The sequence below is a fragment of the Prionailurus bengalensis genome, chromosome C2 (genome assembly GCF_016509475.1).
Source record: "Prionailurus bengalensis isolate Pbe53 chromosome C2, Fcat_Pben_1.1_paternal_pri, whole genome shotgun sequence".
Classification (NCBI taxonomy): domain Eukaryota; kingdom Metazoa; phylum Chordata; class Mammalia; order Carnivora; family Felidae; genus Prionailurus; species Prionailurus bengalensis.
The window spans coordinates 125685604-125748118 of NC_057350.1; the positions used below are offsets into that span (position 1 = coordinate 125685604).

A 62515-nucleotide genomic window follows, 5' to 3' on the forward strand; every position below is an offset into this window, starting at 1 on the left:
GGAATTGTTAAAATTAAAAATAGTATTGACAGTAAATGATGTAGGAGGTGGGGAGAGGCCATTTCACTGTGGACTGGCATAACAGAGGAGGTAGGTTCTGAGACAGGCTTTTAAGAAAATAGGATTTGAGTAGGCAGGATAGGATATGTAGACTATTCTGGAAAAGATCATATGCATATGAATAGAGAGTAGCAAAAGACTGGGGACCAGATTGTTAGGTCTAAAGGGCAAATTAAGCAGTGGGTTTTACTCTTGTAGAAAACAGGAAATCATAGATAATTTATAAGACAGTAACATGACAAAAACTTTAGGATGTTACCATTCTTCAGAAAAAGCGTAGTGCAGGCAGTGGGGGAGGGAGACCAGGAAACTGATGTCAGGGGTGTTACCTGAGTAAGAGAAAAGAGAATGTGGGCTCCCCAGGAACTCGAGGATAACATCAGAGAGGACAAGAATATTTGGTTTTATTAAGTTTGAAATGCAAAAGGGGCACTTGTTTAAATGTTGAGTTTACATACTTTTTGCTTCTAAAGTTATTTAAGTGAACCAGCCATGTCTTAGAAAGGTGGAACAGAATTGCCAAACCATGGGAAAGAGATACAGAGGCTCCTTTTCCCCTCTGGCACCAACACAGCAGTCTCTAGTGCTCTGCCCTCGGAGAGCAGATGTAGAGGCAAGTTTGGGATTTGGTTTGCTTTTTCCTATGGAAATGATGCCTCCTGCTGGAGTTTGGTCCTGGGCCATCCCACGCTGGAGTATTGAACTGAGGGTATTTAGGTATACCACTATAACATTGTGGTCATCGGAAAAGTACATTTCAGTTCTAAAGTAGATACAGGGACAAATTTCCAGGCAGCACAGTACCAGAGGTGGCAGTCAGAAGGGCACAGGTAGTGTTGGCTTTTGGCACTTTTGGTGTGGGTCCCTTTTTATTCCTATGAAAGAAGCCTCTTCAGTCAGTCGCTTCCCAGGAATATTGGTAGCTGCTCCAGGAACAGACCTCCTTTTCCCCCTATGCCTGAGACAGGACCCTTTTGACAAGTCCCAAGTTGTATGTAATTACCCACACACAAAAAAAATCACCACTGAGATTCCTAATAATTTATTAGGCACGAATACCTCATTTCTTTTTGGATTTGAACAATTAAATCCAACTGAGAGAGTAGTTCTTGCTTTTGCATATGTTGACCTCTTCCTAGTATTATCCAGTCATGCACTTAAATTTCACACGAAAATGTATGTATATATTTTCACAAGGCTGTTCGGATTTAAATTACAAAATATACATATGTACACATTTTAATATAAAGCTGGTAAGGGTGCTCATCAACTTCGGGGCTGTCCATCTGGAGTCAGCTCATACCTGTAAGACAGTCAGGTTGGACTTGCATTAGTATGAGAGCGTGCTGTGGTGGGCAGTGGCAGAAAGGCAGCCTTGTCTAGCCTGCCTGGGCCCCTGTGGGACAGCAGAACCCGTCTCTCTGTAAGGAGACCAGGCAGGGTTAAGGCGAGAACTTAAAGAGGTCTGTTGGGCAAGTGAGATCTGCAAGCGGGGAAAGCCTGAAGTACAAGTCTAATCTGTCTCCTTGATAAGCAAAGAAGCTGACATGTCCTGAAAAGGGAAGAACTTTGGAGAGAATATGCACAAGTGTCTGAGACGGTGTCTTGAGTACCAGATTAATGTGATAAAATGAAAGGGCTCACTTACCAATGTGAGAAGCCCATAATCAGATCCTCTTTTGATAAGTCGATCAGTACCTAAACAAACACAAGTAATCAGTTTCCTTCCAAAAATTGCATCGAGTGGAAACCTATTGGCACAAACGGAATTGATCATAAAAAGGGCTTCCTTGGGCTTCAGTTTTGAGCAGGGGCTCTTTTTCCTTTGGCTGTCAACATTGTACTGTCCTTCTGGAGAGGTTCTGACAATGACCTCAGTGTCCTGAGAAGAGGTCAACTGCTCTTTGGAGTTAAACCTCAGAATTTACATGGGGCACCTGGGTGGCTCAGTCAGTTAAGCATCCAACTCTAGATTTGGGGTCAGGTCATGATCTTGCAGTTTGTGAGTTCAGGCCCTGCATTGGGCTCCATGCTGGCAGTGTGGAGCCTACCTGGGATTCTCTCGCTCTTAAATAAATAAAACTTTGAAAAAAGAATTTATCAATGTTACTGAATGGGAGAACAACTTGCCTTTACTCATGAACTGATCATAATTTTAAGCAAGACACCATAGTTGCCTCAACTGTAAAAGTGAGGATATTACCTCCATCATAGAAGTGGGCTTTTCAAAACATGATTATAAGAAGATGTTTATTGAAATACAACTGCAAAGTATTAACAAACATCCTTCTTTTTTGTGTCTCCTTGGCATCTTCCTGAAGATTATATTTACTGTACTTCTACTTTAAGTAAAATCTCATCTCCGCAAAAATCTTGACGTAATGAGACCCAAGCCTTCACAGGATGCTGTATTTATCAAAACAATACATGTTCAGATACTTGTGCAATGATGAATTTAGATAGATTCTCCAGCTTGTTAAAAGCGTTGATCATATTTACACATCTAATACTTTCAGAAACATTACACACACATACATAAACACACACAAAATAAAAATAACCTTCTAATGAGGCTCTCCCCTCCTTGAACCCAGGTCTAATAACCAGATGATCCAATCAGAATTTCTGCAAGGGTGTTCCACCAATGAATAGTTAGAGTGCCATGGCGGGGGGGGGGGGGGGGGGGCGCTGTGGGGAACAGAGTATCAGGAGTCCCTCTTGTACTTACTTTTCCTAGTTCCTTCCTTCTGTGTGAGCCAAGTGGCCTACTGTTTTTCACTGCGACATCTAGTGACCTCTTCTTTACTTCTTCCATGGGAACAAAAAATTCAAATCTTAAAGAAGCAAAAAGTCAAAGTGAGATTTACATATTTTAATCATTTTTGCTTGATCTATTTTCCTACTTTTGAAACCGAAGACTATTCAGGGGAGCATCCAGAACAGTGTTGGTTCATAACAGATATTCAGTGCATCATTATGACAGATAATCACTGTCGTGTGCTAATCAAAAGCCCTGGAAGCATCAAGAGGCTGTTTGCCTCTCTGGGAAGTGCCTCGGACTACTGTGCTTTTGCTTTGGACTTTCTCTGAGCTTGCCCTGTCTCTCTTTACCTGCCCCTTCTCTCTCAGCAGTGCCTGTTCATAGGCCCACCTCAACCCTGTTTTTTCTGACCAGCTAAGGACTAGCTAGGATGCTAAATACTTAGGTCTCTTGGAGTTTCATGAAAAATAGTGGCCTGCCTTTCTTCTGTCTGTGGAGCAAGGCAGAGGAATCTTTTTGTATAAGCTTTGTCATGTACTCACAGAAGGTTACTGGCCTCCTTACTTGTAGATATTTATTTTTTGAGGTAAAGTAACATTAGTTTCACGTGTATAACATGATTTTATATGTGTATATATTGCAAATTGATCACAAGTCAACATCCATCACTACACAGTTAATAATCTGTTTTCTCATGGTGAGAACTTTAAAGATCCATTCTCCTAGCTACTTTCTAAAATGTAATATAGCATTATTAAATATGGTCACCATGCTGTACATAATATCCCCATGACTTCATTTTATAAGTGGAAATTTGTTCCTTTTGACCCCCTTCACCCATCTCCACCCTACCACCCCCCTGCCACCTACCACCAATCTCTGTATCAACGAGCTTGGCAGTTTTTGGGTTTTTGTTATCTTTTATGGATGTTTTTTTGTTTTGTTTTAGATTCCACATGTAAGTGAGATCATTCAATAAGAATCTTTGTCTGACTTATTTCAGTTAGCATAACACCCTCAGGGTCCATCCATGTTTTCACAAATGGCAAGATTTCATTTTTTTTTTACGGCAGAATATTTCATTGTGTGTATGTGTATGTACACACACACATACACATCTTTATCCATTCATCCACCATTGGACACTTAGGTTGCTTCCATGTCGTGGCTATTGTAAACAGTGTTGTAGTGAACATGAGGGTACATACATGTTTTTGAATTAGTATTTTCATTTTCTTTGGCTAAAGACCTAGAAGTAGAATTGCTGGGTTGTAGGGTAGTTCTATTTTCAATTTTTTGAGGAACCTCCATATTGTTTTCCACAGTGGCTGCACCAGTTTGCATTCCCACCAACAGTGCACAAGGGTTCCTCTTTCTTCACATCTTTGCCAACTCTTGGTAATAGTCATTCTAACAGGTATAAGGTGATATCTCATTGTTTTGATTCGCATTTCTCTGAGGATTAATGATATGGAGCACCTTTTTATGTATCTTTTGGTCATCTGTGTATCTTCTTTGGAAAAATGTTGAGGTTCTCTGCCTATTTTTAAATCAGACTTTTTGGGTTTTTTGCTATTGTAGGAGTTCTTTGTATATTTTGAATATTAACACCTCATCAGATAAATGGTTTGTAAATATTTTCTCCCATTCAGTAGGTTGTCTCTTCGTTTTGTTGACCATTTCCTTTGCTGTGCAAAAACTTTTCAGTTTGATGTAGTTGCACTTAATTTTGTTTTTGTTGCCTTTGCTTTTGGTGTCAAATGCAAAAAATGATAACCAAGACCAGTGTCAGGGAGTTTATTGCCTATATTTTCTTCTAGGAGTTTCATGGTTTCAGGTCCTACATTACATTAAGTCTTTAACCCATATTAAGTTTACTTTTGTGTATGATGTGAGATTGTGGCCCAGTTTCATTCATTTACATGTGGCTGTCCAGTTTTCCCAACACCGTTTACTGAAGAAACAGTCCTTTCCTCATTGTGTAAGTTGTATTAATTGACATTGTCATAAGTTAGTCAACTATCTAGATGTGGATTTTGAGCTGTTTTGTTCCATTAATCTTTGTGTCTGTTTTTTACGCCAATACCATACTGTTTGATTACCATAGTGTTGTAATAGAGTTTGAAATCAAAGTAGTATAATGCCTCCAGCTTTGTTCTTTCTTAAGATTGCTTTGGTTTCTCGTGGCTCCATACCAATTTTAGGATTATCTGTTTTATTTCTGTGAAAAAAAGGCATTGGAATTTTGAAAGGATTGCATTAAATCTATAGATTGCTTTGGGTGGTATGGACATTTTAACATTAATTGTTCCATTCCTTGAGCAGGAACTATCTTTGTGTTGTGTTCAGTGTTTTTCATTAATGTCTTAGATTTTTCAATGCACTCATCTTTTACCTCTTTGGTTACATTTATTCCTAGGTGTTTTATTCTTTTTGATCCAGCTGTAAATGGGACTGTTAATTTCTCTGATAATTCATTATTAGTGTACAGAAAATGTACTGAATTTGTTGAATAGTTCTAATGGTTTTTTAGTGGAGTCTTTAGGGTTTTCTATAATGTTACATCATCTGTAAATAGTGACACTTTTACTTCTTCCTTTTCCATTTGGATACCTTTTGTTTTTCTTGCCTAATTGCTCTGACTAGGACTTCCAATACTAAAAAAGTGGCAAGAGTGGCCATCCTTGTCTTGTTCCTGACCTTAGAGAAAAAGCTTTCAGCTTCTCACTGCTGAGTATGATGTTAGTTGTGCGTTTGTCATCTATGGCCTTTATTATGTTGAGCTACATTGCCTCTATACCCACTCCGTTGACAGTTTTTATTTTTAGTGGATGTTGAGTTTTTTCACTTTTTTTTCCTTAATGTTTTTTTATTTTGAGAGCGAGCGAGGGAGGGAGGGGCAGAGAGAATCCCAAGCAGGCTACATGCTGTCAGCGCAGAGCCCAATCTCACAAACCATGAGATCAAGACCCAAGCTGAAATCAAGAGTTAAACACTTACTTAACCAACTAAGCAACCAAGGCACCCTGAATTTTGTCACATTTATCTGCATCTGTTGAGATGAACGTATGATTTTTGTTAATGTGATGATTCACATTGATTGATTTGCAGATGGATGTTGAATCATCCTTGAATTCTGGGATTCCCACTTGATCATGGTGTGCCATCTTTTTAATATATTGTTGAATTCAGCGTTGTTTTTTAAGAGAGAATGTTATCTTTTTTATTAAACATTTAAGAGAATGTTACCTTTTTTATTAAAAAAATGTTTTTAATGTTAGAGAGAGAGAGGGGGGCATTCAGAGTTGTTTTTTTATGTTTGTTTTTGAGACAGAGAGAGAAAGAGAGAGAGTGAGTGTGTGAGTGGAAGAGAGGGAGAGACAGTATCCAAGGCAGGGTCCAGGCTCTGAGCTGTCAGCACAGAGCCCAACATGGGGCTCAAACTCATGAACCATGAGATCATGACCTGAGCCTGAGGGTCAGACACTCAACCGACTGAGCCACCCAGGCTCCCTGAATTCAGCTTTCTAATATTTTGTTAAAGATTTTTGCATCAGTGTTCATCAGGGATATTGGTCTATAATTTTTTCTTATGATGTCCTTGTTCAGCTTTGGTGTCAGGGTAAATACTGGCCTTATAATATGAGTTTGGAAGAGTTACCTCCTCTTCTATTTTTTTTGGAAGACTTTGAGAAGGATTTGTATTCTTGAGTGTTTGGTAGAATTCACTAGTGAATCCATCTGGTCTTGGGAGGTTTTTTGTTTCTAATTCAGTCTCTGTATTAATAATCAGTCTGTTCAGATTTTCCATTCATTATTCAGTCTAGGTTGTATGTTTCTAGGAATTTACCCCTTTCTTCTAGGTTGTCAAATTTGTTAGCATATAATTTTAGTCTCATCCATTGTACTTCTGTGGTATCAGCTATAATGTCTTATCTTTAATTTCTGATTTTGTGTTTCCTTTTTTTGATGAATCTAGCCAACGGTTTGTCAAATTATCTTTTCAAAGAACCAGCTCTTGGTTTCAATGATCTTTTCTATTGTCTTAGTCTCTATTTCTATCATTTCACTTATTTCTGCTCTGATCTTTCCTTTCTTCTGCTAACTTTGGGCTTTCTTCATTCTTTTCACAGTTCCTTGAGGTGTAAACTTAGGTTGTTTTTTTGAGATGATTATTATTTACTGATATAGGCATTTATCACTGTGAACTTTCCTCTTAGAATTGCTTTTGTTGCATTCCACAAATTTGGTAAGTTGTATTTTCATTTGTCTGAAGATATTTTTGATTTCTCTTTTGATTTCTTCTTTGACCTACTGATTGATCAGTAGCATGGTATTTAATCTTTACATACTTGTGAATTTTCCAGTTTACTTCTTGTACTTGATTTCTTGTACTACTGTGGTCAAAGAAGATGTTTGATATAATTTCAGTTTTCTAAAATTTATTAAGACTTACTTTGTGACCTATATATTATCTATTTTGGAGACAGTCCCATGGGCACTTGAAAAGAAAGTATATTCTGCTTTTGGATGAAATATTCTGTATATGTCTGTTAAATCCATGTGGTCTAACATGTCATTTAAGGCTGATAATTCCTTATTGATTTTCTGTCTGGATGATCTACCATTGAGGTAAGTGGGGTATTAAAGTACCCTACTATTACCATATTGCTGTTTCTTCCTTTAGGTCTGTTAATATTTGCTCTATATATTTTGTTACTCCTAGGTTAGGTACATAAGTATTTACACATTTTAGATCCTTTTGTTGAAGTGACCTCTTTATCATTATGTAATGCCCACTTTTGTCTCTTATTACAGTCTTTATTTTCAAGTCCATTTTGTCTGATAGAAGTATAGCTACCCCAGTTTTCTTTTGGTTTCCATTTGCTTAGAATATCTTTTTCCATCCCTTCACTATCAGTTTGTGTGTGAAGGGAGTCTTACACTTAGCCTGCATCTGAAGTGAGTCTCTTATAGGCAGCATATAGGTGGGTCTTGTTTTTTATCCTTTCAGCCACTCTGTCTTTTGATTGGAGAGATTAGTCAACTCATAAAGTAACCATTGGTAGTTTGTATTAATAGTACTTAATGTCATTTTGTTAATTCTTTTCTGGCTGTTCTATGACTTTCTTTAGTGGTATACTTAGGTTATTTTTATGTTGTGTATATGTACTATAGATTATTGCTTTGTGGTTACCCTGAGGCTTACATATAACAGTCTACTTTAAGTTGATAATATCTTAAGTTTGAAAGCACTCTAAAGCTCTACATTTTGACCACTCCTCCCACTCCACATTTTACATCTTTTTATATCTCTTGTTTTTCGTACTTTTAACCTTCATACTAGCTTTATAAGTGATTAATCCACTACCTTTACTATATATTTACCTTTACCAGTGAGATTTGTACTGTTCTATGTGTCCTTGTTACTAATTAGCGCCGTTTCTTTTCAGTTTACAGGGTCCCTTTAACATTTCTTTTAAGGCCAGTTCAGTGGTAATAACTTCTATCTTTCCAATTATTTCTTTGTTTATTTACTCTTGTGAGATAGAGAAACACACAGAATCTGAAGCAGGCTTCAGGTGCAGAGCCTGACTTGGGGCTCCAACTTAAGAACCATGAGCTTATGACCTGAGCTGAAGTCAGACACTTGACCAGTTGAGCCACCCAGGCGCCCCCATCTCTCCAATTCTTAATGACAACTTTGCCAGGTAGAGTATTCTTGGTTAGTTTTTCTTTCAGCACTTTGTATCGTGTTAGTCCCTTCTGGCCTGCAGAGTTGCTGCTGAAAAATCCCCTGTCTAAAGGTGGTTCCCTTATATATAACAAGTTACTTTCGTCTTGCTGCTTTCAAGATTCTCCCCTTAACTTTTGACATTTTAATTATAACGTGTCCTAGTATAGGTCATGTACTCACAAGAGGCCTCTGGGCTCCTTACTTCTAGGTGTATTGTTAGGGTGGAGGCTGCTAAGTCTGCCCTCCAGATAATCCAGCCATATCTTGCTGGATCATATTTTCAGAGAGAATTACTAACAGATCAGGTTTGTCACAAAAGTCAGATGTCAAAACTCTCCCTCCTCTGTTCCTACATGGCAATTTTGAAATCCTTTTATAATTGTGTCAGAGCTGTCTTTGAGTATAAAGTCTCTGACTTGTGTGGCTCTAGAATATAGATGGTGCCTGGCATAACGTGTTCAATAAATAATGACTAGATTCTCTCTCCCCCACATCCTTTCTTGGTACCACTGAACTCCCAAGTGAAGTTCTTAAAGGAACATACTAGTTCTTAGACAGGGCCCAAAGAGCACTCAGTTCAACTCTTTTAAAATGAGTAATTATTAACCAAAATGAGAGGAAATCAGAATTATCAGGTATATTACCTTCCTAGGCTGGTTAGAAATGTCTTTTGTTAGGATCCTGATGCAGAAGGAAGCAATGAGGAGATTTTGACTTGTGTACCTTGAGATCAACTTGAAGTCAAGAATATTTCACATAAGACTTGCCACACCAGGACCATCAAAAGCAAGAAATGTGATGAGAATCTGTCTACCAGTCTTGTATCCAAGGACATGGGTGGACAAGTCAGGGTAACATATCTATTTCACTTGACAGCTATGCTTTGTTGCAGAAGGGAAGACAGGCCAAAGAGCTTGGAGCTTTGGAGGATTTTTTAGGTCCTTAGGTTCAAGGTATGTTTATTTTTAACTGCTACTTTAAGAAAGATTCCAAGAAATCCTCTTTGACCATATTTATATCCTTGTACTTCATTTAAAGAAAAAAAAATATGGCACAGTTCATAATCAGGAACACTTTAGCCCCTATGGGCAAGAACAGATGATAGCTGTTTTGCTTCAGTGCCCTGGCAGTCCTCTTCTCCCAGTCATGTCTAGAAAGTTCGTGAAGGCACACATGTGGCTGGCTTGCCAGGCCCACCACAGGCCCTCAACAAATACTTGAAGACATAAGACAACACTCTAGGCAGGGCAGCTTGGTCCACTTACGTCTCATCGAACAGAGGTTCCAGGGTCTTCCTTTTCACTGAGGTTTTCTTACGACTTGCCCACCTCCTTTCTGGTAGCAAGTACACACGGACATAGGGATCAGCTCCACTGCTGGTGCAGGGTGTCAGGTTTCTGATTTGGTTTCAAAGACATTAAAGAAAGTTTTAAAATACTGCAAAGACTCATTTGGAGAAAGCTATACTAGCCATGGAGCTCTAGATGGCTTTGAGGACAAAAATGCCCCGTCGTCTAGATGACCAAACAGCAACAGGCTGCAGATTTGAAGGACAAAACATCAGACGCACGATTTCAAAAGCATGTGTGTGTGTGTGTGTGTTTGTTTTTTTAAAGTAGGAAGGAGAGCAAGTATGTTGCATCTAAAGGAAGTAGGAGATTCCTACTTGAGAGAAGGTACTGGCTCCAAGTCACCCCAGACAGTTTTGCAGTGGTTATGTCTGAACAAAGCCCTTGGCTCTGGAGCCCATCAGCATCATTGAGGACTTGTCATTCACAGCCTTCAGCCCTCCCACCTTCCCGGTGTATTACTTGTCTACCTCAGCCATGCCACCGCCCCACCCCTGCCATTGCTCCAGGTGCCTTCACTCTTTTGTTCACCTGATGCTCCCAGAGGCCTCTTCCTGGCCCCAGCATCTCGTTACCTGCAGCCGCTGATGAGCACACTGAGGCAGCGCCGCAGACACACATAGCGCACCGTGAGCCGAATCTCACCCAGCCTCCGCTGCCGGAGATCCCCGCCTCTGTAAAAAAAGGGCTTGTCACGTCCCTTGCCATTACGGGTGTTGGCCTCTCCCCCAACCCCAACGACAGAAGCATGTCCTGCTTTAGGAACATAGAGCCCTGTGGGTTAATAAAATAGCTCTCAGGTTCTTTTTGGTCTGAAGTCTGTTCCATCCATTCACATTAATTATCCTACTTTACAGTAGGAAGGATATGAACCTTGGAGTGGGATCTGTTTCTATACTATGATTTCCTGTGAAACCTTGGGTAAGTTATTCGACTTTTATGATAGTAAATTGTATCTCGTAGGCTAATCGTGAAGATGGAATTAAATAACATGCTAAGCCCATGGTAAACACTTTATATAAATCCCACATTCTAAGCTCTCCATATCATCCTCGTACACTTGAGAATTCAGGATATATTTCTGCGGTAAGGAACCTTCACTAGAGCCCAGCACCTGTTTTACAGTTGGTATGCATTTGCTCTCTCTCTTCCCCCTTTCCCCTGTGTTTCTAGCATACCATGCTGCCTCTCACGAAGCCACTCTGAAAGACCAGAACTTTTGCAGCAAAGTAAGTTTGTGTCTACTATTCTATCCAGGGATGGATTTTTCATGCATGTCATTTTAGAATAGATTAAGCAGAGAGGTGCATACTCAGTGTTGAGGCTGATATCTGTCAGGTCAAAGCAGGAGGAGGCCAGGGAGTTCAGCGAGGACATGCTGGGAGCCAGCCTCTTGGGCGGCCACGCAAATGGGGAGACAGGGCATTTCATGGGTCTGGGCGACTTGATGGGCCCTGGAGAGTGTGGGCCTGGGACAGTCAGGAAGATGGTGGCCGCACTCTTCTTCTTCCCCGTGGGCTCACAGAACCCTTTGGCACTGTCCTTGCCTTTGGGCTCTGGGCCTGTCTCTTGGGGTGTGGGCTCGGTGGCAACAGTAGTGGCACTGGTGGTTGTCATGGTGCTCTTGGAGGCTTCCTTGGTATCAGAAACAGGGTCTGGGGGGCATGGCAAATTTTCAGGGCCCCCTCCCTGGGATGGGGCTTTGGGGTCCTGGTTGGTGTCCACCTTCTTAACGAACAAAGGACCTTTCTTTAGGGCTTCAGGTCCTGTGTATGGGCTCCCCATCTCTCGTTCTTCCACACGCAGGAACTGCAAGCAGATGACAGGATTATGGGCTGGGCCCCCCTATCCACCTTCTCCTCCTCTGCTCTCATCTTCACCTCTGGGAAATGGTTCCTTCCTGACTGCCCAATCCTCTGGATTCTACCTCCCACCCCCACAACCCCACACCATATCTTCCTTAATCTCTCTTTGCCCCTGGGCTCCTGTAACCACATATTCTCTTTCTCCCTTATTCCTGCCTCAGTCATGAGTCTTCATGAAGACTCAGTCCTGCCCCCACTCAAACTGGCTGGTGGAGACCTAGCTCACTCTTACAACATGCACTGTTCCTCTACGCAGAGGACTCCCAGATCTACACCTCCAGTCCTCTACTGCCTTCTGGATGGGGTCCTTTCCAGCTGTCACCCTATTCACCACTGCTTTCCCTAGAACAGTTCCTGTCCACATATACCCCTGTGCTCCTACCACCAAAATTTCAAACCTCAGCCACTATGTTTCTTCCCTGTTAGTCATCAAGACTGTTCCTAGGGACTTCCATTTCTAGCACTGTGGCGGTCAAAATATTCTGAAAAACCTCATTAGGAATGTCTAATAAAATGAAACAAACATCCTTTTAAATGCATTGCCAAATTCACAAGAAAGGAGGGAAAGCCCCTGGGGTTACTGAAAAACGAAGGCTAAGCTTTCCTAGGGTGATTTATCAACCTTGAAAATTCAAGGGGTAAGGAGAAGAGGCCTCGGATCAATGTGAGGCTGGGAGTTGAAGTGGGAACCATGAAGGTGCGATCTCTAGGGGAAAAAAGTAGTCTAGGATAAACATTCCACCCCCCAGGAAAGACTGATAAGAAATATGTCTGTCTCAGCCTGTACTCTGGTGGGGGGAACTGAAGACTTTCCTGAGAATATGGCACCTTACAGGACTGTCTTATATGAATTTTGGTTCTTATTTTTACCTGTGGGATCTTGAAACCTAAAATTTAAAAAATAACCTAAGAATGGACCCTAAGTTTGTAATGCTCCCGAGGTGCTTGGTTATAGTAAAACGGAACCTCGCTGGAAGCAAGCAGCTTCAGTCCAGGTCCCAGAACACTGAACATATGTTTGCAACCCAAGTTACCAAGCATAGAAAACAGATATACAACAACCATCAAAATCTAACTCAAGATCTTAAGATATAATGTGTACCTGTGAATTCTAACGTAAGTATTTTCAAATGACTGAAGATGGAATAGAAACATCATAATAAAATATTATGAAAAAAGATAAAATCAGAAATACAAAACAGCCAATTAGTGGTCTAAGATGACAGAGATCTGAGGAAATTTAGAATGTAGCACCAGGAGATAAAAGAAACAGAAAATATGACAGTGAGGTCAGGTCGGGACATGGAGGAGGTGGTGGTCCAGTGTAGGAAATTGTAGAAGGAAGGATTAAAAGAATGGGAGAGGCAATATCTGAAGGGATAATGGCTGACCATATTCCAAAGTTGACGAAAAACAGCAATCTATCTCCTAGCTTCTTCTCGGCACAGAGCAGGTACTTAGTGCTGGGATAGCCCACCTTGTTCCACGGCCAGAGCTCCACCCCTCACCTACCCTGGGGCACAAGAAGGGATGTTTACCCGAAGCACTAGCCTCATGGAGATGAGGCTGTCCAGGCCTGAGTGGTCCAGCTGAAAGCGCTGCTCCAGGGTGAGGTCTGTATAGGGTAGAATCTGGCACAGGGGGAACTCCAGCACTCCCAGAGCGCACTCCTGGTCATCATCAAGCACCTGGGCAGTGGGCCAGTCACAAAACAGGCTAACCCAGCCTCAGACCCACCACCGCCTTTCCCAAGTCTCAGTTCGCCTAAGTAAGCACTGTGCTTCTATTGGCCCCTGGCCCTGTTCTGAAAACCTGGGACTGGGACCAGGCCTGGTCCCTGTTTGCAGTCAGGGTAGAGGCAGTTATGATCTGTATGAGGCAGGGGCCAAATGCCCATGGCCACAGGGGCTTTAAGGGCTGAAGAGCTGAGCTGCTCCATGATGAGACATCTGGACAAGGCTGAGGGCCCCCAAAATTTGTTGGGTCATGAAATCTTGGACGAGTCATTGTTTGAGTCTCTATTTGCTCACGTGTAAAATAAAGAAGGTATCTCTTTTCCACAGATTGTTTGGAAGATTAAGTTATTTTTTTAAAGAAGTACATCATCATTGACATCCAGGGAGGATTCCAACACAGGCCCCTCTGGGTGCTATGTAAAACCGGAAAGACTTGCAGGAAGAGAGCCAAGGGACGTGAGGGTTCGCCCTTCCACAGCCCTCTTGGCCCACCCACCAGCCCGTGAGGATGCGGAGCCTCCCACATCCTCTCCCACACACACAGGCTGACTTCACCACTGGGAGCACCTGCCTGAGGTGCACTTCAAGCTCCCCACCCCTCCTGCCGTAGACACCTCTTAGCCTTGTTCCAAGACCCGAACTTGACACAAACCTTCAGATGCAGCTCCTCGGCTGCCACGTCGTACACAAAGAAGGAGAACACCTGGCTCCACACGGGGTCCTTGGTGTGGGGACAAGTCTGGGGATGGAAGAGAGAAAGATCACTGAAGGGTCAGGATGGGCAGAGCAGGGTGCAGGCACCCTCTGCTCACATCTGGCCACTCACCAGCACTGCCTGGGTGTCAGACCCACTCACACGGCTTGTGGGAGACTTTAGGGTGGGGCATACAGGTTCAAAGGCAAGGAGAGCTTTCCCAGGAAGGTTGGGGGTTTAATTTACTTACTTAAATTCAAGTTACTTAACATACAGTCTAGTATTGGTTTCAGGAGTAGTGATTCATCACTCACGTATGACACCAGTGCTCATGCCAACAAGTGCCCTCCTTAATGCCCATAGCCCATTTAGCCCATCCCCCCCCCACACACACAACCCCTCCAGCAGCCCTCGGTTTGTTCTCTGTATTTAAGAGTGTCTTAGGGTTTATGTCCCTCTCTGTATTTTATTTTTCCTTCCCTTCCCCTATGTTCATCTGTTTTGTTTCTTAAATTTCACATATGAGCGAAATCATATGATATTTATCTTTCTCTGACCTTTTTCACTTAGCATAGTGTACTCCAGCTCCATCCATGTTGTTGCAAATGGCAATAATTCATTCTTTTTGATCTCCAATATTCCAGTGTGTGTGTGCATATATGTATATGTACATGTACATGTATATATACATAGATAGATCTTCTTTATCCATTCATCAGGCAATGGAGATGTGGGCTCTTTCCCTAAACTGGAAGTTGTGTGGGGCTGAAAGCATAGCAGCACTAGAGCTCACTTCCAGGGGAGGGGCCAACAGGACTTCCACGGCTTTCTAGCATGTGCCCTTGGGTCAGTCACTCCATCTCTGACCCTCAGGTTCTTGAACTGTGCAACTATTTTGTGAGGTTGTTTTGAAGACACCGGGCCTAGAACGTGTCCTGACACCTACGAACACTGTTCTGTTCTCTAATCCCCTGCCCTTTTGCTTCTCTCCTGTAAGGGGTGGGGCCCTCACTGTCCCATGGCTACACACCGAACTGTCTCACCTTGCTCGTTTGTGTCTTCTTGCCTACAGAGAGCTTGACATAGGAAGAAGGGTCTCTGCTCACTTTATTCTGTGGGGAACAGATGGACAACAATGAAAGTGGTACCAATGGTCTGAGACACCACCCCAACCAGCCTCACCTCCCAACCCCCAGGAGCATCAGTGGGACCTGGGGCCAGCCAATTGCTTCCCTCTGACAGAAGGCTACCCTGGTGCCCCCAGGTCCCTGGGCTGCCATCACTGTGAGCTCTAGGAAAGGAAGGGCTAACCCCAGGGGAGGCTCCAAGGTAAAGACAGGAGGCCCAGAGCTGGGCCTGGTTGAGCACACGCTCTTGTTCCCTCGAGCTATGGAGGCAGACAAGTTCTGGCTCTTCCTTTACCTTGTGACCTAGGTACTTAACGTTTCGAGTGCTACTTGTAAAATGGCAACAAAACAAGACACACTCATCATGGGACTCGGGCATAACAAACATGGGGGGTGGGTTGCAAAGCCCAGCGCCTGGCACACAGCAGACGTGGTGAATGGCGCTTTTGTCATCCCTAGGCTGTGTGTGCACAGACGGTCACCCATAAGACAGGGCTGTGGTTACTCTGAGGAAAAGGCGCCATGACTGGCTTTCACTTACCTTAGTAAACCTAGGGAGTTTTTTGGCTCGATATTCGCCATTCAGGTAGTCAAAGGGGTTTCTCTGCAGCACAAGAATAGGATAAATGAATGACCCATGGACATTTGCAAGAGACAGGCACAAGGCAAAGGTGTATGTGACACTGGGCATGGCACCACTCACCGGCAGGTTGCAGGCACTCTCCAAGAAAACCACGAGGATGGCAGTCGAAAAGCCACTATGGTCCTACAAGGACACACAGACTCTCACTCACTGGGTGCTGAAGCATTAGGAGACACAGACTGGTTTTGGAGAAGCCTATTCACGGCAGAAGGAAGCTAGCTAGCCAGACCTTGAACTCCAGACAAGCCCTACGATTGCCCACAACCTAGCTTTTTGTTGAGACTGAATCTACAACTGCAGCATGTCAGATTCAAGTCGGACACAGGGGTGGACTTCCTCAGGAACTGGGCTGACCAGCACTGACAGAGCTTTTAAGGATCCCATCTTCCCCGAAGATGGCTGAGCTGCTCGAGACTGCTGAGAGATCAGGACCTGCCCGGTGTGGAGCTGAGGCCGAGGGACAGGTTCTGCCGAAGGTGGGGCTGGCTGGATGATTCTGTGAGCAAGATCTGGGGGCTCCATCTCGCCCCCTTCCACAAAGCTCACACAGGGACCGGCCGCCAGCCTCCGCACACCTTTCTGGTAGGGAACGCTGACACCCCAGCCTCACCTGGGTCAGAGCTTCCGGGCTGGCGATCAGTGAAAGCCACTCCAGCCGCAGGTGCAGCCGCCCGCTGGTTGTGTCGTTCAGGACAAACCACTGCAGGAGGAGGGGGAGGAGGGTGAAGAGGGAGGACGGCTCCAGGAAAGGGCCACTGAGATGCTACCGACCTTCTTCAAGCAGTTCAATTCTGGGACCTGGTGGAGCCCTAATAGGGGCTTTAGGGCAAAGATGGCCCAGCCGGGCGGTGTGGGCTCTGGGCTCGAGGGAATGGGAGAGGTGGTTATAGAAGGTCAGAGCACTATACTTTGAGATGGAAACAAGAATGTCCAGGGGAGTGGGGGGAGGGTTGCAGGCTCCACTCTACCTCATCCACCACTCTGTTCGTCATGACATCCCCAAGGCAGATCTGCAGGCTGGAACACACAGGGAGTCGGCTTAGCTCCAAGCAGGCAGGAAGCAGCATATCTGAGGGCGGCCCTCAAGACAGGGGACCTTAGGGGTGCCTGGGTGGCTCAGTTGGTTGAGCGTCCAACTCTTGATTTTGGCTCAGGTCATGATCTCACGGTTTGGTTTGTGAGCTCGAGCCCCACGTCAGGCACAGCAGACAGCATGGAGCCTGCTTGGGATTTTCTCTCTCCCTCTCTCTGCACCACCCCCCCCTTCTCTTGCTCTCTCTCAAAATACGTAATGTAAAAAAATGGTTTATAATCTTTGAGGAAAAAAAAGACAGGATCTTATTCATCTCAACGCACCAGTGGTAGAGCGCTTGCCGCTCAAGCAAATGAAGGCCAGTCAGCAGGTGGCTCCAATCCCCAGAGGAGAACATGAGCAGAGGCTGCTGGGCACACTGGCTCTGGATTCCCCAGTGACGGTACTATGGGCATTTTGAACAGGATGATTCTTCTTTGTGAAAAACTGCCCATGCGTTGCATGGGTTTAGCTTCCCGGTCCTGTGTCCTCTAAACACCCGAGGCACCACCTCCCACAGTCATCATTAACGACCCCCAGAGCCCATCCATTTCCAACACTGCCCCAGGTGCCCTCCAGGGGATAACTCTGGTTGGCATGTGTGTGACAGGAAGTGACGGAGACCTAACCTGACTGCAGCGCAAACACAAGACCCTGATAGCCAGAGGAGAAGGGGGGTGGAGATTAAGTCTGGGTGACTGTTAGAAATGTGCTTGAGCTCAGCACACGCTGGAAATCAGTAACATGCTGCATGAACTACAAGCCACACTTCTCATCGGCAACAACACAAAAACTGCAGCTTTTTCCATTAAGAAGAGAAGGAAAAGAACATCTGGTGGGGAGCTGTTTCTTAGGGTGGCAGATGGCACCCCTCCCACTTTGTTTTGTTGCTTTTAAAATTACATGCTCGTGGAAACCAGCTAAACAATACAGGAGCAAGAAAGATTTGGGTGAAACTCTCTTTTCTGCCTCCTCATCCCAGGCCCCCTGAGGAGAGCGGTGTGAACAGTCTGCTGTGTGTCTCCTGTGCCCTTCTCTGTGCTCACACAAACATACTCCGGGGTCCTCCCTGGAGACATGAAACCACACAGGCCACACCCGGCTCCCGCCCCTTCCCCCCTCCCCACCTCTCCAACCAAGTCTTCCAGCTCAACACAGACAGACCCTGCTCATCGTTTTTAAAAGCTGCAGAATATTCTGTAGTTTGGCAATGGCAAATCTATTCAAACACTCGACCAATATCCTCTGAGGCTGGACATTTGTGTTTCCAGCCACCACAGTTCTGCTCATTGCAGAGCACCCCACGTATAATGCTCTGACTTTATGGGAGATTCCTGGAAGTGGGGCTGCTGGGCCAAAAGACATGTAAGTCTGAAGTTTTGATGGCCAGCCCCAGCCCCACCATCTCAGTCTCCCCACAGCGAGAGGCCAGGACTCCTTGGCACTGGGAACCTGACCATCCACGCCAGCCCCGCCCCTGCACCTGCTCTGAACAGAGTCTAGCTACCGCACCAGGACTGCAGGATGCAGAGACCATGGGACACAAACCTTGGGGCCCTCTGCATCCCCGTAGCCCAGCTCAGGGCTGGGCACTCAGGAGACACCTAGGAAGGAGGTTAGTAGCAGGAACGTGGAATGACAGAGCAGGCTGCCTAATGCAGTCTGTGTCAGGTGACTGTGCTGGAGGCGAGGGTGCTGTGGCCTGAGGCCTGGCCCAGTGCCCCTGCGCCCAGCTCAGCCCTCCTCCTCACCTGCCCAGGAAGTCGTCCCTGTCGGGATCCTCGTCATACAGGTCCACCTCCAGGTCCTGCCCAGGGACTTCGTACACTATAAACTGGAACAAAAGACAGGATACTTGATCTGCAGGCTGCAACAGCTGATGAAGCCGACCTCAAGCATGACCCAGGGAGAGCCCAAGTCCAGCCCCACCACCTGCCAGCTCAGAGCCCTGGGCAGTTTCCTGCCTTCAACGCCTCTGGAGAACCCCACCTGTAAGAAGGGAGTGATGTCCTCCCCTGCGGGATGGGGAGGACGGGGGTCAGTGCTCAGGGGACAACGGCTGCTGTGTGTTCTGCATGGGGCTCGCAGCTTCTGGAGCACTTCATAGGCTGTGGGTGCTACCTTCAGGTAGTAGGCATTGTGGGTGAATTTAAGAACTTTAAGCTCCTGGTGTGAGGCTCTGGCAGCAGGGGAGGCTGGGAGGATTGGGGCAGAACGGACTCAGGTTCTCTCTTTTACTTTGATTTGAAAAATTCCAACAAATCTGACCGTGATGGGGAAGGGAGGTGGGAATTCATTTACGAGCTGTTCCTCCAGCAGGGCCACGGCAGCCCACCTCTGAAGCCTGATGGATGTGGGAAGGAGGAGTGGTGCAGGCCACCCTGCATGTCCCCAAGGCCACTCCTCCGGCCCGGTGTTGGCCACATGGGTGTGTGAGGCCCTCCCTTGTTTGTACCCAGCATGACCCAATGTGGAGCTCGGAGGGCATCAAAAGTAGCCGAGAAGACCCTCACCTCAAATACCTCATTCCAGGTGGGGTTCAGGTTCTTGTAGATGGTCCTGCTCCGGAAATGCTGTAGGCCAATGCTCACCTTGGCGTAGGGGTCTGACTTGCCTCGGATCCCCAGGAAGTTGTCCTTCTGAGCCAGCTTCTCTGCTTCCAGCAAGTGGACTCTGATCACTCCCTGGAAAATGCCCCAGCCCAGGGCTCACAGCTGCTTTCTGGGCTGTGCCCACCCCCAAGGCCCACAACATCAGGGCCAAAGCCATCAGACATCATCCCAGCCCTGTCTCAGTGTCTCTGTGGTCTAGATGGGAGACAAGCCAGATATGGCAGTTTCCTTGCCAAAGCCACGCAGCAAGTGATGGCAGGGCCCAGGGCTCTGTCCACTCATCACCATGCCCTGCCCCCATTCCTGGCCTTCAACCACGTGAATGGCTCGTTCAGCCGCAGCTATTTCCTCCTGTGCTGACGACCACCATCTGAGGAGGCTGCCTCCTGGATTCCCCCTCTCTAGAGGGGAACAAAGTTCTAGTCATTTCCTCCCGAGGCCCAGGTGTACACACCCCCGTGGGCACTGCGTGCGGCTGGCAGTGTGCTCATAAAGGCCCCACACTCTGGGCTTTGTCCTCAGAATGGAACGCAAGAATTAGGAAGTACACTTCATGGGGCCAGGAGGCCTCCTGCCTAGAACTGTGTTTTTAAGTATCAGTAGATACATGTACGCTTAGGATGAGCACTGAGTACCGTATAGAACTGCTGGGTCACTATATTGTACACCTGAAACTAACAAAACACTGTATGTTACCTGTATTGGAATTAAAATAAAAAAACAGCGACAGATACACAGGCATTTACCCTTTGACCCAGCAATCCCATGTCTAGCCCTAAAAGTATACTGCCAAAACTCAAAAAAGACACATCCAAGGCTATTCGTGACAGCGCTATTTGTAATAGCGAGAGATCAACACAGCCCATTCAATAACCCCCTGCACACACACACCGTGGAGTACTGGGCTGCCGTAAGCAGGAAAGAGTTAGGGCCCTGTCTACCCTGTCACGGAGCGGTGCCCATGACATACAGAGTGATAAAAGCAAGGTGGAGAAAACTAGGTTGCTGCCATCCGTCAAAGAAGGGGAATATAACCATCATCAGATATGCACACACAACCATATCTGCAATATATCTGCAGCTGCTCATTTTAGAAAACCAGCAATGAACAGTGGAAGGATAAACCATTACTTAAGGGGGATGGTGGAGGTCAGGTGCAGGGAAGAAAGGATTGAAACCAGACCCCCTTTTCTTAAATTTTTTTTTTAACATTTATTTATTTCTGAGACAGAGCATGAACGGGGGAGAGGCAGAGAGAGAGGGAGACACAGAATCGGAAGCAGGCTCCAGGCTCTGAGCCATCAGCCCAGAGCCCGACGCAGGGCTCGAACTCCCGGACCGCGAGATCGTGACCTGAGCTGAAGTCGGACGCTTAACCGACTGAGCCACCCAGGCGCCCCAAAACCAGACCCCTTAAGATAGAATCCGTTTTTTATGTTGGACTTTGGAAGCTTGCAAATATTTTACATGACTGTAAAAGGAAGTTACGGTAAAAATTCAGCCCTAAAAATAGAAAATGGAATGAAACAAATCAATGTAAATGTTCAAGGCCAGTTGTCGCAAACACGCAGAAAGAAATATTCCAAGTGAGTTTAAATGGTAGCAACTTTCCAGGACCTCTGGAGGGGGATATCCCCTGAGGACAGATTGTTTTCAGTAACAGAGGCATAGGTGATGGGGTTGTTTGTTATTCTAAGATGGCCAAACTCAGCCTGGGGAGGCTGAGAGGATGTATGTGCTGCCGCCCTGCTCGCCCCGGGCCTCACCCCAGTGCAGCCAGAGCAAGCCGATGCCTCTTACCTGGTGCTGGTGGAGAAATGGGCACGCACCCCTCTCCCGAGCCCCGACTCGCAGGCCTGAAGGGCACCTTCTATAGGGAGGCCATGTGGCTCTCCTCAGGGGCCTCCCAAGCAAGGCCCAGGATGTGGGGGGCAGGGGCAGTGGGACTGAGCACACAGGAAGGCCCACGTCCTGGCTCAACTGAATGTTCTTCCTGTACCCCAAGGATTCTTTCCACCACCAAATAATGGAGTCGGGGGGAGTCTCGTGTCCCTGAAGGGAGGATGGGAATCTCCTAGAGTTTCCTGGGGGCAGGGGTGACTGCCCATAGCCCCCAACCCAGGCTGCACAAGTGGGGGGTGGTGAGGGGGGACCAGCATCCAGGAAGGAATGCTACCTGGGTTCCGCTCCTCCCTAGATGGGTGGCTTTGGGCAAGTCAGTCAGTCTTCCAACGCTCGGTCCTCACCCGATCAAACGAAGATGCCGTGCTCTCACCGGGCAGAGACCAGGCTTACCAACTGAGAATGCATTCCCTCCTCCAGCCTGAGGGTCCCTCAGCCCTGGGCCCAGTGCTCTGTGGCCAGTGCAGGTACTCACGCAGGGCAGAGGAAAGAGCAGGTTGGTCACATCCAGCCCCTTCTTCACAGGCACAGTCACGCGGTTGGGCAGTACCAGGTGGGCGGCGATGAGGTCCTCCAGCAGGCTGTCTGACACCTCGCTGGGGACAGTGGGCATGACCAGCTGTAAAGGCCGCCCACCCCTCCACCCATCATCCCCAGAGCTCAAACCAGGAGCAGAGCGTGGTGGGGTGGGCCCTTAACAACAGGGAACATCCCTGTCCCCAGCCTGCCTGGCTGGTGGGGGTGGGGGAAGATGCGGGGTTTACATTTTGACAGCCCCTGACCACCACCCTCTCAATCCCGCTCTGTTCTCTGAGGCATCCCAGCATGGTAGCTAAGGGATGGCCTGGAACCTGTGTGCAAATCTCAGCTCTACTACCCATGAGCTGTGTGACCTTGGGTAAATCGATCACCTCTCTGGACCTGTTTCCTCATCTCAGAGAACAGCACCTGGCGCACAGTAAGTGCTAGCTAAGTGTTTGCTCCCGTAGCTCTTCTACTGGCTGACATCCCATCAGAGTTCTCTGCTCACTGCCTGACTCCCTCTCCCCAGCAGAGGAGCAGGGACAGTGCCTGGAACAGGCCTGGCACGCAGAGCGGGTGCTGAGGAAATATCTGTTGAATGAAACAATGCGCCACTGGATTCTCTGCATCCCGGGGGCCGGGAGCAATGGGATTGTCCCCAGGGAGTGAGCCAGTGGTCCTCCCCACAGGCCAGGGAGCTGCCTGAGCCCGGGGAGCCTGCTGGTGCTTGCCCTGGCCAGTCCAAACGTCCCTGACGCCTGGGGACACGTGTCCAAGTGGGCCTGGAGGCCTCCCCTGCTCCTCCCAGGGGGCCTGAGGCTCTGAGTGTGGCCCTGCCACGCCAGTCCCAGGAAGGGACGTAGAAGAACCGGGCTCCCCTTTCACTGAGGAAGAGCCCAGAGAAGACACACAGTTGCTGAACAACAGAGCCAGAGAGCCTGTGCTCTCTCATTAGCCCACACAGCCTCCCCCAGGACATCTCCTGTGGCCAGTGTGTGCCCGTGCGTTTGAGCGCACGTGTGTGCGTGCGTGTGTGTGCGTGTGTGTGTGTTTTCTAGGTGCAGTGCCTGTCCACATAGGCCAAGCTTGGTGCCACCCTGCTCCTCACACAGGAACCAGGAGGGAGGGCACAGCTGAGGTGCAGCTCCAGTCACCGGATGCCCGTCTCTGGAGGGCCTCACTCTTGGGATCTGCCTGGCAGCTCTTGCAGTGCACTCACTTGATTCCTGGAGCGTCCAGCAGGTTGGTCAGGCCTGTCCAGTTGATCTGCAGGTGCTGCAGGGGCAGAGGGAGGCTGTTAGGCTGGGAGAAGCCAGAAGCCCAGGGCTGGGTCCCTCTGCCAAGCGCCTCACACCTGCCAGCCCGGGGAACCCAGCCTGCTGGTGGTGGTGGGACCTCTGCAGGGGCGTCAGGCAGGTGAGGGCACCTCTCAGTCTTGCTTAGGCCTCGGCTTGGGTGGCTGGGGCCGCGAGGCCCGCTGCTCTCCTGCCAGGACCACACGGGAGAGCAGGGCACATGGCCACAGGCCGGCCTGGACTGAGAGGTCTGGGTTACACCGTCTCCACCTCGGTCCCCCTGTGTGACCTCGGCAAGCCACTCTCCCGAATGTTTCCTGGTCTCAGGGACAGCAGAGCTGAGCACCTCAGGCTGCCTTAGATGACATGAGACGAGCAGTTGGAGCAGCCAGTCTCGCCGGCCTTCGGCAGTTCCATTCTGGGACTCAGACCGGCTCCTGGGGCCCAGCAGGCAAGTGCTTTCTCACAGGGAACCGCAGGCCCGCGTCTTTCCCTGGGACTTACTGGCTTCTGAAGGAAGAACACGGTCACGGCTCCCACAAAGGGCTTGTCCACCAGGAGGGGCTCCAGGATGATCCGCAGCGTGCCCTGCAACTGGGTGGGCACAGGGGGCCGGTGTGGGACCTCAGCCCCCCTCCCCCCTGCACCTGCTGCGCTCTGCCGAGGCCACCCCCAAACGTCAGGGCCACCTGCTGTTCCAGTAGGGACCACACTTGGGAAACAGAAACCTGCACACAGCTGCCACACCTCTGCTGGCTACCAGGGGCCCCGAGCTAGCCACCACTGCCTTCCACAGGTGCGGAGGGCAATTTACTTTACCTCTTGCCCACGTTTCAGGCCAGTCCAGCCAGCGGGGACCCAGCTCCCGTATTACTCCTCTACCACAAGAGATCTCCACCTCCTCCTCCAACCGCCTCATTTCTAAGCACTGGTTCTGCATCACTCCATGAACAGAACCTTTCCCTTCCCTGGGCAGCTGATGTCGCCCTGGGGGGACTGGACAGAGGCAGGTGTGGGGCCATGGGGCCGAGAAGCAGGTTAATAAGGCCTAGTCACCTCTTCACGGCCAGGCGACCTCAGGCCTGGAGTCCCTTGATCATCGTCAGGCTGTATTTGGTGTCTGCACCTTTTCTGCAGCCTGCTCCAGCATGAGCCCACTTCCCCCTGCCCAGCCTCCCACCCCAGGGGCAGGAATGGGGAGTGGGCAGTCCCACCAGGCCCCATGTACCTGGATCCCGTTCACGCCAGCCTGTATCTTCTGAAGCTCTGCACTGATCTCACAGTCCCCGATGTAGCTGAAAGTGGGGAGGGACGAAGGGCAGGTACACCACTCAGAGAGATCAGGAAGCTTGCCCAGCACCACACAGCCCAAGTCCAGGCGGCCAGCCACCAAGCCTGAGCCCTGTGTCACCTGGATATGGCCTCCCTAAAAGCCTTAGCCTTTCTCAGCTCTGCAAAAATACCGACGTGAGCCCAGACCCTGGGAGGCAGCTGCACGGGTCCTTTCACGCGGGTGCCTCATGAATATCCCTACCTCCGCCCACAAGGTCGGTGACTGTGGTCACCACTTTGCCCCGTGACACCCCGAAGATGTGAAGGGGGGGCTCTCGATGAACATACTACCCAGTCCTCCTCTACTGCTGTGTGCCTGCTCCGTCCCTGTTCAGGTCTCTTCCCCAAGGACACAGGGAACCTGAGTCTAGCTGGCAGCACTTACCAAGTAATGGGCACAGGGAGCCCAGATGGGCGCCTTGGAGGGTAAGGATCATAGGACTCTGTCAAAGGGTCCTCTAAGGGGATAGAGAGCGGGGAGGCTTTAAATATCTGCAGGACAGGCAGAGAAGCTGGGTATCACAGAAATGCTGAGTACCCTCTGAAGAGCAGGGGTTGGGCGGGGGGGGGGAACCTGTCTGAGCTGACTGAGAAGCTAACTGAGTGGCAGATGACCCTGATGTGCCTCAACTATTCACGCAAGGATCCTGTGGCAGAGCTTTGGAGCCAAGAGTGACCAACAGCCAACATCATCCCAACACACTTGAGACCAGCCCTCAAATGGGGATGGGTGTTCCCAGAGTTGACTCTTGTCTTCCCAATATGCTCTCGGTACCAGCCTCTGGGCTAAGGACAGGAAATGAGGCACTGGAGAGGAATGGCAACAATCTGGAACTTTAGGAGTTGATCCTTGGTCCTTTAAAGCACAGTTCGGATCTCACCACCTCCAGGAAGACTTCCTGGATTGAATGTCCCTTCTCTCAGACTCATGCCTGCTACAAACATCATTCCAAAGAGGCTCCTTTGCCCAACCCGCTGAAGTAGTCACTCATGTGTCTTTGCATCCTTGTTTTCCTGAGGTGCCACGACTCCAGTTCTCCCACAGATTTCTCACAGCCTGTGCTCAGAACTCCCTGGGCTTTACCACAAGTCCCCATATCTTCTTGCCATACTTGCTCCCTCTTTCTACATCCTCTTTAAGGTAGCTGGTCTGACCCTCCAGGTGACTAGCCCTGACTTCCAAGAAAGTTCTGCTGTCTGGGCCTTGGCACCCGGAGCATGCTTGGTGCCTAGTCTTATGGGAGGAGCTGGGCTTGGGCTGAGGGTCAAACAGCTGTGGCCTCCCTGGGACCATCCATTACTCCTGATAGTCTGCCCTGCTCCAGCCCAAGGTGGTGTGGGTATGTCTGCTGTGAGGCGCTTTCACACCCCAAATTCGAGTGTAACTATGCTACTCTGTCCTCAAACTGACTGTTCTCACACAGGGTTCCCCTGTGCCCTACACCAGGCCCACAAAGGCAAGAGGGCTTACCATATCTGCAGGTCCAGGACCACCTGCCTTCGGTTGCGCTTGTTAGTGTGTGCCTTGACGCCGTTGACCCTGGGGCACTGGAAGAGAGGCCAGAGGGCTAGGTCAGCAGGGATCTGGCAGCAAGGGATGGCTGCTGGCCCCTCGCCCAGCACTGGGCTTTGTCCCCAACAACCAAGGTGGCCTCTGCATTCCCGGGATGAGGCACAAACAGAAATTCATGCTGCTGCCTCTGTCTGTCCTGGGCACTGTGATACTTCCCTCCCTAGAACGCACACCCTTTCTTCTCTCTCTTAGCGCAGGTATTTACGGAGTACCTGCTCTGTGCCAGGCACTGGACAGGGGAGAAGGCCAGGAGCAAGACGGGCTGAGCCTGCCCTCATGGGTTGGAAGCCCAGCAGAGGAGACAGTGGCTGGGGAGGGTGTGATGAGATTCAGCCCCTTGCTGTCACATGGGGATCTGGAGATTTCAGGAGCAACCTCCCCTGGTGTGGGCAGAAGTTAGTGAAGGCTTCCTGGAGGAGGAGGCATTTAAACAGTTCTGGCCTATGAGTAGGAGTTGGCCACCGAAGGGCAAAGGAAAAGGGCAGGATCCCTGGCTGTGGGATCTGACCCTAGAAATTAAAGTGCCCTGCCCTTGACCCACCCTCCATGACCCAGGGTCACAGTCCCCCAGCCTCTGGGGCTGAGGGCTGAGCTGCTAAGTAATGCCTCCTACCCCGGGTCTCTTCGCCTTCTGTTAGGAAGCTAATGGGCACTGGAATGGGGGTCTGGTTATTATTTATGAAGAATAAAAAGTAAGTATCATTTGAATTTGAGTTATAGTCATGCTGAAGTAGTGAGGGTTGAAGTTCACTAATGTTTGCAATCTAGTTTGAAATGCATTTTAAAAAAAGATGATGAGGTGGGGCACTGGGGTGGCTCAGTCGGTTAAGCATCTGACTTTGGCTCAGGTCATGATCCCGTGCTTTGTGGGTTCGAGCCCCGCGTCGGGCTCTGCGCTGACAGCTCAGAGCCCGGAGCCTGCTTCGGATTCTGTGTCTCCCTCTCCCTCTCTGCCCCTCCCCCACTTGCACTCTGTCTCTTTCACTCTCTCTCAAAAATAAATAAATGTTAAAAAAAAGTTTTTTAAAGATGATGAGGAAAAATAGATGCATGGATATGTGCTAAAGCAAATACAGCAACAGGTTAGCAGTTGTTTGATCCAGATGGCTCATGGCATAATACTCTCATGTCTTCTGTATGCTGGAGATTTTTCACAATGAAATGTTGGAGAAAAAAATTCGGTCAACCACCCTAGAGGATATTCCATTATCTTTCTGTTCTCCCCTTAGAAAGTGCCATTTACAAATGCACTGTCACACGAAAAGCCTATCCAAGAGTATGGAACCAAAAATGCAGGGGAAAAAGTATTAATAGGGACATCTCGAGTGGTTTAATTAAAATTATTATGTAGTCTTTCCAGTTTGTGATATGTGTGGTAGGTCAGCTTGTTTAAATATATAGTTTGCTGTGGTTTATTTTGCCATTCTTTCTTTTATTTAATATGTATTTTTGTCCTGATTTTATATTTTTGTTTTTTGTTTTTTTTGAGAGAGCGAGAGCGCGCATGTGAGCAGCAGAGGGAGAGAGTGAATCTTAAGCAGGCTCCACGCCCATCATGGAGCTGGACACAGGGCTCCATCTCACGCTCCTGAGATTGTGACCCGAGCTGAAATCAAAAGTTGGACGCTTAACCGACTGAGCCACCTGGCGCCCCATGTTCTTTTTCTTTCCTGTAGAAGCTTCAGGCCGCGTCCACCCTGGCCTCCAGGGCCTTCATATTAAAGACCCAGAAAAGCCAGTGGAAGACTGGGGAGCAGGGCGGGGCACTGTAACGGACTTCCCACAGCCTGGAGCCTCTAGGCCTGCTTCTGTTGTGACAAGGGACGACTTCCCAGCAGCATCACATCCCACAGGCATCGGGCTCTGCCGTAAACACAGCAGTCTGCCGGCTCCTTAGCTCTGAGCCTGCTGAATCCTTCAAATGCCAACTCAGACATCACCCACTCCCGGCAGCCTTCCCTGACTACCCCATTCCCCTCCACTCCTAAATTCATGCATTCCTCTACCATTGTGCATACTCGGCCCTGTTGAGGTCCACCAGTTTATACGTCCGCCTCACACAGGACAGTGACCTTTCTGAAGGCAGGCGCATAGCCACACCCATTTCTGTCTATGGTGTCTCACTCACAGCCATGTTCCATAAAGTCTACATGAACGAACCAGGGAATGGACAAATGAACCAACAGATACTGGGACAAGCCAGTCCTGGCTGAGTCCGAGTGGCATAAACCAGAATCTCCAGGGCTCAGGCGGCTAGTGGGGCAGAGTTGGGACACGCCCTGGGGCAGGCAGACGGCTCTCCGCAGGCTGGCCTGCACTCTGGCACCTGCCTGCCCCACAGCAGACCACATGCTGGGGCCTCTGATTTCCCCACTGATGGACATCACAGCAGTTCTCTGCCTGGAGGATGCTTTTTTTTTTTTTTTTAAGTCAACTCTACACCCAACATGGACCTCAAACCCATGACCCCAAGATCAAGAGTCATGTGCTCCATCAACGGAGCCAGCCCGCCAGGGGCTCCTGGGGATGAATTTTCAAACAGCAAAAATAAGACTCACAGCAGTGGGGCACTTTAGGGCAGCAGGAACGGGGCACGAGGGTGGACTAGGAAGCTGTCAAGAATAAGGACCTGATGTTGGGTATGTCAGATGCAAACCTCACCTCCTGGGTCACCTATTATCTTCACAGAACTAGGGTTGGGCTTGTGACGCTGCTTGCGAGAACCAATCATTTGGTAGAGAACTATCCACTGTGTTGAGGCACTACGTCTCTCTGTGAAGGTGTGCTCTCCCAAGCTGATGCCTTAGCAAGCATGACTTGTACATCTTTGTATCTGGCCGACTGCCACTGCCTGGCATGTTTCCAAAATTTGGCTGAAGAAAGGTGGACTTATTTCCCATCTTTCCTTTTTGTTCTCTCCGACCCAGGCTTCCTTAGACCCTGCAGAGACGGTGGGGCCGGGACTCAGGGGTGAGGGGTCTATACCAAGGCTGAGAGGCTGAGAAGGGCAGGTGGCGGCCAGGCCCCCAGCAAGGTCCCCTGGGATGTTCCCAGTCAGGAGCGAGTGACATGGGGCAGGGTCTGGGACAGAGAAAAGGCTGCAGAGCAGATATAGGCTGCCCCTCCTGAGACATCACCCACCTTTTGTCCAAAGTAGAGCTTGGTGAAGGTGAAGGTCTTCAGGTGGATGCTCTTCTCCCGGATCTTGGGCTCAAGTTTCTCCCGGAACTTGTTCTCCATGATCATACTCAGGTAGGGCCAGATCTGAGAGATGATCTGTGACCACAGAAAGAGGCTCTTAGGGGTCAGGTCTGTTTCCCCCACCCAAGACCCAGGGCTACCCAGAACAACCTGGCCCCGGTGGAGGGGGGGGTTCCCATGGCCCTTACACTGCAGCACCCACAGGCCTGTCTGCTCACCCATCCACGCAACTGTCCATCTATCCATCAAACATGGCATAACTACAACAGTTGTTCTCACTCTGGCCCAGGCAGTGGGACCCCAAGACTTGGTGCTGTTTTGCAGAACACCACGAAATGGTCACTCAACTTAGTATTATGAAACTTTTGGTTCACTGCTAAAATGTAAGCTATCAGAATCAACATTGTGGTGTAACCAGGAAGGAGCAGGTGCCAGAGGCTTAAGGAAAAAGAATCACAGAAGAGAAAGTTAAATTGCTTCCTGTGGATTTAATTTTTTGTAACAATCAAAAAAAGGCTGCCTTGGGCTGATCTCTGCAGAATGACTCATGGCGTGGGTCTGGGAAGTAAGCATGGGACAGGGGAGAGGGAGGGCAGCAGAGAGCGGTCATAGTTTAAAGATGCAGTTCCCGTTCCCCAGACCCAGCATCGGAGGAGCCCGAGGCTGAGAGGTTTCAGGGCACCACTGCCTCCATCTCTCTCAGGGGCCCCGTTAGGGCTGGTCCCGTCTTCCTGCCTTGCTGCTTTGTTGTCTACTGAGTGCATCCTGAGCATGAAGCTCCATGGGACACACTGGGTGCCCCAGTGTGTGGTTTGTCTACACAGTTGTCTCCCCACCCGTGCCCTGAACTGAGGGTGGGAGCCTCATCCCACAGTCATATGTCCCCAACACCTTGTGTGGGACTCTGCGTGTCAGTGTAAGAAAGAAAGATGTAACACACGAGGGCACCCATGAACTAGGGGACACAGGCAGGAGGGACTCCCCTTTGTGGGCACAGAACAAGGTCTGTCCCAGGGGCCCTGGGCCCAGCATTAATCCACAGAAATCTGGTCACTCCTCTGAAAGCAGCAACCTACTTCGTCCAACTTCTACCCATAGGCTGGGAGCAGTGTTCTTTTTTCCTTTTTTTTTTAAATGTTTATTTATTTTTGAAAGAGAGAGAGAGCGTGTGAGCAAGCAGGGGAGGGGCAGAGAGAGAGAGGGAGACACAGACTCTGAGGCAGGCTCCAGGCTCTGAGCTGTCAGTACAGAACCCAACGCAGGGCTCGAACCCACAAACCATGAGATCATGACCTGAGCCAAAGTCGGACACTTAGCTGACTGAGCCACCCAGGCACCCCTGCTGGAAACGGTTTTTGATTCACATGGCATTGACATCTTTGGTAACACAGAACCATCAACTTTGGCTCAAAAACCATCAGGAAGTCTTTTCTTAGACCTAACTTAAGTCGTTCCTGCTATGGCTGTTCTAACCAGAACAGAGGCAAGGTTCATATTAGAAAAAGTCCTGAGTCAGAATCCTTGAGTGGGTGGGAGGATCCACAAGCTGTCACATTTAGGGGACAGATGTGGGCTGTCCAGATAGGGGCCAGACTCTGTTTCCTCATCTGTAAGAAAGGGCTAGACCCAGAGTTGGAGCCCGGGGGCCCCCCTGAGGCATCTGGGAGCAGAGACTGCTGGGAGTTCCCTGAATGATCTAACAGTAGTCACACCAGTGATGACAGTGTTCATGACATTCCAGGCACTGTGGGGCACTCATTACCTCATTAACCCTCACAGCCTCACAAGGCAGGGACCGTAATTATTCCTGTTGCACAGATAGGGGGAACCAGCTCTGAGAGGTGAGGCGGCCTGCCCAGGGTTGCAGTCAGTGCTGACAGATCTGGGCTGGAGACCAGGTGAAGTGTGGCCATGGCCTTCCTCCCTAGGAAGCACTGATCTTGGCCTCATGGGCCACTGGGGGTGCTGCATTTTTCTCTATACTTCTCTGTGTTTTCTAACATTTCAGCTGTGGCCATGCATTAATTTCACACTAAAATAAATTTTGTTTTCTTTTATTTTGTTTTAAATAGAATCATTGGTAATGAGAAGATCCCGGAGGGTGGGAAGGGGAAGAAACTGGCAGAAGGCAGCTGGCAGTTACTGCCAGGAGGCCCCTGTCCCTGTGCATGGCATCGCCGTCGCCCCGCCCCTGGGGTCCCTCAGCCTAGGGCCGCCAGGAGGATGAGGCCTAGAAGAAAGCCAGCCCTGCCGGACCCACCCCGGCCTTACCTTATTGGCCCACTCGACCCGTTCCACATCTGGGAAGTGGATCTAGGGAACAGAAACCCCAAAGGTAAGTTAGACTGAACACCTGCCCATCCCTGAAAACCTAGAAGCGCAGCAGCCGGGCAAGTTCCCGCTCCCACCCCACACACACCTCTGCTCTTCCTCCCTGCCCAGCACCCACTTGGCCAGAGACTCAGCCAGCCCTGCCCCGGAGCGCACCGTCTGGTGCGGCAGGCAACCAGACCGTACCAATGCACGGCCAACACTGACACTACTGGGCTCGGAAGCCCTGCACGCCGGTGTGCGATTCTGTGGAGACTGCTCCTCTCTCCCACACACCCCCCCCCCCCCCAACTGCGCCTGGCAGCCCACAGGCTGGAAGGGCGGGGCTGGAACCCCTTCGCTTGCTTATGCAAATAAGACCTTCCTTCCCGGTGGATACACACAATTCCCACCCGGGCTGGCCCAGGGTACCACCGGACTTCGTTCCTTGCCTTTCCCTCCTCCTTATTCCTTTTAATGCCACAAGTAATCATGGACTCTGGAGAAAAACTAGAAAATACAGCTAAGCAAAAGGAAAAATATTTTATCACAGAATGCCAAGGGACAACCACCGTTAACAGGTTCAGCCTATTGCGGAAACAAGGCTATGTAGTTCCCACAGAAATTGAAGTCACCGTGTGTTTTGGTAGTCTGCTTTTTTCCACCTAGTGTATGTAGGATTGTATTGATTCCTAAGGTAACAACTGCCCATTTGAAAGCCATTTTCATAGGCAACTGGAGAATGGAAGTGCCCCCCCTCGGTTCCCAGGAGCCCCTCCCCAGCAGGCCAGATCTGTGGTCACATAGGGGAGCTTCCTTCAGGTCACAGCCCCTAGCCACTGTGCCTGCCAGGTGAGTCCTGCCACTTCCTTGGGTCAGGGAGGGAGCTTGGGGGGGGGGGAGGGGGGCAGGTGAAGCAACAATCCTACTGGCTAACCTTTGCATCACCTGAGGGTGCTTAAGCCCTTCCTTGCAAGAGTCTCAGTCTCTGCCAGTGTCTGAGCTTCTCATAGACCCCCACCCCAACCCCCAAGGTTCTCAGGGACAAAGGGGTAAGACTGTAGTGGTACCTGGCACAAAATAGGGATCAGTAAATGGTAGCAGTGGCTACCATCACTGTCACCAAGTCCTCTGAGCACAAGGCCAACTCAGGATCAGATTCATGGTGGGCATTGGAACTCGCAAGGTCAGGAAAGGAGATTGTCCATGCAGTTCACACTCCTAGTGCACACCAGGCCCTGGGCTGGATCTGGGGATGCCCTGAAGGCCTAAATGTAGACCCTGGCCTAGACCACTTGCCCAAGAGGAGAGCCATTCCCAAAGGAGTGATAAGCAATTCAGTCCTCTTAAGGAGTTTTTAATAACCTTGAGAAGTCAAAGAAGCCCGGCGCTTCTGAGACTCCTGGAACATTGAGCCATTCTCCCAGCCCCAGTTCCCCCAGCCCTGGGCAGTGATCAAAATTAACTTGGAGAAGCATCTAATAGTCTCAGGTGCTAAAGGAAAATCACTGCCTGGTTCCCAGGGGGAGGGCAGAGGGAGGCTGACTCAGTCCACAGGAACAGAAGGGAATGGTGGGAAAGGAATCTTGAGGGAAGTAGGCAGGAATTAGGGTCAGCCCATCCATTTCAGCTGGGGAGAAGCAGCCTGCTCACCACCCATTCCCTGCTGCTGCCCTGGGTCAGGTCCTAAGCTGGTAGCAGGCAAATGGAGGGTGAGAGCCTTTCATTGCTCCCTATCACACTGCCCACTAAAGCACACTAAAGAAAAAGCTCCTGCACGTGGGGCTGAAACAGACATCCCCACTGCTCTTTGGTTGCTCCACTCATTACTATCTTTGACTTTGTTTCTTCCAGGCAGCCTTTCCTGATCTCTCAAGTCAGAGACAGGTGTCCCTATTATGTGTCTGCTGGTTCTCCTTTGAGACACTTAACACACCTTAATAGACCTGCTTGTCTGCCTGCCTCCTTACTAGACTGGAAGCTCTCGTGGGCCGATTCGGCCGTGTTCCCTACTAGTGCCTGTCCCTGACACATGAATATCTTAATAAATATTTGTGGAATGAATGAATGCATAAATGTATGCGAGGTTCTTGCCCTCAAATAGCTCCTAGGCTGGTAAAGGAAGAAGACAATAAACAGATCATTCCAAGTACAGGATCAATACCAAGGTGTGGGGAGTGGGACCCCCACAAAGGAGAAAAGTGGGTTACAGCTGGGCTTTCACTGGCACCTTTGTCCCTCTGCTGCTCAAGCCTGCTGGCTGGACCCTTCCCTCTCCTCCATCCTGCCCCCTGCACTCCCAACTTACCCCGGGGCACATCTTATGTGCACACCCCTTCCACCGACCCCCTGACTCTCCAGGGGAGGACCCAGAGGAGGTTCTGTACCCCTGGGAACTGGGTTCTGATCTCCTGCACCCTGGAAAAGTGATCCAGCTTGGCAGGTCTAACCCTGGCCACACTTGGGAGCCGGCTGAACGAAGATTCCTGAGCTGCCTCACACCTACTGACTCACAGTGTTTCAGGGTGGGGCCTTGCAATTTATTTTTAACAAGCTCCTGGCAGGATTCTGGAGTTCCATCAGGGTTGGCATCAATGACCAGCCCGCCCCTTCCTTTAGAGGGGCCCATGCTCACCCTGACAATGCAGACAATAGCGGGATGTCTAGGGCCCACACTGTTTTCATGGTCTCTTGGCCAGCTGCACTTGTGTTGAGGCTCCCTGCTAAGAGAGTCCCCTAGAAAGTGAGTCTGAATGCCCTGACAAGAGCAGCAATTCAGTCCAGGAAAGGAAGAGACCATCAAGTCTCTACTCTGCCTTAGGCATCCTGCTGACTCTCCCTCGGCCTAAATCTCAGCACCTATCGTGACTCGCCAGTGAGCGGATTCAAGAGCCAGGCCACCTTCTCTGTGATGGCCCTAGAGTAAGTCCTGGACCAGAGGATGACATCAGAGCGATGGACATTTAGGAAGCAATTACTCAGACCCAATGTTCCCTCAGTTTGATGGAGACAAATTAGTCATATTTCCATTATAGTTGGCCTTTTTTTTCCCCTACTCCAAATTCTCAAAGTTATTGCATGCTTTTATCTATTGGCTTTATATTTTAGCTTTTCCACTTAGGTCTTCAATCTGTCTGAAATTTTTTATAGCGGATGAGATAGCCCTCTACTTTCATTTCTCTCCACACTCTAAGGCAGCAATTTTCTAGTATCACATACCAAAAAAAAAAGTCCATCTTTCCTCCTGACTTGTGAAGTGACTTCCCTCATATGTCAGCTTCTGCTGTGTACTCTGGTGTGTTTCTGAACTTGGCATTGAACTCTGTGGTCTGATTGCCTGTTCCTTGCCAGTCTCACACTGTGATAATCACTCTAGCTTTGCAACATGACCGGGGTTGGGTGATTCCCTCTGTTAGCTTTTCTTTTTCAAACTGATTTAGCTAATAGGAGTTATTTATACTTCCATATGAATTTTGGAATCTTGTCAATCTTCCCTCCAAAAAATCCTCCTGGATTTTGATGGTTATATTCCAGAACTTATAAATTTGTAGGAGAAATGACAGCTTTACAATATTAAGTTTTGTAGCCATGAGCAGAATATTTCCCTTTATGAATCACATTAGGTTGCACTCACATTTGAGATCATAAACCTTTTCCTATAAAAATCCCATATATTTTTGTTAGATTACTTCGTGGGTTTTGCAGTTATTAAAAATGGTATTTCATTTTCTGGGCAACTTTGTTGAAATTTGTTGCTAGTTCTAACTGTTCATGAATTCGCACAGATTATTTATACACATTGATAATTTCCAGTAACAATTTTTTTCTTACCTTCTCTTAGTTTGTCTTTTGGTCACGCCCAGTAGCAGTGATTGCGAACAGCTCTACCTTGTTCCTGGCCTCAAATGGAAGTTTTTCCATGAAGTGTGATTTTTGCTGTAGAGTTTTAGAGGACAGCCCCTATCAGGTTGAGGAAGCTCTTCTCAATAACTTAATTTGCAAGGACTTTCGTTATAAATGGGTATCGAACTATATTCAACACAATAGATATTGAGACAATCATGTAATTTTTTCCTCTTTGTCCATTAATGTGGTGAACTTAACTGATGTTTCTTTATAAAACAAAACCATCTCTAGTACTCAGGAAATGCCCCATTTGAAGTGATACATTTAGGTAGCCTGATATCTCATTTAGGTTTTATACACTTAGGATTCAAAGTGATACCTACAATTTTCGTTCTTGTGCAATTCACACCTAGTTTTGGTACAAAGATCTTACAATAAATTATAAAACTAGTGGGACAGCTTTTCCATATCTTCCTATTTTCTGAAACAACCTGTAAATAATAGGAATTATCTCATTTAAAAGAAAAAACAACAACAACAAAAAAAACGGGTGCCTGGGTGGCTCAGTCGGTTAAGCGTCCAATTTCAGCTCAGGTCATGTTCTCCTGGTCTGTGAGTTTGAGCCCCGCGTCAGGCTCTGTGCTGACAGCTCAGCCTGCTTCAGATTCTGTGTCTCCTTCTCTGTCTTCTCCTCCCCCGCTCATGCTCTGTCTCTCTCTCTCTCAAAAATAAACATTAAAAACAAAAAAAGGAATTATCTGGTCAATGAAGTTTAATGCATCTTAGCTATAAAGCCATCTTGGCCTGAGGCTTTTTGGGGTAGGAAGTTACCATTCCTCTTTTTAGTGGTTAATGGTGTATTCAAGGTCTACTTCTCTCTTATTGTGGCAATTTCGGCATTTATATTTTTCTAGAAATATAGTTTATATAGGCTTTCAAAGGTATTGATATATATTTGCTTATAATATTTTATTATTTTTAAAATGTTTATTTATTTTTGAAAGAGAGGAGTGCGAGTGGAGGAAGTGCAGAGACAGAGAGCGGGGACAAAGGATTCTAAATGGGCTCTGCGCTGACAGAAGGGAGCCTGATGCAGGGCTTGAACTCAGGAAATGTGAAATCATGATCTGAGCTGAAGACCGAAGCTCAACGGACTAAGCCACCCAGGCTTATAATATTTTATTACTTTTAATCTGCTTTATCTATAGTTATTTCTGCATTTATCCCATATTTTATTTTCATCTTTTTCTATTTTTTAATAGGTCTAGCTTGACAAAGGTTTTGCCCATTGTATTGATCTTCTCAGAGAACTAGCTTTAGTTGTTGTTAATAGTTTTCTTTCCCCATTACCATTATATTAAAATTTTTGTTCACTTTTATCGTTATGTTTTTTATTTCCTTACCTATTTCTTTGATCTAAACCTGTTGCTCTTTTATGTTCTTGGAGTTGAATTTATTTTCAGTTTTTGGTTTGTGATAAATTCAAAGTTTAAATTCCCTATGATTTTTGGCATAGTGTTTTCATTATTTACCTCCCATTTTTTTTGGTCATTTCCATGATGACTACGTTTTAAACAATAATTTTTTACAATAAGTACTATTTTTAAATATTTAGGCATGTGAGGTTTCTAACACTGCTTATTGCTTTCTGATTCCATTTCTTTATGGCCTGCACAGTCTGTAGGATGGCAGTCCACTGGAATATATTGATAATTCCTTTGTGGCCTAGTGCATGATTAATTGCTATGGCTGTTCCATGTATGATCAAGTTATTAATCATGTCCTTTGTAAAAAAAAAAAAATATCGTGCCCTTCAAAAATTCTTTATCCTTGTTTCCTCCTTGCCTACTTCTCATTTTCAGAGAGGAATGTATTAGAGTTTCCAAGTCCAACTGTTGCTTTATCTTCTTCCCTGTGCAGTTCTGTCAGTTGTTGGGTTTTTAATTTCAAGTTTATATTATGCAGCAAATATATGTCCATGACTGTTATCTTTTAAAATTACTATTTCTTTTATTTTAAAATTTTTTTTTTCAACGTTTTTATTTATTTTTGGGGCAGAGAGAGACAGAGCATGAACGGGGGAGGGGCAGAGAGAGAGGGAGACACAGAATCGGAAACAGGCTCCAGGCTCTGAGCCATCAGCCCAGAGCCGGACGCGGGGCTCGAACTCACGGACCGCGAGATCGTGACCTGGCTGAAGTCAGATGCTTAACCGACTGCGCCACCCTTGTCTTTAGGATATATCTGAGTTACATTCTACTTGATCTGATATGAAAATTGCCACTCTAGCTTACTTTTGTTTCAAAGTTGCCCAGTTGTATCTTTTTTCCACCTTATTTTCAAACTTTTTGAGTTCATGTGATCTCATGTCATTTAAAACTCACCTTAGTCCCTTTTTAGCTCCATTTTACAGATAAGGAAACTAAGGCTCAAAAAGGTTACTTACAGGCACCAGCTGCGGAGTGCCAGAGCGGAATCACAGATCCAGGTCGGTCTCACCACAAAGTCCCTGCCTGTCCACCCCACCCCTCTCACTCCTCTTAAGAAAACCTTACATAGTATTATCTTTTCCTCTTTTATAGAAAGTCTAATTTAGCAGAGGGTTGCCCTCATGGGACCTGAGTCTTCATTAGCAGGCCATGCTTTATAGCTTACAAAGGACATTCTACACTTTCATTTCATTCTCCTAATACTCCATAAGGTGTACAGCAAAGCTACAATTATCCTCATTTTACAGATGAGGAGAGGCTCAGAGACTAGTTGGTACCTGCCAAGATCACCCAGGTGACCAGAACTCAGATTTCACCCGCATGTAATTTGAGCCCAGCCTTCAAGCCTTTTTTCTCCCTGCCTTCTCCACCTGAAGTGTCAGCATTTGAAGTGCATTTCTTAGGGTCAAAGTAGTCTTTGTGCATTTAAAATTTCACCTCTGTAAGCCTTGGTTTTCTCATCCGCAGGATGGGTACCATGCTACCAATTTCACAGAGCTCCTGAGTAAATGAGACAATGCGTGTAAGTAAGTGCTCGGTACCCTCCCTGGCTCAGAGTAAATGCTCCAGAAACTGTTACTGTTGTTGGCAGTTGTACAGACCCTGGAGGTGCAGACACTGACGTCTTTGTCCTCAGGTACATGCCAAGAACAATGTCACCTGGGCTATGCGTCCAGTTCTGTCTGACCCAAAGCCCAGCAAATTCTCTACGGGCTCCCCAGGTGCCTGCGGCTCTGCACTTTGGGAAACACTGAGAAGAGAGACAACACAGTGAAAGCGCCTGAGGCTGAAGGAGGATCACAGTTGAGTGTTGTTTCCCCGGCCTCTGCTGATTGGCTGAGGGATGCGCCCCTAGATAGGCTGGGCCCAATGCCTGTGAGGCGCCTGTGTGAAGCTGTCCAATGAGGGCACTCCACAATGAGGCGGGGCAAAGGGACCCAATCAGAGCCTCTGTGCATGTCTTTCCCTCCCGAGGTAAAGGAAGGGAAAGCTGAAAAAGACGACTGGTGGCCCACTCTCAGACTGAGTCCTAAAGTCACCAGAACTTTTGTTCCAGTACCTCACAAGGCTGGGAGTCTCTGAGACCAGAGAGCAGGGAGACATCCACGCCTCCTGGCAATGCAAAGAGCTAGATTCAGGCGGGTGTGGGCAGCGGTCTTAAACTTTTCCTTACAAAACCACCACCAGGAGACCTCGTTAAGACGTGGATTCTTAGTGAGGTCCCTCAGAGATTTCGATTCTGGGAACTGAAAACTTGGGGCAGGGACCCGACAGCTTGTATCTTTAACAAGCTCCCAGGTCATTCTGATCACAGTGCTAGGGCGTGTTGAAGAATGAGTGGACAGGCCTCCCTAGGCTAGGGGACCCGCTCAGACCCGGGGAGAAGGTGACTCCTCCGCCCTGAGGCTCCAAAGTCACAGCTGTCACTTTGTCATCAAATTCTTACCGGCAGCCTATGGACCTCAATTCTTTTACAAAGGGAGTATCTTTTGTGCCACGAGGAGCAAGGGAAGGCAAGGGCTAGCAGATGAAAACACAGTATGATGAGTCTGCCTGGCTTTGGGCACTGCTCTGGCCCCTAAAAAGGTGAGCCACTTCCACCCAGTAGCTGCTTTCTATAGCCAAGCAGCAGAGGTAGGACGTGCCACCAGGGGCCCTGAGGAACCAGGGTCTGGTCCTGACCCTCTTTCTGCAGCCTCAGGTTTCTCCCCATTGAAGGAAGTGAGGCTGTGATGCCTATGCTGCCCAGGTCTACAATCAGGAGACAATGAACGCAAATCTACTCTATATGGAGACAAATTAAGAGCTCTAGCAAGGTGGGGCGTCTGGGTGGCTCAGTCGGTTAAGTGTCCGACTTCGGCTCAGGTCATGATCTCACAGTTAGTGGGTTTGAGCCCCATATTGGGCTCCGTACTGACAGCTTGGAACCTGGAACCTGCTTGGATTCTGTGTCTCCCTCTCTGTTCCCTCCCCACTCACGTGCTCTCTCTCTCTCTCTCTAAAATAAATGAACATTAAAAAAAAAAAAAAAGCTGTAGCAAGGTTCATCCCCCTAGAACATGGACACTATCCTGACTGCTATATTACAGGTGTGAGCACTTACCCAAAGAAGGCCTGGAAACTCTTAAAGTTGCCCAAGCCCGTGGTCAAGTCACCAAGACCTTAGATGCCTGCTTTTGCCCCTCAGAGAAACTTAAGTAGATGGGGCCTCGGCCCCCACCAAGAGCCTCCCTGTGCTAACTTACATCTTGCTGCTGTTAGTGTGCTTGGGCCAAAGCTTCCCAGGCAGTGGGCTCATATTTTAATGACAGCATTTTTTTAGACAATGGCAGTAATGAGAGCTCAGAGAAGAGATAGACTGTAAAGCAAACTCAAGTCAGAATTCCAGGCTAGCAGAGGCCACCACAATGGCGCCACACATCAATGCTTCATCTCTAGGTGGTCGTGCTTTACTTCTTAAACCCTCGAGGAAAAATGATTCCACAGCAGTGAGGAAACGGAGCCAGAGTGATGGCTGGATCCAGCAGCGTGGAGCCTAGGCAGGGCCCACAGATGGACTAGGAGGCCTGGACGGCAGCTTTGGGCCACCAGACCCTCTCAGGAGGCAGGGAGATTGGAGGGCTTCACTTAAAAGGCCTGCGTGTCACCAGGTGAACCCGGCTCACTCCCTGTCACAGGGATGGTAGCTCTTCCCATGGGAGCAACCGTGTGCAGACACACAGACACAGAGAAAGAGACACAGACAGACATACAGAGATAGACTATGTTCCTGTGTCTCTGTATCTCAAAGACCTGAGACACACGCTCCTGTCTTTCGAGATAGATCCCTTCTCTGTGGTGCCTATTCAGTGGTTCCTCCTCTACCAGAAACTGGTCCCTCATTTCATTCACTTGTTTTCTGGTGAAGAACAGCCTTCGCCCCCTTCTCTCTGTTCTTGGGAGGTAAACATTTAACCTTAAAAATTGCTTTTAAATCTGCCCACTCTTCTGCTTAAAATTACCCCGCTAAAAGTGCTTTAAAGGAAAAAACATTTTGCCAACTTGAAGTTCCATTTAGTGCTGCTCTAAAATCCATAGGCTATTTAACAACACACCCAGCCTGCAGACTGGCCCAAGCCAGCTGGACCCAGTAGAAGGGGGGGATGCTGAGCAGATAAAACTCCAAAGGCACTCACCAGCCATGAGAATACTGGTGCCAAGAACCTGTCACCATTTGCTGAGGAGTAAGGGCTTGGAGCATGGAGGGACTACCTGGGCTCTAGAGAGTCTTTCTTTCAAGGAGGCCGGAGTGTAATGCTAAGTCTCCAGACAGTTCAGTCACACAGTTAGGTTTGGTAGTGCCCAAAGGTTAACAAACATATCCTCTTGCTTATCAAACTAGCATAGGCAATGCCTCAGAGATACTGCAGGTTTAGTTCTAGGCCACTGCAATGAAGTGAGTATTACCATAAAATGAGTCAAATGAATTTTTTCGTTTCCTATACAAAAGCTATGTTTACACTATACTGTAGTCTAGTAAGTGTGCAATAGCATGTTTTAAAAAAAGTACATACATTAATTTAAAAATATTTTATGGGGTTCCTGGGTGGCTCAGTCGGTTAAGCGCCCGACTTCGGCTCAGGTCATGATCTCGCGGTCCGTGAGTTCAAGCCCCACGTCGGGCTCTGTTCTGACTGCTCAGAGCCTGGAGCCTGCTTCGGATTCTGTGTCTCCCTCTCTCTCTGACCCTCCCCTGTTCATGCTCTGTCTTTGTCTCAAAAAAAATAAATAAATGTTACAAAAAATTAAAAATATTTTATTGCTAAAAAATGCTAACCATCATCTGAGCTTTCAGGAAGTCACAATCACTAATCACAGATCACCAAATATAACAATGGTGCAAAAGTGTGAAACACTGCAAGGATTACCAAACTGTGACACAGAGACACGAAGTCAGCAAGTGCTGTTGGGTAAATGCACTGATAGACTTGCTCGATGCAGAGTTGGCACAAACCTTCAATTTGTAAAAAAAAAGAAAAAAAAATGCAATTATCTGCAATGCGTAATAAAATGATGTACAACTTAAAAGACCAAAAAATGGAGGAGCGCCTGGGTGGCTCAGTCAAATGCCCGACTTCAGCTCAGGTCATGATCTCACCGTTTGTGAGTTCTAGCCCTGCAATGGACTCTGCACTGACAGTGTGGAGCCTGCTTAGGATTCTCTCCCTCCCTCTTTCTGCCCCTCCCTTACTGGTACATGCACATGAACTCTCTCTCTCATCATCAATACATAAACTTACAAAAAAAAAAAAAAAAGAGAGTAAAAAATGTAGTATCGATGCTGTTAAGGCCAGAGTGAAATGGGAATGAGAATCTTTAAGTTGTTCCCAAGCCTTGACCTATCAGTTTAACATGTAGGAATCTATAGTAAGGAACTTGCGAAACTTGAGACTAAGATTCACGCAGCATGTGAGGAACAGATTTTTACCGAGAGCCCACTATGTACTAGGCACCAACTGAGGAACTGCAGGTACAGATCGGAGCAGGAAACACACCTTGCCTCAGAAGAGCATTCAGTCTGGAAGAAAAGTCAGATGCAAAAATAGGTAGGTGCAAGTCCAGAAAGCAAGTGGGGTGACACAGCTTCTGGGTGCTGCGGGGGCCTGAGGAGCAGTGTCTGAGAGTGGGGAGCCTGAGCTTGGACTTGAAGGAAAGGACAAGGGAGCCCCTGGCAGGTCAGAGGGAGAAATTCCAGACAGACACAGGAAACACCCCCACCTCTGCTAGCCACATGAGTAGGACAAACCTGAAATAACTGAGATAATCAATGCTAGAGCAATCTTTTAAGTAGTGTAGGGTATATTCACATTAAGGGTATCATAATCCTTAAGCATGTTTTTGAAGAATGTTATAGAGTGTTAAGAACAAAAAAAAAAAAAAAGAAAAAAAGGGTGCAAGTTTTTTAAGAAACCATGTTTGTATACTTTCTATACAAAAGAAGTACACACACATAGAATAATGTTATCTCTGGGTGGAGGGACTGTTGGTTCTAATTCTTTTAGGCCATTTCCAAATATTCTACGATGGGAATACTTCCACTTGACAACCAGAAAAAAAGATTTTTAATCACTTTTTATAACCAGTTACTTAAGAAAGTAAACATGACATGGGCAAAGATATGGAGTGGGTGATTCTGGGGTCTTGAAACATCCTGTATTTTCCTGGCTCTTTCCTCTGAGTGTCTGGAGGTCCTGGCACCCTGCGATGGGGTTTCACGGGCAGGAGCGGCCACCCTGAGTTCCTAGAGAGAGAGGGCTTGCAGGAGCTGGGCCCTGACTCCCAGTGTGGCCTGAGGGGGTCACCTCTCATACCCTTGGCTTGAAAGGCAGGGTAAAGAGAATGGGGCTTTCCCCTTCCCCTTTAATAGTCCCCACTGGGACAGAAAACACCTTTTAACTCTTCATTATTTGCAGTGAAGAAGGAGGAAGAAGGAAATCACTTTCCTCAGGCACATGTGAACACTTTGGGGCTACAAGCTCTAGGTTTCCTGAGATGAAAAACCCCTGGAACTCTCCCAGGAAATAACTGAAGGGAGGGGTAGGAGGGTCAGGAAGGAGGAAGGCGAGGTCTCCTCTGTGTGGCTGGGTTGTGACCTTCAGGCTGCAGCCCACACTCTCCAGCGGCCCCCCAGTGTCATTGGGAACATTCCCACTCAAGTGCCAGCTCAACCTGCTGTCAGGCCAGGGCCAGGAGACCCATGGAAGCTGGTGAGCAGCTCTTCACACTTCCTGCCCGCTGGACAGGAGGCCACGACAGAGGAGCAGGGCAATGGCTGTCCCCTGCTTGGCCCTGATCCTTGTCTACCACGTGACCTTCCCATTACTAAGGTCCTCAGGTACTTAGCTGGGAGACAAGACTGCTGTGGACACTTCTGTCGCAGAAAAATTCAGCCCCTTCTACATAAAGCAACGGGCAGCCTCGTGTGAGTTAGGGTATCACAAGTTGCTGTCCCAGAATCTTCTCAGCCCAGAACGAGATTACAAGCTCAAGTGACCATACCTACCCACAGTCCCCATCCCTTTCCCCAGCCAGCATCACCCAAGTGTTGCTTCGTGGGCCACTTCCAGCCTGGGTTAGATCCCCTCCCCCAGGCTTTCTCAGAGCCTTGTGCAGCCACCTCATAGGACTGATCACACTGTATCAGGAAAGGCTGTTCTAGCGGGTCTGAATCACCATCTAGACCAGGGGTTCCTTGAGGGCGGGGACCAGGTGTCACTCATATCATTAGTCAGCCTGCAGCACCATGCCTGACACATTGCAAGCCCTCGATAGATGATTCCTGACTGAGTATAGGAATGAACACACGGATGCCTAAGATCCCTGTGCTGGGCCTGGAGGGCAGACGCCCATGTTCTGTCTCTCTAATTGCCCAGCCATGGCCCGAGACATGCTAAGTTCATAAAGCATCACTAAGATGTGGGGCAGAGACTCAGGGGGATGACTAAATCATGCTGTGCCTCTTCCTTCCTAAGGACAAGCCTGACTCCAAGCCATATGCATGACCTCACGGGACTGCAGGGACCCCACAAGTAAGTCCCCTAACTCCAAGCAGATCCCACAGCAGTGGCTCCAAGAATTGAGCTCAATTGAGTGGCCAGCCCAGCTCAGAGCTGTCACTGCATTTACTTCCTCTAATTAACAAAAGTATCAGAATGGGACAGACCAAGAGCGCCTGGGCTCTGGAAGACTGCTGTTCCACCCACAGAAGGAATGTCAAACTCAGCCCCAGGAAAGCAAAGCACTCAACCCTGGTCTTCAACCTGAATGATGCACAGGAAGGCCTGGAGGGCAGTATCCTGGGGACACTGCCGGGAGTTCTGGAATGCTCACAGCTTTGTGTGAACAGTTTTCCCTGGTGCTTGCCTCACCTGATGTCCCCAGGGCGCACCTAGTTAGATGATGGGTAGGCAAGAAAGACTGCGGAACCCAGTCCTGTGGGTGGGTGGCACTACAGAAAAGCCAACTTGGGACTGATTCATGATGACAGACTCCTACAGCTGAAAAGACTCCAGAGGGCATCTCCTGGGGTCTCATCATTTTCAGAGGGGAGCCAGGGACCCAGGGAAGACAGGGGACCTTCTCGAGTTCCCCTGGTGGATGAGCATCAGACTCCAGGTCCCTACCAGCCACCACATCACCTCAGCCCCCACCCCCATCCCAGCAGATACTGAGGGTTAATTGTCTCTAACAAAGCCGCCAACTGATTGCTATCAGCTGGCCGGAGAGCAAGTCCGGCTAGACCGGAGACCCAGACAGACAAAATGCCAGGCTTTCTGATAGTTCTTCCCCCGCTCTACTCAGTCTCAGGCCTTCATCCCCCAAACCTGGAGCCAGGCAAGGCTCTCACTGAGGTTCCCTCAGCACGGCACACAGAGAACAGTTGTGATAGGGCAAAACACACCTCTGATAAACCAGTCAGGTTTATCAGGTTACTGAACACAGATCAAGGGCTTGATGAATATCCTGAAAGGGCACGGGGCCTCGAAGGAGAAATCTGGTGCACAAGGTCAGGAGATCAGCCGGCCAAGCTTCAACCAGGGGCCCAGACCTCGGGGAGCGGGGCATCGAAGGGACCCTGCAAAGGATCTTGAGGAGCCCAGCGCATGAAGATCAGAAGGGAAATGGCTTCTGGAGTGCGGTCGCTGGAACTTAAGGACCTATAGGAGCAGGTCCCAGAAAGAGCCAGGGGCCCGGGATGGAGTCTCACTGCCATGTGCTACCTGTTCCCCTTGCTTGCTTTGCCCTCTGCAGCCACGGGGGGTTTCACCAGCTCTGCAGCAGCAAGGACTCCACTTTTGTCACTACCCGGTCCACAGTCCCCAGCCCTGGCAAGATGGGCTAATGGAAGAGGCTCCTCGTTCCTTGAAAAATATATCTAAAAACTGTGTGCAAGATATATAAAAAAACATTCGCACATGAACAGTGAGGGGCAGCCATTCCTCTGTTCAGAGGATGAGAAGTGGGGGCAGCTTGGCCTGCTCTTTCCGAGTGGCCAGGCCACGTTCACAAGCCAAGAGGACCCACGGCTTCTTCACTGGTGACCCCTCTCAAAGCAGAAGAATCCTTTATTCCAGCTCTCTCTTCCCTGGAAGGGACCCAGAGGGAAGGCAGAGCTGTGTGAATGAAGCTTGACCAGAAACAACCTCCTTTCATAGGTGGGCACACTGAGGCTCAGGCAGGGAAAGGAATCTCTAAGATCCTTTCTTATGATGCCCTGGGGGCAGCAGCTTGGAGCAGTGTGTTGAGGAGTCTCACAGGCAGGAAACATTGCTCCACTGAAAACTAAAAATGCCCACGGTGGTCCAGCAGGGGAGACTGGCTCCAGCTCAGCCTGGCCAGGGCCTCCTCTACCCGCTCACAGGGGCTTGGTGCAAATTAGAACAAGGTGCTCTTTCCCAAGCAGCCTGTGGGCTGGATACCCCACACCCTCCCTTCAAGACCCTCAAACTTTTCTTCAACTCCCCCCAACTATTGGTTTGCCATGTGTAAATTTGTAAAAATATTTCTTGATATCAAAGGAGGTCATAAACCGTTGACCCCACTTCTGTGCAAGAAGTCAGTTCTCAAAACAGGGAGGATGGCACACTGAAAGGTCCATATATAAAGACACTGGTGCTGTGAAATCGTGGGCAAGGGTGCCCCCACCGTATGCTGCCCCCACCGTACCCAGAGCCATGTCTCTGTCTTCATCAACAGTATGCATTCCTCACAACAGGGAGAGAGTATGCAACCAAGTGGCTTCCAGGTTTTCCACATCATCTCCTGGTTTGGCAACCTTCCCGAGGAGGCAGGGCGAAAAGCCCACACCTGAATCTAGTTGCATGCTCTACACAGGTGTTCACGAAGACGACCAACCTCCCCAGACCTGCTTCTCATTCTAGATGCCCAGCTCCCCAGATTAGAAAACGCCTTGGAAGATTCCTGGATCCCTCCCTCACACTAATCTAGAGGCCACCAAGCACCCAGAGTCCCACTCTTACACATCTATTGTACTCCTCCTCAGTCCTCAGTACCACCATCTTGGCTTAAATCAATTTCTCATCTTGTCTCTCTTCTCCAGCTTCACTCCCCGCCCCCCCCATGCTGCTTTTTACAGCATCTTTCCAAAGCCTTCCAGAGGCTCCTTGTGGCCTTCAGAATCAGGCCCAACTTCCACCAAGCCCGCCTCAGTTTGGCCCCTGTCCATCAACCCTTACCACACACTCCAGCCAAACCAATCCAAACCATATGGTGCTCCCTCATATACTGGCCATTCTGTGCCTCCATGCTGTGCTCGAGAGCCTCCCCCAGCCTGGAATCCCCTTTGCAGGACCACTGCCTCAGTCCAAAATGTAATCCACGTCCTGGCTCACCAAACTGGCCAGCCACGCCAGCCAGGAGAGTCTGAAGACTGCAAGCTGAGGCCAGACTCCTCCCAGGACTCTGCCAAGGCAACAACAGGCTGTGGTCTGGGGACATTTTGATATGGAAACAAAGCCAGATGTCCTTCGCTCCATGCTTTCAACCCTTGACTGAACCCTTGACTGTTGAGACTATCTCTGGCTTCCCTGAGACCTCTATGGCAATTACCTACATGCATCCACTTCCTGCCCCAGACTGTCCTCTTGGAAGGAGAGACACCATCACCTTCCTCTGTGTGTCCCTAGACCCAGCCGGGTCAGTCCTGGGGTATGGTTTATGAGATGAGGTAGCTTCCTGTGTTGTCTCACCCATCAGGCTGAGCTCCCCGTTGGCTAGTTTCATGTTGCTCCTGGTGTTCGTGTGCGGGGGGGCAGGTGATGGTGGTTGAGGCATGTCAATGCCCCCACAGGATCTGATTCTTGCCTCAATTTTGGAAACATTACCTTTTGCAAACAACTAAGTGTCTAGAGGCCTCCCTAATACAAGAAGGGGCAGAAAGAGAGGGCCGTCTCTTGGTGAGGACTCACAAGCCCCCCTCTTGGATTGATGCCACCATGGGGTCACAACAAAAGTCTGGCAGGCATCCAGGACTCCCTCGACAATAAGCAAGGAGCATGGATAGGCCCAGGCCTGCTTTCTGGGTCCACATCTTTCAGGATCACAAGACCCCAAAGAACAATCAGGATAATCAAGTTTGGGAGACAGGTTGCAAATACTGTTCCCATGGCTGCTACCATAGAAAAGTTGTCATTGTGATTATTGTGCACCCTTAGCAGAAGGTTTGGGCCCCCTCACCCTCAATATATGTAAACCAATTTACAAAACTGTACGGTCAATCCATATATTAAATATCAGTGTTATGAACTGAACCATATTCCCCAAACTCATATGTTGAAGTCCTAATCAGGACCCTGGAATGTGACTGTTTTTGGAAAGAGGGCCCTTAAATAAGTGATTAAGTTAAAATTAGGTCCCATTAGGGTGGACCCTAACCCAATGTGATTGGTGACCTTAAAGGAAGAGGAAATTTGGGTGCACCTGTGTGGCTCAGTTGGGTAAGTGTCTGACTCTTGAAACTCTGGATTTCGGCTCAGGTCATGGCTCACGGTTCGTGAATTAGAGCCCCCATCAGGCTCTGTGTTGACAGCTTGGAATGCACTTAAGATTCTTTCTCTCCCTCTCTCTCTGCCCCTCCCCTGCTAGCTTGCACATGCACGCTGTCTCTCTCAAAATAAACTTAAAACGAAGAGAAAATTTGTACACAAATATATACAAAGGGAAGACCATACGAAGACATGGGAGACAGCCATCTACAAGCCAAAGAGAAGCCTCAGAAAAGGCAAAGCCTGCTGACAATTTGGTCTTGACCAGTTTCCATTGTTTGTGTGACTGGGTTTGTGTTTGTGTGTTTGTGGTATTTTGTTATAGCAACCCTAGCAAACGAATATAGTCAGGCTTAATTTCTCTCGTTTTAAAGATAAACATAAAACAGATCTTTCTAATTGGTTCTTCTCACAAGCACTTTGGAGGCTACTGTCATGGCCTGACTGAATTTTAGAATACGGGCCTCAGGCCAGAGGAAAAGAGGGGCCTGAGGGCCTCTGGACATCTCCCACTGTGGGCCTGAGTGTGTCTGGAAGAATCAGAGAAGCACCCAGAGGGGTAGGTTTGCCGCAGACCAAGCCTTGGACCAAACACCCTTCTTCCAGTATTTCCCAGACTCACCGGATCCTAAGATTCACCCAGGTGCCTCAACCCCACCTGGGAGTTGCCAGGTGGGGCTCTGAACTTGTTTTGGTTAAGTGAGCCAGGTGATTCTCAGGACCAGAAGCGTTTGAGAAACCCTAATACAGGCCCTTCCACACCAGGAGTGGGGTGTGTAGTTGGAGTGTGAATATGTGTGTGTGTCCGGGCGGGTCTTAGCATCCCACCAGGCGGAGGCAGGGAGAGAAGCTCGTGATCCAGCTTCCCACCCACCCTTCAATCCCATCACTAGCCCGCCCCCTCTGTCCGGACCTCTGCGGAGGCAACTAGGCTGAAGTTTCTGTCATTGCTGCATTGGCGGATCCGTTTTGCGCCTTGCATTCTTTCTTTGAATCAACAGGTGAGTGGAAGAAATAAATGCCTTTTGCTTCCCTCCCGAGTAACTTTGCAAAGTCCCAGACGCCCTTTTTTTTTTTTTCCTGGGTGTGGCCCGCCCGTAACTTTTCTCCCAGGCTCTGGGCCCTTAAATGAAACCTAAGTTCCCCGCTCCCCGAGCTGCCAGACCAAGGCGGGTATGAGGCTGAGGGACGTCGCGTGGAGGGGTCTGTACGCCCTGCTTGGTGGGGCACCAGGTATTCGGATCGTGGAGCGCCGCCCCCAGCTCCCCCGGTGACAGTAGGTTCCTTCCGAACCTCCAAAGGCATCCACCCCACCTCCGCCCCCCTCGACCCTGCTCACCCAGGCCGGCAGGTGCTGGCCCCGCAGTTCGCGACTAATGAACTGGCGTTCGTTGTCTAGGAATTCGAATGCAGCCGCAAGACGCCCGAGCTTCCCGCGACGGTTCCTGCGCCACCACATCCACAGCAGAGCGCCGAGCAGCAGCCAGGTTATGCTGAGCCCCAGGTAGCCGGCAAGGTAGACCGGCGCCAGGTAGAACAGCACTCGCGCCACAAAGGTGTACAGCTCAGGCAGCAGCTGGCTGGACAGGCGCGGCTCGGGGCTGGGTGAGCTCTGGCTTCCCTGGGCGCTGGGGGCGCCGGGCTCCTCCGCTTGCATCTCGTCGCCACCGTGTTACCCTTTCCCAGAGCTTCACCCGAGCTCAGGTCCACGCGTCCTGACGCCAGGGCACATCGGTCCTCCAAGCGCGAGGACCCGGCCGCCGCGCCGCACCTGCCCTGCGGGACTCGGACTCGCTGGTGAAGTCTGGGCGCTCAGTTCCAGGGCTTCGCTGCCGCCACCTGGAGCGCGGGATGTGCAGATACGCGGCGCCGCCGCGCTCAACTCCCAACCAAAGCCCGGGCTCGCGACGTCTCCGCCCCCATAGGCGGGCCCAGGAAAGGGGGCGGGGTCAGACCGTGGGCGGGGCTCCTGCGGGGTTCTGAAGAGTAACCAGCGGGCGTGGGCACCCTCCGACTCCAAGGTCCCGCGCAGGCGTCAGCTAAGGGCGCAGTTGCAACGCCCGGGTAGAGCCCTGGTTGGTCTAGGTGCTGCCCCAGGCGGTTTATGACTCACCGAGGCATGTGGACAAATGGCTTGTCATGGGTAAACATCACATAAAACCTGTTTCCTACACCCGTTTATAATATGCAGTCTAGTATATGGGCTGTGAGCTGGGCGTTCGAGGCTCTCCACGGACCGGCTCGCCGGGCCTCTCCACCCCACAGTGTGTCTGACTCAGCCCTCCATCTGGCCCCTAGAGCCCGGCATCACCGCCCGCTCCTCTGGCATCCCTAAAGCTTAGACCTGGCCCCCAACCCAAGCTAGCCAAGCCCAAGGTGCCTCTTGTCCCCCACAATGCCCTGTGCCCTGCATTCCCCACTGTGTGTGTGTCAGTTTGGATCCTAATTCACCCCCCCCCCCCATCATCAGACTGGGAGTTTCCAGTGTCCAGGCTGTCCTGCTAGGCTCTGGGCTGCCCAGTACAGCAAGTGGTGGGTGTTCACAAGGGAGATGAGGGGCAAGCCCTGGGGTGACTGGAAGTCGGTTGTGAAGCCCATGGTTTCTATCTAATCGTTTCTGAATTATGTGAGCAGGGGAGTCTCAGTCTCCACCTTCAGACAGTAAATTGTCTTGTGAATGGCATACATTTTAGGCAGTTCTCATGAGTGATCACATCCATTACTGGAATGTGATTTTGGAGGTGACAAATGCACTGGAATGATTCCGAGCTTTCAGTAGTTTCATTGAATGGCTGGACCCAATGGACAACAGCCAGAAAATAACTATACTCTTTCCCTCTGTCCCTATCCTCTCCTGGATAAATTCTTTGCTGCAATGAGTGTTTTCAATAACAGTGTTCCTTTGGTTCCTGTTGGGCTCTCCTCTATCATTCTTCCAGGCCATTCTTCCTGGCCTTCCAGGACTCAGTCAAAATGGAAGCTGAAAGCCTCCCAGCTTAAAATTGTTCCGTTATTTCCCAGGATAGCCTGGGAAATCAGTATAGGAAATGTGGTTTACTTAACGGTTTTTGTGGTTTGGTTTGGTTTTGGAAAGTTCCTTTCTTGGGTGTACACAATCCTATTAAAGGCTCTGAGAATTCCTGCAGATAAAAAGCTGTTAAATTTTATTTAACTCAGTTTCCAAAATTATTTGACCACAGAACTCTTTCTCAAAACACTTCTGTTATTGGTTGACCCAAGTCAGCTTAAGCTAAAGAACGGTGAATATATGATGAGGATATAGGAAGTGCTCTGTGAACCTGAGTCAGGAATCCAACCCGCCGTCAGGATGGACGCACCAAGAAGCTGACTGTTGACTCAGCTCTGAATCCCTGCTGCTATTCCTACTGACCTGCCTCCTCTGCCTCCAGCTGAAGTGGAGAACATAGCACCTTTTCCACAGCTTCCACGCTCACAGAACTTTCCAGAGAGACTGCTTGACCCTTATTCTGTCCCAAGTCCAAATGCCTCGGAGAGAGGCCCCAAATGTATCCATCATCCCCTCCCCTCTTGACACACACCGGGTCCTACTTCCAGGTCCCTCTTCTGGGTTAGTGTGTTTGCAGAGGGGATGTGGGAGTAGGGTGTTCAGAGGAGGATCACCAGAAAAAGGAAGGTTGCTGATTTGTGAGCTGGATGGACACCCACAAGATCGCCAGCATGAGACTTGGATCATCTTGCGGAACACCGCTACCCCAGCTGCACTGCCTTTTCTGCTCCTTGAACACACCAAGCTCATGTATGCCTCAAGGCTTTTGAACTTGCTGTTTCTTCTACCTGCAAAGTTCCCCTTCTGAATGTTCGCCACAGTATGTTAGGGTAGTGGCATTATGCTTGATTTTTTTTTCCTTTTTTAAAAACATTTTTTAATGTTTATTTATTTTTGAGAGAGAAAGAGAGAGAGAGAGAGAGAGAGAGAGAGAGAGAGAGAGAGAAAATGCAAGTGGGGGAGGGGCAGAGTGAGAGGGAAACACAGAATCCAAAGCAGGCTTCAGGCTCCAAGCTGTCAGCACAGAGCCCAACCTGGGGCTCGAACTCATGAACTGCAAAATCATGACATGAGCCAAGGTTGGATGCTTAACCGACTGAGCCACCCAGGCACCCCGGTTAATTTTCTTTTTTAAACTTTATTTATAACGGCATTAAATTGCTCTCATAAATTAAATATATAAGAATGTGGCACCTAAAACTTCATATCCCGCCTGAGACTGAATCTGTACCTAGAACATTTGAACTATTATTTCTCTTGACCTGGATACCCTACTATTTATTTATTTATTTATTTATTTATTTATTAGGCGTCAAGTCAAATGCTGAGCCCAATGCAGGACTTGAACTCACAACCCTTTAAGTTCTTTAAGCTAAAGAACTGAGAATGTGTGATAAGGATATAGGGAAGTGCCCTGGAACCTGAGATCAAGACTTGAGCTGAGATCAAGAACCAGACACTCAACCAACTGAGCCACCCTGGCACCCCTCTAGTTTAGTTGCTTTAGTGAGTAAAAGACATTTTTACACACTGTTTGATCATCACAAAACCTGGGCAGAATCATCGGACCATCTCTCTCCCTCTCTCTGCCTCCTCCTCTGCTCACATGCACGCTCTCTCTCTCAAAAATAAATAAACATTAAAAAAATTTAGAAGTGGAATTGCTGGATCATACGGTAATTATTTGTTTAATTTTTTGAGGAACCACCATACTGTTTTCCACAGATTTTGCCATTTTCAATCCCCACCAGCATGTGTGAGGGTTCCACTTTTCCTACCAACATTTGTTATTTTTTTTATGGTAATCATCCTAATGGGCAGGGGGATATCTCATTGTTGTTTTGACTTGGATTTCTCTGGTGATTAGTAATGTTGAGTTTCTTTTCATATGTTTGTGTTCCTTTGTATATCACCATTGAGAAAACACAGAAACACTTCTGGGGATATAATGTACAACCATGGTGACCAGGGTTTAAAATACTGTATTCTAGGGGTGCCTGAGTGGCTCAGTTGGTTAAGTGTCTGACTCTTGATCATTTAGGTCTTGATCTCAGGGTTGTAAGTTCAAACCCCATGTTGGGCTCTGCACTGGGCATGAAGCCTACTTTAAAAAAAAAAAATTATTCTATATTTGAAAGCTGCTAAAAGAGTAGATTGTAAAAGTCCTCTCCACTCCCAGACACAAAATTGTAACTATGTGAGGTGATATAAATGTGTTAACCTTATTTTGGTAATCACTTCACAATATACATATATCAAGTTATTACATTGCACACCTTTAGCTTACCCAGTGTTATATGTCAATTATATCTTAATAAAGCTGGAAACAATTTAAAAACACAAAAGAGTAATAGGCTGTGTGACCATATGCAAATGTCCTTCGCACCCTGGACCTTAGCAATCCCTTGTGTCCACCATGAAGGGTTTAACCAGGGCATCTGGGAGGTCTTGGGTACTGGTTCCCTCAGTATGTCTTGATAATTCACTGGGTCACCAAGCTTAGTACCTAGCAGTAGGGGCTTCATGTTTGTGAAGGAACACACACAAGAATGAATACACGAATGTGTTGGAGCCAAGAACAGAATGGCCCTTAATCATATTTTCTGATAAAAAGCAACAGACGGAGCTGCTTAGCTTGGAATCTTTTCAAGCCAGGACCGAAAACCACACGAGCAAGTGATATTTGACAATATTTATAGAACACTGTATGGGGTGCTGGGGGGGGGGGGATGGAAAGGTACAGAGGCTGTACCTGAGAAGTCAACTATTTCATACTCTCATCATGAAAATGTGGCAGAGGTGTGTGTGTGGTGAAGGTGGTGGGACAGCAGGAAGATTTCAGGGGCGGGAGGGTGGGAGATGTCCCCACAATGTCCTTCGTGATTTGACCACCACCTGCCACTCCAAGACCACCTCCTGATGGATCCATCCTGTGCCTGTGCTTCCAAAGCTACCACACTTCTCCCTGTGCTCTCACACTCTAAGCGGAAAGAAGGTGGCCCTGTGGGTCTTCGCTGTTCGGGGTCAAAATGGAGTTCCTAGACACGCGCATTGGGGCATAGCAGTGTTGGCCATTGCTGTCATCTCAGAGGGTCAGGCTCTAATTGCTCCCCCCTCCTCCAACCTGGTGTGGGGGACACGGCCAAGGAGATGACCGCGTTGTTAAAGGCCTCAGCCAGGTCACCCTCAGATGCTCACCACAGGCAGGGTCTGTGGCCTCCTTTCCCAGAGATGTGGTTCTAGAACTCCTCACACAGGTCCTGGAGGCAGAGGTTTGGGGAGCCTGCCTCACCCCTTCCTTCAATACTCTTCCCACCCTCCCCCTTCTTCTCCACTTCGTTGGCTCAACTTTCATTCCTGCTGTTCTTGACACCCACAAACTAGTACTTTGCTTCCCAAAAATAAATGAGACCAGAGGTGTCTTTTTTTTTTTCCTGCCATAAAACACCCTGAGGTAAAATGCACTATTTTCAACCGTTTTAAGTGTACATTTCAGCAGCATTAAATGCATTCACGTTGTTGCCCACCCACCACACACCATCCATCTCCAGAACTCTTCCATCATCTCAGGCTGCAACTTGTACCCACTAAACAGTAACTCCCCATTTCCCCTGCCCCAGCCGCTGGCGACCACTGTTTTATCTTCTGCCTCTATGAATTTGACTACTCTAGGTACCTCATGTAAGTGGAATGTTTGCCCTTTTATGACTGACTACTTTCACTTAGCCCAGTGTCCTCAGGTTTCATCCATGTTGTTGCATGTGTCAGAATTTCCTTTTTAAGGTTGGATAATATTCCATTGTACCTATGAATCACATTTTGTTTCTCCGTTCTTCCATTGATGGGCATTTGGATCGTTTCTCCCTTTGGTGGTGACTAATGCGGCTATGAACACAGGTGTGCAAATATCTGTTTGAGTCCTTGCTTTCAGTTCTTTGGGGTATGCACCCGGAAGAGGAATTGCTGAATCGTGTGGTAAGTCTATGCTTCATGTTTTGAGGAAATGTCATAATGCTTCTATATTTGTTCATTAAACTTACTTTATTCAAGTGTGTAAAATTACAGAAGTAATTCATGCTTGCTTTAGCGAATAATACAAAGATGTGTTGGGGCGCCTGGGTGGCGCAGTCGGTTAAGCCTCCGACTTCAGCCAGGTCATGATCTCGCGGTCCGTGAGTTCGAGCCCCGCGTCGGGCTCTGGGCTGATGGCTCAGAGCCTGGAGCCTGTTTCCGATTCTGTGTCTCCCTCTCTCTCTGCCCCTCCCCCGTTCATGCTCTGTCTCTCTCTGTCCCAAAAATAAACGCTGAAAAAAAAAATTAAAAAAAAAAAAAAAGATGTGTAATGAAGTTTAAAATCATGTACCCCATGTGTGATCGACGTATCCACTTGGTTTATGTCCTTTCTCACCTGTCTATGTGTTCATACAAAGAAAACAGAGCAAGTTTTGGTTCTTTTTCTTCTTTTTCTTTTCTTTCTAAAATGAGATAATAGAAACTCAAAAGTTCTCCAACATAATTCCCCAGATCCCGATGAGCTACATACTAAATATTCAAATTATTTTATAGTTGGTTATTAAAATAGACAAAAATAACAGTCATGTGCTCATTACAGTGGTAAAAGTATGTATGCGGGAAGAAACAGCCACTAGAATTGTTGGAATCAAACAGGAAAAAAGCAGGAAAAATAGAAAAAAATGTTAGAACTCGCCAGAAGAAAATGAAAACAGTAATTCGAAAAGATCTATGTACCCCTATGTTTACTGCAGCATTATTTACAATAGTCAAGATATGGAAGCAACCAAAGTGTCCATGGGCAGATGAATGGATAAAGATGTTGTATATCTATATATATATCTATATATATATATACATACATATATATATATACATATATATATATATACACAATGGAATATTCACAGCCACAAAAAAAAAAAAAGAACAAAATCTTGCCATTTGCAACAACACAGATGGGCTTAGAGGGTGTTATGCTAAGTAAAATCAATCACAGAAAGACAAATACCATATAATTTCACTTACGCAGAATCTATACAGGGGCGCCTGGGTGGCTCAGTCGGTTAAGTGTCCAGCTTTGGCTCAGGTCATGACTTGTGGCTTGGCTCAGGTCATGACTTGTGGTTTGGCTTGGCTCATGGCTTGTGGGTTTGAGCCCTGCGTCAGGCTCTGTTCTGACGGTTCAGAGCCTGGAGCCTGCTTCGGACTCTCTCTCTCTCTCTCTCTCTCTGTCTCTCTGTCTCTGTCTCTCTCTGCCCCTCCCCCATTCATGCTCTGTCTCTCTGTCTCAAAAATAAACATTAAAAAATATTTAAAAAATAAAAAACAATACAAAGAACAACAAAACCAGACTTATAAATACAAAAACAGTTTGCTGGGGTGGGGAGCAGGTGAAATAGAGGAAGATGATTAAAAGGTACAAACTTCCAGTTATAAAATAAATCACAGGGGTGAAATGGACAGTACAGGGAATATAGTCAATAATATTGTAATAACTTTGTGTAATGACCCCTGGTAACCATACTTTTTATGGTATTTCATAATTTTCAAATCACTATCTTGTGCACTAATGTATCAACTGTACTTCAATAACAAAAATAAAAATACAAAAATAAAACAAGAGAAAAAAAAACCCTCCACAAGAAACCAAAATAGTCTTCTAGGTAGCTCACTACATCACTCTGCAGATGGTAAATTAATTTTAAACAAGACCAGCAGAGAATAAAGGTCTGGTTTTTTCTGTAAAAGTGAAAATGAAATCTGTCATTCAAGTTGCGAAATGAAATCTCACCCAACACAACAGTCCAGAAAAATGCCGGGAAAGGTAAGGAGAGCTCTTTTAGTAGAAGGAAGTCACAGTGGCTACTGCAGTGAGACGTTCTTGATCCTACCCTTGAGTTCACCAGCCTTCAGCCTGTTGTGTGGAAGGCCTCTCCTCAACTCTGGGAAGAGAGTCTCTAAGATCCCCCAACACGTTCATGTGTATCTCCACTTCTAGGGCCCAGTAGCACCACCTGCCTGAAAGAAATCCCTGATGAATGTCATCACTTATGGAGCAAGTAAATCTCTGACTACAAGAAAAGTTTATCTTTCCAAAAGCACGTATACATATATATTTTTAGGGACAGTAGACGAGGTGTTTTACTTTAGACTCTATAATTAGATCAGCCTTAAATGTGTTGAGAATTTTCTTTCAGGCCATTGTAGTATGAAGGAAAACTGCAACTACCATTCCTTAATTGGGAAGAGTAAGGGAATATTCGTTCTTTATACCTGTTCTGGCCATATACACTTATAACGATTAGTAGATTTTTTAGTGTGGAAACATGAGCTGAAAGTGTTGATGTTATTTGATCTTGACTTGTGCGTAATATCCTTTCCTTTATCTTGTATCCTCTGAAAAAATTGATTCTTCTAGTTGTGCAAAAAGAGGTCTACATCCTTCAATCCGGTGTTTAATTGCTGTCCCAGGTTTTCTACGTTTGTCTTTGGCTATTTCATTCATTTATTCAACAGGTATTGATCAAGGGCCTTTTACATGTCAGGCACTGCTTAGAACACTGGAGATGTCGCAGTGAATTAAACAGACAAAACTGCTTTGGGAAGCTTATGTCCTAGTTTTGGTTTTCTAGCTTAGTTGGCTAGCTAATACATATTTTTTTTCCCTAACATCTTCCACTCTCCTCTTTAGGGACATAATATAACTTTTTTTTTTTTTTTAATTTTTTTTTCAATGTTTATTTATTTTTGGGACAGAGAGAGACAGAGCATGAACGGGGGAGGGGCAGAGAAAGAGGGAGACACAGCATCGGAAACAGGCTCCAAGCCATCAGCCCAGAGCCTGACGCGGGGCTCGAACTCACGGACCGCGAGATCGTGACCTGGCTGAAATCGGACGCTTAACTGACTGCGCCACCCAGGCGCCCCCATAATATAACTTTTGAATTTCTTCTTCCCATGACTAGACGAAGGCAAACTCTGTCTTTTGACTTCAAACATCAGTCCTAGTTATCAGTAGAGGATCTCTATCTAGAATCTTCTCACACAGTAGTGTCAGAAACTGTTTCACATTCATTTGCTTTTCTTTGATCCGAGATCTTTTGTCAGTGCCAATCATGTTACCCAGCTGCAGATCTCTCCTCATCTATACTGTCTGGAAGACACCTGGCTTGCAGGAATGTGTCCCACAGGTCCTCCTGGGGTTGGCAGATGCAGGAGTGACAGAAAAGCCAGTCCACACTGACACTGCAGCTCAGCCCACCTGGAGATCTGTCACAGCTGAGGCAATCACCGCCGAGCAATGAATGCCAGTGCTGGCTACGGTGCACACCTGACTCTTCGGGTCCAAGGGCCAAGTGGGAAACGGACAATCTTCTCTGTCCTTACTGCCCTTTGGACAACTAGCAGGCTGTCCAATTGCACACACATCTCCATGATGACAGCAGTTCCACCCCCAGCCCCTCGGCTCCAACCATTCTATATTTCCCATCACATTGTTTTAATAATTCTAGGACTGTAAGATTTTCTTTCTTTTCTTAATCAGTTGTGTTTTTAAAACTAATTGTGAGGTTGTTTTCAAGGAATTTCTCAATCTGGTCTAAAATCGGAGGTGTTTTTATAATATTCTTATTTTTAAAAAAGGTCTGTGGGGGGTGCCTGGGTGGCTCAGTCGATTAAGCGTCCGACTTCGGCTCAGGTCATGATCTCACGGTCCGTGGGTGCGAGCCCCGCGTTGGGCTCTGTGCTGGCAGCTCAGAGCCCGGAGCCTGTTTCAGATTCTGTGTCTCCCTCTTTCTCTGACCCTCCCCTGTTCATGCTCTCTCTCTGTCTCAAAAATAAATAAATGTTAAAAAAATAAATACATAAATAAAAATAAAAAAGATCTGTGGGATCTATAGTGATGTTCTTAAATTCTTGTTATGGATACTTTGTTTTCTCCTTTTGTCCCCTTTAGTCTTGGTACGGGTTTATCGATCTTATTAATCTTTTTAAATAAGGAGCTTTTGGCTTCAGTTGTTTTCTCTACTGTATGTCTACTTATTTCCATGATTGTGCTTCCATATTTATTTCCTTTCTTCTACTTTCTTTGGGTTTACTTTGCTGCAATTTTTTTTCTTCTAGCTAACTTCTTGAGATAGAAATTAAGATAATTACTTTTCAACTTCCTTTATAACATACGCATCTAGTGCTATAAATTTCTAAGTACAGCTAATGGCTGCATCTTACAAGCTTTTTCAATAGCATAGTGCTAATATTTATTAAGGCCATACTGTATGTTAAGCACTGTATTAAAAGCTTTATAAGCTTTTTCTTTCTATTTGTATATTTATTTTTGTAAATATAATTTACAAATATTAAAACGCACAAATCTTAAAGGTACAACTTGACCAATTTCTACCAATTATATATACATCTATATAGTCCCCAGATCCAGATATGAAACATGTTTATCACTTCAGAAATTTTCCTCATGCTTCTTCCTAGTTAACATCCATGTCCAGAGGTAACCACTCATCTGAGTTCCGTTACCATTGATTTAATGTGCCTATTCCTGAACTTCATGTAAATTATATCCAACAGTAATTCAACAGTATGTACACTTCCGTGTCTGGGTTTGTTGCTCAGTTTAGTGTTTTCAGTATTTACCTATATTATTGCACATATAAGATTTTTTTAATTGCTATGTAATATTCCATTGCATGGATGTGCCACAATTTGTTGATCCAGTCTCCTAAAGATGGAAATTTAAAACGTTTTCTAGTTTTTGATTATTATGAATAAAACTGATATGAAAATTCTTGCACATATTGGTAGGTGGACATACGCTCTCTTGGTCTTATGTGGAATTACTTGCTTTGCCATAGGATATGTGAATTTTTAGTTTTAGTAGATATTGCCAGTATTTCTCATATTTAGAATTACGTTGTATAAATGTGAATTTTACTATTTTTCTAATTACCTGATATATCTATAGTTGACAGGGAATTTTTAATGTTTGTCAAATACTTTTTTATTATTTAAAAAAAATTTTAATGTTTATTTTTGAGAGAGAGACAGAGCATGAGTGGAGGAGGGGCAGAGAGAGAGGGAGACACAGAATCCAAAGGGAGCTCCAGGCTCTGAACTGTTTGCACAGAGCCTGGAGATGTGGGGCTTGAACTCATGAGCTGGGAGATCACGACCTAAGCTGAAGTTGGACACTCAACTGACTGAGCCACCCAGGTGCCCCTGTCAAATACTTTTATTTTTTATTAAAAAAAAATTTTTTTAAGTTTATTTATTTTTGACAGAGACAGAGTATGAGCATGAGCTGGGGAGGGGCAGAGAGAGAGGGGGAGGCACAGAATCTGAAGCAGGCTCCAGGCTCCAAGCTGTCAGCACAGAGCCTGATGTGGGGCTCGAAATCACGAACTGTGAGATCATGACCTGGTCGGAAAGTCAGATGCCTACCTGACTCAGCCACCCAGGTGCCCCAGCTGTTAAATACTTTTAAAGGTCAGGGAACAATCATTAATTTTCCCATTGATTATTATTTTAAAAAAATTTTAAGGTTTATTTATTTTTGAGAGACAAAGACAGAGCATGAGTGGGGGAGGGGCAGAGAGAGAGACACACACACAGAATCCGAAGCTCAGTCTCCAGGCTCTGAGCTGTCATCACAGAGGCCGATGCGGGACTTGAACCCATGAACTGTGAGATCATGACCTGAGCTGAAGTCAGGTGCCTAACCGACAGCCACCGAGGTGACCCTCCCATTGATTATTTTATTTTATTTTGAGACAGAGAGAGAGAGAGAGAGAGAGCGTGTGAGCAGGGGAGGGGGCAGAGAAAGAGAGGGAGAGCATCTTAAGCAGGCTCCATGCCCAGTGCAGAGCCCCATGGGGGGCTCGATCCCATGACCTTGGGATCATGACCTGAGCCAAAATCAAGAGTCTGATGCTCAACCAACTGAGCCACCTGGGAACCCTGGTTTTCAATATTTTTGATGCTATGGTAAATGGTGTTAATTTAAAATTTTTTTAGTATTTTACAGCTAGCATATAGAAATATAATTGGTTTTTCTTTTTCTTTTTTTTTTTTAAGGCTAGTCAAGTGAAGCAGTGGGAATGGAGAGGGAGCAAAGAAATCTGTAACTCACTGTGATCAATTAATTGTGAACATCACTGCACTCGGACCAGCCTACAATTGGTTTTTCTATATTGATTTTGTATTCACTAAATTAACTTATTAGTTTGCTTATAGATTCTCCTGAAATTTCCAAAAATATAATCATGTTATCTGCCCAGAAGCACATTTTTTTGCTTCTTTGTTTTCAATCTTTATATATTTTGTTTCTTGTCATTGCCATTTTGGAATGGCCAAGACCGCCAGTACAATGTTGAACAGGAGTGACAGCAAAATCCTTGCCTTGTTCCTGATCTTAGAGGAAGAGTGTTCAATCTTTTATCATTATACATGATTTAGCTGTAATTTTTTAAAATAAATCCTTTATCAGATTAAGGAACTTCCCCTGTTATATGTTTCCTGAATTTGATTAAATGCTTTTTCTGAATCTGTGGAGATGATCGTATAGTTTTCCCCCTTTATTCTGTTGATGCAGTGAATTATGGTGATTGATTTATGGATGTATAATTGACCCCACATGCCTAGAATAAAACCCATTTGGTCATTAGGTATTTCCTCCTTTTAATTCATTTATGTATTTGATTTGCTAATATTTTGTTTAGAATTTTTGCAACTATGTTCATGAAAAATATGGTTCTGAAATGTTCTGTCCTTATAATTTTATCTCCTTGTCAATA

General features: G+C 47.3%; 1 protein-coding gene across 1 annotated transcript; it reads right to left on the reverse strand.

Moving 5' to 3' along the window:
* Positions 1–1086: 1086 nt before the first annotated feature.
* Positions 1087–50528, reverse strand: ESYT3 (extended synaptotagmin 3). The gene is made up of 23 exons (XM_043595306.1): positions 50010–50528; positions 31753–31794; positions 29422–29556; positions 26179–26255; positions 24604–24670; positions 23880–23969; positions 23300–23355; positions 22034–22154; positions 19558–19728; positions 18796–18878; positions 16941–16989; positions 16583–16672; positions 16033–16095; positions 15871–15933; positions 15246–15314; positions 14161–14247; positions 13311–13460; positions 11220–11716; positions 10483–10581; positions 9824–9955; positions 2789–2894; positions 1709–1758; positions 1087–1363 (listed from the first exon to the last, which is right to left on the reverse strand). Exons 1-23 carry the CDS (start codon positions 50325–50327, stop codon positions 1327–1329), a joined length of 2652 nt encoding a protein of 883 aa, XP_043451241.1. The 5' UTR covers positions 50328–50528; the 3' UTR covers positions 1087–1326.
* Between the last annotated feature and the right edge of the window lie 11987 nt (positions 50529–62515).

Coding starts and splice junctions, on each gene's coding strand:
- ESYT3 (XM_043595306.1), bottom strand. CDS start 50,327: ATGCAAGCGGAGGAGCCCGGCGCCCCCAGCGCCCAGGGAAGCCAGAGC. Junction 16,096..16,582: donor GCCCGGAAGCTCTGACCCAG/GTGAGGCTGGGG, acceptor GTGTCCTTGTAG/GACCATAGTGGCTTTTCGAC. Junction 11,717..13,310: donor CCATGAGGCTAGTGCTTCGG/GTAAACATCCCT, acceptor ATCTGCTTGCAG/TTCCTGCGTGTGGAAGAACG.